Genomic DNA, 72,089 nt, shown 5'->3' with positions numbered 1-72,089 from the left:
TACAGCATAGCACACCCGCCTCATTTCTCCGACGAGGATTTCGGCTATTAGAAGGGTCGAATGGAGTACCACCTCAAGATGCAAGTCGAGATGTGGATGATCATTCAAACCGGCCTTACGCTTCCACTCGACAATACTAGAAAACCAGTATCATGCGAGAACTGGGACACAAGTCTGATGAAGAAGATTGAGGCCAACGCTAAAGCAACATGCACTCTCCAATGTGGCTTAACAAAAGAGGAGTTAAACAGAGTAGACCCTTTTTCAAGCGCCAAAGACTTGTTGGAGAAGCTAATAAAGTTGCACGAAGGGACCTCTGATACTAAGGTTAGTAAAAGAGATCTAATTTTAAATAAATTATATAACATAAAAATGTAGGATGGTGAATCAGCAAGTCAACTACACGCATGCATCCAAGACCTTCTCAACGTCTCCATGCAATTGATCAGAAGGTGGAGAATCGCGACGTTATTAGGTATGCACTAAATGCATTCCCTAGGAACACCTTGTGGACATCAATGGTAGATGCTTACAAGGTATCTAAGGACCTTTTCTCAATTAGATTAGATGAATTATTCTCAGAATTTGAATTACATAAGCAGACTAATACACCTTTGGTCGAGAAAAGTATTGCTCTTGTTGCAAGTACAAACAAAACAAAGGAACCAAAATTCAAGCGCCGAACCGAACTCAAGCCTGGAGACAAGTCAGACTCAGAGGACGATGATGAGATCACCACCGAACTCATCAACCATGTTCGACAATTGTACAAGAAGAAGAAGGGCTTCACAAAATGGGAAATCAAAAAGGTAATCCAGTAAAAAACGATGCAACCAAGCCCAAGCTCCAAAATGAAGGTTGAAGTCACCTACTATAGCTGTAACAAGAAGGGCCATATCAAAGCCAACTGTCTAAATCAAAAGGAAGCAAAGAAGCAATGAAGAAAAAAGGCACTACAAGCAACGTGGGATGAATCTTCATTAGAAGACTCTGATGAAGACCTCTAACAAACAAGTTTTCTCACACTTTCGGCCCGAGAGTAAGTCATTTCCGAGACAGAGTCAGAAGCTGAGTTTGAGTGAAGCCACGGATCTGTATCCGGTTCAGAAGATTCCCAAACCAATGTAAGTATCTCTTTAATTAGATTGCATAACTCAATCTCTTACATATCGAGAAAGTTAGCGAAGTCCAACCTCCGGATCAAGTCACTCCAAGAGGAGGTCAAAGCCCTCAAGGGAGTGACTGCCCCAAGTTCCTTGATAGGATCAGTTCAGAATGGAACTTTAACTCAAGTCCAAAAACTTGAGGAAGAAAATTTTAGTTTGAAAAATCAAGTCAAGGAACTGAAAGATACATTGGAACGATTCACCGTGAGTTCCAAGAATCTTGATTCAATTCTTGGAAAATAAAGAGTCATATACAATTGATCTAGACTTGGATATAAGTCTAACTATAAATTTAGATCTTATTTAGCATTGGTGAATCAAACAAGTAGAAAAATAGTCCAAGCATGAGCCCCCAAGTCTAACTTGGTTAATCAAGTTGAACTTGGTCAATATTAGATCCCTAAGGATCAAATTCATTACCTTGATAGGGGGAGATAATAGAAAGACCATATTCATCAGATAAATTTATTTGATGTTTGTTTTACTGCATTCTATTATTCATGCTTAGATTAGGATAGATAAGGACTTGGGTTTGATTCACACTTGACTAGTTAGACCTAAGATTTTTAGAAAGAAAATAAAATATTCAATTTCTTTAAAAGGCTTTGTCTAGAAGTGGTTGATGATTCAATACCCAAGAAGGCCTAGTGTCTTGCCACAACCTGGAAGCCAATTATTGAAATGAATATTTAATTAACTAACTGCTAAACCTTGGTCTAAATCAAATGTGAAACAATCCCTAGATTTTTACTTAAAGTAAAGATAAAATTAACCATCTCATAAAAACCTATAAGGTTCCTGATTGAAAATCTAAAAAAGGGTGAGATGGATCTAGATTTAAATTAGTTGACAAATTTATTTAAATTAAGCTTCTAGTCCTATAAGCTTCTAGTCCTACTACATCAGAAGGCCCTCTGACAACCTACTCTAAAGCTTCAATTCTTTGTTGGTTGTATATTCTTTTGTTGTACTTGCTACTATCCTTCTTTCATACCTGTACGAATTTTTCTTTTTTTGGAAGAACTATATTAGATTTCCATCGAAAGTGATCAAGGATCATGAGTCTTGGAGTAGTAGTCGGTAGAGTCTTTTGCTTTTACTTGGTTCTGCCTAAATTCGATTTTACGAAGATGACAAAGAAAAAGTTTTTAAATGATCGAGATTCACCCCCCCCTCTCCTTGACTCCTACGATCCTATAGTTCCCCTAAGTTTGAACTTCCACTTTTGTTCTTAGTCGGGTTCCTCTCCATTAGACATTTGGTTTGGTAATGTCCTCATTGTTTGCATGAAACATACACTATGTGCTCCTTGCCCTTTTGTACCGAGGATCTGGTTTCCTTTGGCTTCTCCTTTCCTTGGGTGACACTAGATCCTTTTTTTTCGTTAATTTTAGAGACTTACTCTTATATTGTCCCTTCTCCCTACACTCATATATGATGTGATCTTTATACTTATAGTATGAAATTGATATACCTTCCATGCTAGTAGGGGTGACATGAGCTTCCTCCACATAGGCTCTAACGTCGAGGGTTCCACTCATTCATTTTGGTGTCAATGATCTATCCTTCCCCTCAATCCTTGAGGTAAAGGCTTCTTCATCTGTCATCTCGAATGTTGAGCACCTCCCAACCTCTGTGTCCTCTTGCTCTTGAATCAATAAGCCTCCCTCCTCAGGCTCATCTTCATTTTATGCCGAGGATGGATCTTCATCGAGCTTGACCAATTTGCTCCATAGTTTACTTAAATCTTGTATTTACCTAATTTTCATAAAATGTCATTAGGTACTTACTAAAATAATCAAAATTTTAGGGTGCGTTTGGCACGCGCGTTTTTCATTTTCATTTTTTGAAAAACGTGGGTTTTCTAGAAAACAGAAAATGACTTTTTGTCATTCTCTGTTTTTCTAGAAAACGTTGTCTATTTTTTTAGAAAACAGGTACGAAAAACGTAAACCAAACACCATTTTTCAGAAAACGTGCGTTTTTAAAAAATAAAAATGAAAAACGCGCGTACCAAGCACACCCTTAGTTATCTTATCATGTGTCTCAAATCTTATGACTTGCTCTTTAATCCATTTGCTCTTTCGATGTGGTTTTTGCTTTTTATCTTTCAAAACTCATCATTAGAGCAAATCATTCCTCTATATATTTATTTGAAAGAACAATTCCATCATTGCCTTTCATTGAGCAAACTCTCCTAATAAGAAAAGTAGTGGAACTTGAGTGTTATATCCAAAACTGTCTTGGGGTTCCATTCTGAAATCGCAACTTCCTCTAAAGTTGTGCTCTAATGGAGATCAATCCGATAAAGAACCATCAAAATGTTATAGTCTCTTCTTCCTATAGTGTGGGCTCCTCCAACGGTCAATTCGATGATGAGCAACTTATTTTGATACCACTTGTTGGTATTGTAGGACTCAAATTCAGAGCTCTTTGGCAATCAATCCAATCACAAACTAACTATGCTCTAATAGTACTTGTTGGGACGGGTGACATCGCTATAGGGGGTGACTAGTGATTCGCTTTTATTATTCAATTTTATGTGCTCGTCTACAATGGCTTAGTATGCAGCAGAAAAAATAAAAATAAAAAACAAACTATAAGCACCCAACAAACCATTTTTATGTGCTTTGAAAACCTCGATTCCTACTCCATGGCCTAGCATTCTAACGATATCACCACCATATTTCTCTTTCTTGGACACCTTTAAGAGACAGAGAAATCTTTTACAAACTGATGTTCTTACAAGTACATACAAAGATAAAGATGAAAAATAAACACAATGTAAATAAATAATCTAACACACAAAATCTTTGCTTTTCTTTGTTGATTGCTTTTAATTGGCTCTTGAAGGTGAAAATACAATAACATTTTGCTCTAAAACCCCTAAGAACTAGCATATCAAATCGTCCATAAAACCCTTCTTTAATTGAAACCACCCAATAGTCAACTGCTAGCATCATCAATTGATTGTTTTACCTAAATTCAAATGTTGCACCTATGAAACGACTCTTTTCAAATCAGCATTAACCATAATATTTGACTGATATTCACCATCAATCAACTGTTAGTTAATAGGCGAGTGCAACAACTGAGTTTAAAATATTCTGTTCACTGCAACTATGCTATCATTTTAGTGCTCATACCCAGCAGTTGATTGAGTAGATTTCTCATATATTCTCTACAACGGTGTCATTAGTCAATTTCTCATACCCAACAGTCGACTCATATACATCAAACCCCAAACTCAGGGTTTAGGGTGATTAGTCATTTGCAACTCGCATCAAGCATATCCAACATTCGCTTGATAATGCAACAACCAAGTTTCTAAACCAACTTAAAAAATGTTTATTAGCTGCAATAGTATTATCAGTTGATTTCTCATACCCATCAATTGATTAATATACATCAAACCCTCTCAAGCTTTGAACTCAAGGTTTAGGATCATCATTCATTTGCTACTTCCTAGCAATCAATTGATACCTCTGTTTTAGCCTTACCAAGGTTGAATTCTTGCATTACCTAGTATCTGATCGATCTCAATCTATTAGAACTTCTTTTATCTATTAGCTGGTCAACTTGACTAGTTGAAACTTCATTGTTTCCTATTATCCTATTAATTATGACTTGCTGAGACTTCATTACTGCTTAGCATCCTGCCAATCTTGTCCTGTAGAGACTTTACCTTTGTCTAACATCCAATCAATCTTGACTTGTCAGGATTTCATCATTACTTAGTATCCCATCAACCTTGACATGTCAGGACTTCACCATTACCTTACTTAGCATCTCGTCAACCTTAACCTGTAAGGACTTCTTGTCATATGTCCAACATCGGATCAACCTTAACCTATTATGACTTCTCCATTGCCAAATATCTAATCTATTTAACCTATTTGGAATTTTCTCATTGTCAATTGTTCGATCAACTTTAACCCGCTTGGATTTCATATCATGTTAATGTTAGGACCGAAAGTAGCTAGAGGGGGGGAGGGGGGTGAATAGCTCGTCGCGTGCTCGTTGTTCGGCGTTGCTTGTTTCTTCAAAGATATGCAGTGGAAATACAAAGAAACAATCACACAACGCTAACACGGTTGGTTTACTTGGTATCCACCTCACAAGAGGTGACTAATCCAAGGATCCACACCAACACACACACCCTCCACTAATAGAACTCTCCTTTATGGTAACTACCAAGGGCGGAGAAGCCCTACAAGACTCAATACAAGAAGAGAGGGAAAGGATACAAGAAATACAAGCTTACAAGCTTACAATGAGTACAAAACCCTAACCCTAGCTTCTCTTCTTGGCTTTGATCCGCCTCTTGACTTGGAGAACTTCCAAGATCCTTCAAGAACTGACGATCTGAGCTTTGTGAGTGCTGTGGAGGAGCTGGCAAAAGATCTGAGATGAATCTGTGAAGATCTACCGAAGGAATCGTGCGCCTGCGGCCTTTATCGACGCCAACGGTCGGATCCCGATCGATTGGATTGCTCCCAATCGATCGGGGAGGCTTTGGATCGATCCACGGATCGATCCAGAGCGCCTCTGTGCTCTGGGAAAAATGCCTGGATCGATCCACGGATCGATCCAGCGCTTATCGCGCGAAGCAGCAGCGTCCCAATCGATCCACTGATCGATTGGGACCCCTGGATCGATCCACTGATCGATCCAGAGGCTATCTGTTCGCTGGGAGAGGTCCGGATCGATCCACTGATCGATCCAGCTCTTGGTTTTTGCCCAAAACCAAGTCCCAAGCCTCTCAAACCAACATCTGGTCAACCTTGACCTGTTGGTACATCATGCCTAGCATCTGGTCACTCCTTTGACCTGCTGGGACTTCCCACACCAAGTGTCCGGTCAATCCCTTTGACCCACTTGGACTTTTCTCTTCGTGCCAAGTATCCGGTCAAACCTTTGACCTACTTGGACTTCCCCAACACCAGATGTCCGATCATCCTTGATCCATCTGGATTTGCCCTTGCCTGGCTTCACTCACCAGGGCTTTCACCTAGCTTCACTCACTAGGGTTTTCCATCTGCCTAGCTTCACTCACTAGGACTTTCACCTGGCTTCACTCACCAGGATTTTCCTTTGCCTGGCTTCACTCACCAGGACTTTCATACTGCTTAGCTTCACTCACTAGGTCTTTCACCTGGCTTCACTCACCAGGATTTTCCTTCTGCCTGGCTTCACTCACTAGGACTTCCATTTTGCCTAGCTTCACTCACTAGGACTTTCCTTCTAGTCAGGTATACCTACTTGACTCTTCTTCATTCACACTGATCAGTCCCTGATCAGAATCTCCCCACATGAACAACTGCACCTGCATTGTCCATGTGTCTACATGTATTGTCAAACATCGAAACTATGACCAAGACTCAAGCTTGGTCAAACCAGTCAACCTTGACCTAAGGGATATTGCACCAACAGTTAAGTGTTTGGTCCTCTATAACCCACTTAGATTTTAAACCGTCAAGTATCTAGTAAATCGTGACCCATCCACTTAAACTTGCATTTGTCAAGTATCTATCCTCCATGACCCACTTAAATTTCACCTCTTATGACAACTCCATATTGGACTTCCAACCACTCATGTTTTTGGTTAATCATGATCCACTTGTAATTCATCCTTAACGACTCTCTATTAGACTTCCAACTGTCAAGTGTTCAACCAACTTAATTCATTTGGACTCCTCCACTATCAAGTATCCTATCAATATTTTTGCTTTTCACTCTCACATCAAATAGATTGATCAAACATTAAAATTCATACTCAGCTAATTAGAATTTGGTCAACTTTGATAAGACGTCAATTGCACCAATAGAAACTAATATAGTTGTTACCCTTCGAGACTGGTGGATTAATATAGGAGGAACATGACGCATATGTGCTAATAAGATGTTTTCTTCATCTCTCGACAAGAGATTTGCATTGGCAACACGTATAAATCCAAGATTGTATGACTAAGAAAGATCATATTTTAGATGCCCTTCAGAATAGAACTAATACTCATTGATGTCTTGCACGTTCTCAATATTTGAAAAGTCATTTAATATCAGGATCGTTGCTAGTCTAGAGAGGCCTCACACTAGTATTTGAGGTAAGAAGGTTATCGTTACGAAGAATAAAGAATTCGCAGAGTGTTATCAAATTTAATACAATTCATGTAAAAGATAACTTGAGCAATATAACTCCTTCAATCACTAATTTAATAGTCATCTGATAGCTACAAAACAATAGGTAATAGGGATGGATTTTGGGATGGATTTTAAAAATATTCTCATTGTAAAAAATTTTGGGATGAATTACGTGAAAAAAAAAATTTGTATCCTAAATTTCCATCGCCAAGTTCTATGACAAAATTTTTTAAATTTGATGCCAAATTTGATGATGAATTTGATTTTTGTCACCAAGTTCGTTGTAATTTTGTAACAAAAATAAAATTTGTCAGTAATATTCTCAAACGCTAATCTGCGATGAAATTATGATTTCATCCTAATTTTAGCGACGAAACCAATTTTCGTCATAGATTTGGCAACGAAAATGGATTTATCGTCAAATGTGGGATGCCAAAATTTGGCAATGAATAATAATTTTGATGGCAAATCCGCAGCAAATATAGATTCATCACACAATCTGCTAATTCGATCATTCTGCGATGAATCTTCTTTCGTTACAGATTTTGAGATGAATATCTTTTCGTCGCAGATTCTGGGACAAATCTGTGGATTAGTCCAAGATTTTGGGATGAATCTGTAAATTCATCGAATCCATAGATTCGTCACAAAATCTAGGACGAAAGAAGATTCATCGCATAATCATCGATATGACAATCATTTACAATAATTTGGCGACGAATTATTTTCGTCACCATATTTGTCCCAAAATAAAAAAAATGAATAGACCAATTCAATTCTACATTTTATCATGTTCTAATCCAATATAATACAATACAATACAATTCATTTACAAACCTATTTATAACACATCCTATTTAACATTATCACATCTTATTCACAAGATACACATCCTATTAATATTCTAAACCAAATCTACAATAATACAAGTCGAAAGTTTCAAAATAAAACCATACAAATAAGTCAAAAGAAACATATCAAATTCATACAAGTTATCATATACAAAAATATCTAAAATTCTCCAAGAAGTTAAACAAGTTAATTAAAATGAAAATACACAAACATCACCAACTCATCTTCTTTTTCTACAAAATCTTTCTTCTCCATCCATTATTCTTTTCCTACATCTAAACAAACAAACAAACAAAAAAGATCATTTATAACAAGAAAGAAAATCCCTTAAACTAACACAAGACTTAATACTTGCTTTTTTCCTCCTCCATGGATTCTCAATTTGTACCAATTTACTTGGCCTTACCAACCCTGTTAAAAATAAATTAACAATATTAATAAAAAATATAAAATTGAAGGTTCACAATTAAATAATTAATGTTCAAAAACATTGCTTATGAAACAAATAACCTTCATATATAATTAAAGTCATGAAAAACCATCACACCCATCATCATTGTCGTCGTCACCACCATCATCATCGGGATGGAAAGGAATCTGGCTTAGAGTGGAGCTCAACTGAAGATGTCGCATTATAAAGTCTTGTTGTTGGCACAAATCGCTAATTTTTTTTTATCCCTTTACAACATTTGTTGATCCCTTTGTAATATTTATTGATCCCTTTGCAATATTTGTTGATCCCTTTGTGTCATTTCTTGATCTCTTTGCAATATTATCCTTTCAAATAGCTAACCTCTTTAATCAAACTATTTATTTAGGCTCATACTGTTGATGGGGTGGAAGAAGATGTATCAGCAACTCTTTGGGTTCAGGGAACTCATTCCCAATATCCTTCCCCCATTCGGTCCTCCACTAGCATCTAACCATAAACTCGTATTATTGCCAACAAAGGGCTCAAATCCGCTAGAGTCTTCACTAGCTTGGGAATTTCTTAATGCTAGCTCTAATTCATCATATTTATCATATATTTTCATAAGAAAAATTAGAATAAAATTTTAATAACAATATTTTAAAATCAAATAAAGATTAATTACAACCTTTATTGCTTTACCTCTATCCCTACTCCAAGTTGTCATTTTTTGTAAATATACGAGTGAAAGTATCTATAAATGTAGGCTCCTTCTCCATATCCATAGTCTAAAAAAATACTATTAGAAATAATGAAATAATTTGATATAGATTACAAATTAGTGAGAGTTAAAAAATTATCAATGTATGTCTATGTTCATCTATTTTATTGGAGGCACCCTTATATATCGCAGAGGAGTCTCTAGAATTATAAGCATGATTCATTCTATTCTGGTGACTCTTTTGTTTGTTCTCCTCTGTTGCCCAAACATTGGTGATGTTGGCGCAATGTTTATCATGATGCAGGTGACTTTTTCTCCCGAGTCTTGACATGATTCAGTACATGCCTGATGTGATCACCATATTTTTTCTTAAATATTTTTTTATCTCAATCTCCCCATTCAGGTCCCAATTAAAAACTCATTGAAATGGGAAAAAATAATTGATTATATATTTAATTTAATTTTATATATAAATTGAAAGGGATATACCTTAAATTCGTTCCACCATAGCTCCTTTCTAGCCACTGGAGTGCTTTAATATGTCATTGAAGTACCTACCAAATAATTTTTCATGATTCTATTAATATCATGAACAACTAGTAGAGAATTTTGAAATATATCATAAAAGTACAAACAAACAATGTTAAATAATTATGATAGTTCAAAAAATAAAATATTTATAGTACTTATGAATCTCCGAAGGGAACTATAAACTCCCGTGCGTCTATAAACTCAGCAACTGAGTTTCTAGCCAAATCAGGAGCATGGGTACAGGGGAATGTATTGGTGAAGGTACTGGTGAAGGAGAATAAGAAGGTGTTGGCGAAGGTGCATGTCACGCCCCAGGTAGTCCCTGTCAGAAGAAATTTCGACAGCATCTCCCCTGTACTGGTGACAATATAAAATTTTACTACATCAATCCAGATACCTCGGCCAACACGGCCAGAACATACATATAACATAAAAGTACAATAAATAAGCATCCACACAGTTTAATAGTAACAACTAAACTAAAACAAAGATAAGGAAATCATCGCAAAAATCCTACTCAACTACACCCATAAAACACAAATATAATATCCTACTCAACTACACCCATAAAACACAAATCCGATATCCTACTCAACTACACCCATAAAACACAAATCACCAGCATACATTCAAATGAAAACCCATCGGTAATAAGAGATCGTACAAGATCCAAGTGCCAAAAGACACAAGTCTAAATAACATAGACAATAACATAAACCAAAATGTGCGAACTCGTCGCAACGCGAAGTGGTGGGGGACTAGCGACTGGAGATATCCGGACAGCCTCAACCTGAAATAGTAATAACGAGGGTGAGTCCAACACTTAGCGGATACCTAGTTGACATGGATAGTAAATAATAACCAGCAGTAATAAATATGTGTACAGTCTCCTGAATATATATAAAGGAACAATGCAAAACTGAAATAAAGGGGAGAGACTGTACTAACCAGGACCTGGGTATAAGGAAAAGCAAGGTCGTCAGACCGAGGAGTATCATAATCTTGTATGCATGTCAATCAAATGCATCCATCCAATATGCTGCAAACAAAGTGCAGCAAACATAAGCAATAAATGCATCATTCATATGATGCTAATGACATGTCCTGGTCACCCCTGACGCCAGTCAGCCATCTCACACATAATGGTGAGACCGAGTGGGTTGTAAAATACTGAAAAAATGGTGAATAATGATAAGATTTTTTTTTAAAATTTTTGGGAATTTTTCGGAAATTTTTCGGAGACCGTATGAACGAGTTTACGGGGATAAAACTAGGCCCCGGGAAATCCTGTTTTAGCTACCCCTTTAAGGGAGGAAATATTTATTTTCTTAATTCCTTTTCTTTTTCTTTATTTTCTTTTTATTCCCTTCGTTTCCTCCTCGCATGCCTGCCACCTTGCTCGCGCCATCTCCTCCCGTGCCCTAACCGGCGACGGTTTCTTTCCTTGCCTCACGATTAAAGCCTCACCGATCTCTTCTTCTTCTCGTCTTCTCCCTCGACGAACCTGATTCCCCTTCGCCTCTTCCTCTTAGCCTCTGCCCGTCGCCCCTCGCCGTGGAGATTCCATAGCCGACGCCGTTTCTCCTCAGCCCTAGCGTCGACCTCTCCTTCTCCTCCTTCCCGAGCCACACTAGGCGCAACCACCACCTGAGGTCGAACGGAGCAGTGCCGACCACTATCTCTTCAGTTTTCCCTGGATTTGGTCCACGACACCTCTGCTCTAGCGCCGCCACCGCCGCTTCTTCCTCTTATTCTCTGATCAGCAGTGTCGCCGACCCTCCCCTGTGCCCTAACGCCGCTGTCGTGCCACTGCCGATCCACCGCCGACACCCGTGCACTAGCACTGTCACCAGATCCTTGATCACCTCCGACTAGTAGAGGGGAAGAGGTAAGATGAATTAGGTTGTTATTGGAATGATTGGTTGAATTAGTGATCTCCTCTTTTTGATTCGTTCAGTTAATTGGTCCAACATGTGTAGGGTTCGATGGATCTAGGTTGTGAAGTGAGATCCGAGTAGTAATTAAGGTGGATTTCAGAAGGTGAGGTACTGTTATGTGAAGTTGGAATCGTCAATAGAGTTAACAAGAACGGTTAATTTAGGTACATATATTGATTTATGTGTGAATTAGGGTTCCTGTTAGATAAGTAGTTGATTTAGCTATTTGATTTTGTTAGAATAGCTAAATAAAAATATATATACATTGGTGACATAGGACTTTGATGCGAGACGAGTATCTCGACGTCGAATTTGGACCAGTTTGGACTTTTCGATTGGAGGCGGGTACTTTGACTTTATGTCATTTGATATGCATAGTAGTGTTTTTTAACAAATAGCAATGATTATGCTCTTATTTTCTTCGATTGGTCACTACCCGAGCTGTTACATGCTTATTTTGTTTATTTGTTATGCACTTCATGTTAGTACTTACCTGATTATACATGCTTATAGGGGTAGTGACACAACCATGTTTTTATTATGTTCAGGACCTAGGTTTTGATACCTTATCTGGCCTGTGTACTTAGAACATTGATTAGGTCAATTTGTTCTAGGGTACACATTATATATATGGATAGGTTCAGGATATTTTCTATGCTTAGCGTTATGCACTATCTCGTATGATTGCATGCTGTGCGATAGTCGGCTCCATTATTGTTGAGCACATCGCCTGTTACATGGATCTGCACACACAACCACTCATGGGTTAGTGGTTTTTATTCAGGCAGGGTGTGTTGCAGCAGGTGCTCTGTCAGTTCTCCGCTGGTCCACTCATTGGTAGCGTGACGCAGCGTGGTAGCACGTCAGGGATCCCTCCTCTGGACTGGCTTAGGGAGATGAGAGCATTGAGCTCCCTCCACTTATGATTTGGGGTAGGAGGATAGGTGTACTCCGACAGCATCCCGTCCACTCGGTCACTCATCAGGAGTAGTGATGGCAGAGTGCATGGTTGTCACAACCCTACCCACTCGGTCTCACCATCGTGTGTGAGATGGCTGACTGGCAGTAGAGGTGACTAGGACATGTCATTGGCATCATACGCATTGATGCATTTATTGCTTGTGTTTGCTGCATTTATTAGCTGCATATTGGCTGGATGCATATGTTTGACATGCATACAGGATTTTGATACCTCTCGGTCTGACGACCTTGATATACTTATACCCAGGTCCTGGTTAGTATAATTTTTTCCTATTTGTTTCAGTTTGCAGTTTCTTTCTTATATCAGGAGACTGTACGCATGATTAGTGCTAGTTGTTATTTTCTTACTATGTATGTCAATATTACCCGCTGAGGAGTTGACTCACCCCATGGTTATTATTACATTTCAGGTTGAGGCTGTCCAGAGATTTCCAGTCGCTAGTCCCCCGCAGGTCGCGAGGATGTGTTGTTTTGGACTTTTAGTTCTTATTTTCTTATCGCACTATCTAGACTTGTATTAGTTTACTTTATGGATGTTGTCAATGAGTTTTATTTGGATTTGTTTTACTACATGCTTGCCTAGACGGCAGAAGAGGTGAGTGGATTTTGTTTCGTTGTGTTTTGAGCTTTATGGGTGTAGTTGAGTAGGGTTGTTTTTGAGTTTTCTTATCATTGCTTTAGTTTGTTTACTATTAAACAACATGGATGCTTGGTTGTTGCATTTTTATTACTGTTATTGTTCTCGTCGTGTTGGCTGAGATATATGTGGCCCTGAGGGCAATGTATAAAGTTTCATATTGTCACCCGTACAGGGGAGATGCTGTCGAAATTTCTTCTAACAGGGATTCTCCTGGGGCGTGACATGGGTAGGGCTGTGAGAACCGTGCACTCTATCGTCACTGCTCCTGATGAGTAACCGAGTGGACGGGATGCTGTCGGAGTACACCTATCCTCCTACCCCAGATCATAAGTGGGGGATCGCAATGCTCTCATCTCCCTGAGACAATCCAGAGGAGGGATCCCTGCCGGTTACCACGTTGCATCACACTATCCATGAGCGGACCAACGGAGCCAAACAGAGCAACCTGCTGCACACACCCTGCATGAATAAAAACCACTAACCCATAAGTGGTTGTGTGTGCAGACCCATGTAATTGGGGATGCGCTCAACAATAATGGAGCCAACTATCGCACAGCATGCAATCATGCGAGATGGTGCATGACACTAAGCATAGAAATATCCTAATCCTATCTACCTCCATAAAACATGTACCATATACGTGGATCAAATAATATGATCTAGGTACACATGTCAGGTATGGTATCTAACTAGTCCGGTATATCATAAAGCATGACATGTCACTACCTCCATAATATAAATAATAAACAGGGCATGCACGCTAAACAAGTAACAAATAAATCATGCTCGGAAACAAATAGTGACATGCTGATGCAGATATAAACATAATTATTGCTACTTGCTAAAATCTACTAAACATATCAACAAGACATATCAAAATAGATAGGTCAAGGTACTCGCCTCCAATAGAAAGATCCAATCCGATCCAAATTCGACGTCGAGATGCTCGTCTCGCATCAAAGTCCTGTGTCACCAATATATATACATTTTTATTTAGCTACAACTCAAATGATTAGCTAAATAAAAATCCTTAAGATTAAATTAGGGCAAAACCCTAATCACATCACCATTATCCTACCTTATCTAGATCTAATGGTTAATTAGGGTTAGTTACCTAATCCCTAATCATCCATTAGACTTGAAATCTAAACCTAAATCAATCTACACACAGTTAATATTCAATTCAAACATAATTCAATACATGTACCTAGATCAACAAATCTTACTAACACATCTAACAATCATCTACAACAAGGATCCATTACCCTACATCTTACCTAAATTCACAGTCGCTGCAGGAATAAGGTGCTGCTGGATGGAATTACTACCAGAACCAAGAACACCACAGCAAGTCCTCCATATTCCCCTTACCTTCTCTTCTTCAGCAACTAACAGTGACCCAAATCAGATGGAGCTAGCAACTAGCTAGCAGTGTAACCTTTCTGTTGGAAATCCTTCACCAAACGACACCAAATGAGGGCAAGCAAGAGGATCACTGATCAAATCAAAAATAGAGACCAAGAACTCAAATCCACAGCTCGATAAATCACCTACCTTAAGGATCGCTGCTAGGGCACGGCTTTGTCGTCGCAACGACTGATTGGAGCTGTCGGAAAAGAGAGCTAGGGCACGGTTGCGCAAGGGAAGGGCTTGAGAATCGGTCACTTACCCTCGAAGCCCTAAAAGCCTCTTCATGCCGGTGATCGATGCTCAGTGTCCACTAATCGGAGTGATGGGAGGGGTTGAGAGCAGAGGTGGCTAGCACTAGGGCAGAGGGTGCGGCGGAGATCAAGAAGAAGAAGCGGCTGAAGGCGATCGAGAGAAAAGTGGTTCGGTTTGGGGCTTCCCCTTGGCCGAGGTCTTTTGTACCGGAGGGAGGAGAAGCGGCGGGGAAGGGTGGTGGCGACGCGCCCGTTTGTGAAGGGAAGAAGAAACAGACGGCGTCGGGTGTGGGGCGCGGGTCGGGGAAAAGAAACGGGGAGAGAAAAGAAGAAAAAAAGAAAAAGAATGTAAAAATTCAACTTTTCCTCACTAAATTGGGGTAGCCTAAACAGGCTTTCCAGGGGCCCAATATTTATCCCCGTAAACTCGTCATACGAACTCCGAAAAATTCTCGAAAAATTGCTAAAAATCTAGAAAATTCTCTTATGGTTATTCGCCCTTTTTCGGTATTTTACAGTGCATGTGAAGGTCTTGAACCTGAAGAGGGGGTTGTAGGTACAATGTCGGGTGATGAAGCAAACTAGCCAAGAAAATATTGGTGCGGGAAGCATTCGACGATCAAACCTGGATTTTGATAATAGCAAAGGGTTCAAAGTTAAGATTATTGGTGATCTAATGTGTTGAATGAGCTTGCAGGAAAAGTCCTAAGGTATCTTAGACAAAAGTCCTAGCTGCGGTTAGACATGCAGGAAAACCCTAGGGGGTGGTAAGCGTAGGTCCTAGGGGGTGGAAACCATAGGTGGAAAGTCTTGGCCGGTCGAAGATTCGGGCAAAAATCCTAGGGGGCAATAACCCTAGGTGGAAAGTTCTGGTGTCGCGAACTAGGTGGAAGTCTGGACGGGTCGTGGAGCGGACGTCTTGCATGAAGACCGGAAGACTCGAGCACTGAGCAAAAGTCCAGTTGGTCTGGAGGATCAACTAGCAACAGGTATACTCTCCTGAGTGGAGTAGGTGAGGACGCGTTCTCTTGTGAGGGAACATTAAGCATCAATTTGACCTAGAGTTTTTACAAAACTCAAAGTTAGAATTGGATAGTCAGAGGATATCGCATTTCTTATATTCTATATTATTTTATGCCTGGACTAACTTTATTTTACAGAAAATAAAGTTGCTGGAGAAAGCAGGTCCGGGCACTTGGAAGGGATCCGGGCCCCCCAGCTGGTCCGGGTGCACCCAGCTGTTCCAAGCGCCCCAGCTGGTCTGGGTGCCCCTAGCTGGGCCGGGCGCTTGGAGTTGGTTCGGGTGCCCCGAACCCAAATTTTATCAAGAAGATGACGTGGCACACGTGGAGTGGTCGAGCCATGTGGTCTAGGCGCTTGGAGGGGTTCCGGGTGCCTCGAACCCTTCCGGGTGCCCGGAAGGGCCTATTTAAGGAGTCTCCACCAGAAGCTGCAGAACAACTCAACAAACAACTTCAGCTTCTTCGAGCTGCTCAGAAAACGCCTCCAAGACACCCGAAAGATCCGAAAACGATCCTTTGAGAGGAATTTCTCACAAGAGCTGTCGGTATTATGTTTATTTTGAAAGTTATTGTACTATAATTATAATTCTTTGTACTATTCCGAATTGTTTAGTATTTGCTCATCGAAAGCACTCTTATGTGCGAGCCTTGGAGTAGGAGTCATTGCAGACTCCGAACCAAGTAAAAAATCTTGGTGCCTTTGTTCTTTGCGTTTGTCTTTATTTTCATTATGCTGTGTATTTACTTTAAGATTTCTGAAACGAACGAAAAGTGAAAGCCATGAGCGTTATTCACCCTCCCCCCCTCTAGCACATCTCGATCCAACAATTGGTATCAGAGCGGGGACGCTTCGATTTGGTGAAACCACAAGTCAAACATATTTTCGTGGTGATTTTTAGTTTTTCATAGTCAATCAGAATCAGTATTATTGTCGCCTTCCGATTCTATTTTTCGTAATTGAAGTTTTTCTCGAAGTTGGTGCAACACCACTCGAGATTGTAGTTTATTTTTCTTTTAAACCGCACTACTAATCCAGAATCAAGTCTTGGGACAAGTTTCTCTAGTTTTTATTTATGCGCAAGATTTTATGGCTCTCCAAGAAGGCTACAGTACATCACGACCTCCCCTCTTCACCGGAGAAGACTTCGGCTATTGGAAGGGCCGAATGGAGGCGTACCTTCAAACACATTTTGAGGTATGGATGATCGTGAAAACCAGCCTAGAACTCCCAACTAACGGTGTCGACAAGACAATATCATACGAGAACTAGGACGCAACTCTGATAAAGAAAGTAAAAGCCAACGCAAAGGTGACCTACACCCTACAATGTGGACTGATGAAAGAGGAGTTGAACCACGTCGGCCCGTTCTCGAGCGCCAAAGAACTATGGGAGAAGCTGATTGAATTACATAAAGGAACATCCGACACCAAGGTAAGTAAGAGGGATATCATTCTTAATAAATTATATAATATAAAATTACAGGAAGGTGAAACAGCGAGCCAGTTGCATGCACGCATTCAATACCTCCTCAACGGTCTTTATGCAATAGGACAAAAGGTGGAAAATAGAGACATAATTAGGTATTCACTTAATGCTTTTCCAAGGACTACTTTTTAGGCATCCATGGTAGATGCTTACGAAATATCCAAGGATCTCTCTTCAATTAAACTAGATGAGTTGTTTACTGAATTTGAATTACATGAACAAGTTAACGCTCGATCGACCGAGAAGGGTATAGTCTTGATTGCAGGTACAAGCAAACCAAAAGCAAGATGCAAAATCGAACCAGAGTCAGAAGAAGAACCGGATTCAGAAGATGACGATGATGAACTCACGGCTGAACTCGTCAACTTGGTGAGAAAACTCTACAAAAAGAAGAAGGTGATGTGCGTAGATTATATGCACTTTTATGCATGCTTTGATGCACATCTACTTGTATTTAATTAGCATAATCTATATTTATTGCACCCTATTTCATTATAATGTCATAGTTCCATTATATTTTGTTCAGAGATCTACTCTTTGCTTGTTTTGATTGATAGGATGCTATTTGGAGTGAAAATGGAGCAAAAACGCACACAGGAGCTTGGGTCGTGTAGGCCACACGATCGTGTGGCCATTATCATGCCTTGGCCATGCCGAATGGCACGACCATACCTGGAATACAGATTTGAAGAGGGCCATGGCCGTGTACCCCCACATGGTCGTGCCATTATCCCCGTGGCCAAGCAACACACGGCCATGCCAAATGGCACGGTCGTGCCAATGATCCAGAGGAGAGAAAGGTTACGACCGTGTGAATCCACACGGCCGTGTGACCTCGGCAGAGAAGAAAAAGACCATGGACGTGTGAGCCACACGGCAGTGTGACTCAACCCTAGAAGAAGCTGTGTGAGGCCGTGTGGATTCCAAACGGCCGTGTGACGAAGAACACGGGTCGTGCCACGCTAAAACAGGGCTATGCTGAATTCTGGGTAGACTGCAGACTGTTCATAATTTGGCCATAGCTTTGCGCTCCATTGGAGTTTCGAGATTTTTTTTTATACCAAAACGTAGCTGACATCAAGATCTACAACTTTGCTTCAGATCCAATAGAGAGAAAGCATTGTCTTCCCATGCTAAATGGCATGGCCGTGCCTCCCAACTGCGGGTTCAACTGGACCTCCGCCCAGACCGCAGACCAAACTTTAAACCACCATAACTTTTGGCTCAGTTGGAGCCAGGGCTCGATCCAAGCATCATATTGAAGATAATTTCAAGAGATACAACTTTGGTTCAGGGTAAATCATGAGAAAACCTGGTTTAATGGGTGAAAACTCAATTTACTGGACCCCCGTAATCCTGATTTTCCTGGGTAGCTTGGAGGAGGTATAAAAGGGTCAAGAACCCTATTCTTGGCATCTTTGGTTTGGGATTTCGCCCCCTCTCCTTGGGAAAGGGTTCTCCCCTTCGGGGGAAACCCTAGAGCTTCATCTGCCTCCATCTGTTGACGTTCCGTCCATCTCCAGAGCAAGGAGGCACCACCAAGACATCGAAAACCTCGGCAAGCATCTCTTCTTCCCCTTCTTCTCACATCAAGGGTTGTAAGTGTGCTTTACTTTATATTTTGGGATTGTTCCTCTCTCTCAATGGAGTAGATCTCCTTTTCTATGGATGTAGGGAGCAGTTTTGGATAGGGTTTGATGTAAGACTCATGTTTGTAGCTTTACTCGTTGGATGATTTCTCTTGCTTCGTTTCTATTTGATATGCAAGAGACTTGTTGCCTTGTCATGTTAATTGATTGTGTATTGTTGGTAGCATCATGTGTTGGATTTTTTGGGCCGTGAAAACCGCTTTTCGTGTCGCGAAAACCCCGAATCACCCATGCCACTGGATCTCGTGCGAAGGATAGATTTCAAAAATATGAGTACGAGATTCAAACTATGATCTACAGTAGATCTACAAAGGGAAAAATATTTTATACCTTCGATGCGTGCCCTCGCAAATCCCGCAAGTCCAATGTACGTCGGATCTCGAAGTTGTCAACGTAGACAACTCTCTAGTGATATCCACACGAACAAGAAGTGTTCTCTAACACTCAAGGATGGAGAAGAGAGCACCACAAGTGTGATAGCACTTCTTGGGCTCTCGGGTAGGATTTAAAAGAGAGAAAAGAGAGAAAGCAAAAAGGAATCTTATACACTCACTAGTAGTATCCTCCTTTGTTACCTTCACTTTCCCTTATTCTCTTGGAACACAACTCACACACCTTCTCCCTTTCTTGAAACCCACGGCAACAACAAGAGAAGAGGAGGAAGAAGCTAAGGAGGAAGAAGCAATCAACACACATCAATGCCATAAAAAAAATGAAACCCTTTTTCATTATGTGGCCGACCACACATGGGTAACTCCCCATTTAATGTGGCCGGCCACATTAAATGGAGAATTGTAACCTCTTGATCTCCCTTGATGATGTGGAGATGATGTGGCAAGGTTAGTCATGCCATGTAGGTTGAGTCAACCTTCATGATGTGGCAATGCATCAAGTCAAACTTGATGTTTCAACTTCCATTTGGTCAAGTCAAAATTGACCAATTCTCTTCCTTGTTGAGTCAAATCCAACCTTTGATTCAAGTCAATTTTAATTTAATGAATCTCAATTCATTAATATAAATTGACTAAATGAATCAAATTTAAATTAGACTCATTCAACAATTGAATCTAATTGAGTCTAACTCAATAAGTCTAATTTGAATCCAATCTTTGGTGCATCATATGAACCTAATCCAATTGGTTCATCATATGAACCTAATCTCCATCCACTTGTTCTTTGTGTGTGACCCAATAGGTTCTTGTAACGTTGGCAATGTTTCTAAACTCCTTTAGAAACATAAGCAATGAGCGGCATCTAGCAATACATCATTGCTACCCAAGTTACAAGAATGTTGAGATCCAACATCACCTTGTGACTACTAATTGTGACTCCTCACAATATGTGACATTGTCCTTCTATCCTAGACATCTAGATTGATCAATGTGAGGCATAGACTGTGTCATCCTCTAATCAATCTAAATCTTGAACTCCAAGTAGACTCACTCGATCAAATGAGCTCAACATCTCATGTTGACTCATTTGGGCATGACCATGCACTTCGTGGTCTAACTCTATCAAGAATACCGATGTCGCTCCCGTCATATGGGAGGGATAGATCCCATCTACATCACTCACATCCCTCTGCATAATTCATTATATACCCAGTAATCGCCTTTATAGTCCACCCAGTTACGGGTGACGTTTGACGAAACCAAAGTACATAACTCCTTATGTAGGGAACCATGGTGACTTTAGGTCTAAGAACCAATAGTCATATTAATAGTCACATGAGAAAGTATATGACACTCATATAACGATCCATGATACTTTCTCATGGCGGGTCATTCAGTATACATTCTCTAATGCATACCCATGTGTCAACTTGATATCTCTATATCCATGACTTGTGAGATCAAGTCATCGAGTTGACCTACATGCTAGTCTTATTACATTAACATTGTCCCTGAATGTTAATACTCGACTAGGAATGATTAAGAGTAGTGTTCCCTATATCATCTCACTATCGATTCAACCAATCGATTGATATAAGTAAGAACCTTCTACTCAAGGACGTTATTATACTTAGTTTATTTGGCACCAATACAAGTAAAAACCAAATGCCTTTATTTATATAGAATATGATACAACAAGTCCAAAATACAATCATCAAATGATTGGATCTAGGGCTCTAGCTAATATCATGATGAATGTAGAATGTATTGTTGATAGCATCATGATGATTCTACCTATGATGAATGTAGAATGTTGAGTGTCTACATTATGTCATTTGTTGCATTACCCTGTCAACTAATTCTCCTATTGGTGGGTGATCTACTAGGATGTTGAGTGAATTGACAAATGGTTTGATATATGTACTGTTGGTTGCTACTCGGAAAACCTAATGGTTCCACTGTACAAAAATTTTGTACAAAGGTCTGAACCTTTTCCTAGCTACCATGTGTTCTTTTAAATTAAACTCGGATCGCCTGCGGAACTTAACACGTTTGATCCAAAGTTTAATCTATTTGTTCTTTTAGGTTTTGACTTGGATCTCCTGCGGAACTTAACACGTTTGATCCAAATCACCTAGGTTATTAATTTCATTAAATATTAGTTTCCAAAATTGGCTCCCAGTACTGACGTGGCGAGGCACATGGCCTTCTTGGATATGGGAACAACCACCACCGACTAGACAAAGCCTTTTAAGGAAAGTTAATATTTAATTTCCTTAAATAACTTTAGGTCAACCGAAAAGAATAATCAAATCACAAGGAAAAGAAAAAAAAAACAAAAAGAACACAACATCGAAAACAAATTCGAAATACTAGAATCGTATGCCTCTTGTATTTAGTATTATTTCCTAAAATAACTAGTATGATGCGGAAAGGAAAAATACTAGTTATACCTTTTAGAAAGACCTCTTGATCTATTACCGTATTCCTCTTCTAACCTCGGACGTTGTGTGGGCAACGATCTTCCCAGATGAGAAACCACCAAATCACCTTCTTCTCCTTTCTTCAAGTTTTGGCCAAGTACAATGCTTCCAAAAGATGAAGATCTTTTTCCACCAACCAAGCTCCAAGGGATGTAAGCTTTCTCTCCTTCTTCTCCAAGCTAAAATCCGGCCACCACTTGATCTCCAAGGAGGAAGAGAGGTTCGGCCACAAGGATGGAGAGAAGAGAAGGGGAAGGGTCGGCCACACCAAGGAAGAAAAGAGGGAGAAAAATAATAGAGTCGTTCACCATGAAACCTCCTCTACCCCCTCTTTTATAATCCTTGGTCTTGGCAAATAAGGAAATTTAAATAAAAACTTCCTTAATTCTTTTTTCATGAAAAGGAAAATTTATTTAATTAAAAATATTTTCTCTTCTCCAATTTATTTGGCCGGCCACCTCTTTTCCCAAAACAAGGAGAGTTTTAATTAAAACAAAAATTAAAACTTCCTAATTTGTTTCTAGAAATTTATAAAAATTTCTCCAATAATTTTAATCCCTTCATGATTGGTTAATAAAAAGAAATTTTATAAATTAAAATCTTCCTTTTAAACATGTGGATAATTTCCAAAAAGGAAAGTTATCTCTAAAAATTAAAATCTCCTTTCAATCTACAAATAAGGAAAGATATTAAATCTTTTCTTAATCTTTTGTAGATACTAATAAAAGAGAATTTTTAATTTTTAAACTTTCTTTTAAATCATGAACATAATTAAAAGGAAAGTTTTTACCAAAATTAAAATCAACCTTTTAATCTACAAATAAGGAAAGAGATTTAGCTCTTCTCTTAATCTTTTGTAGAATCTTATAAAAGGAAAGATTTAAATTTTTAAACTCTCTTTTAAATCATGTTATCCACATAAGAAAAATTTTAAAAAATAAAAATCCTTTTATTTTAATTTGGGCCGGCCACACCAAGCTTGAAACCAAGCTAGGGCCGGCCACCTTGAAGCACCCATGAACCAAACTTTGGCCGGCCCTAGCTTGGTCTCCAAGCTAGCTTGGCCGGCCCCTATGAGATGGGTAAGAAGGTGGGTATAGGAGGGTATAGTACTCTATAATTAAGAGGCTATGATAGGGACCGAGAGGAGGAATTGGTTTTGGTCTCCTGATAAAATTAAGCATCCCGTGTTCGCCCCGAACACACAACTTAATTTTATCAATAATAATTCATTCCACTAGAGAACTATTATTGAACTACCGCACCAATCCCAAATTACATTTTGGGCTCCTTCTTATTATGAGTGTGTTAGTCTCCCTGAGTTTAAGATAACAAATGTCCACTAATTAAGTAAGTTACTGACAACTCACTTAATTAATATCTAGCTCCAAGAGTAGTACCACTCAACTTCATCGTCATGTCGGACTAAGTCCACCTGCAGGGTTTAACATGACAATCCTTATGAGCTCCTCTTGGGGACATTCTCAACCTAGATCACTAGGACACAGTTTCTTTCTATAATCAACAACACACACTATAAGTGACATCATTTCCCAACTTATCGGGCTTCTTGATTTATCGAACTAAATCTCACCCATTGATAAATTAAAGAAATAAATATCATATATATGTGCTTGTTATTATATTAGGATTAAGAGCACACACTTCCATAATAACTGAGGTCTTTGTTCCTTTATAAAGTCAGTATAAAAGAAACGACCTCAAATGGTCCTACTCAATACACTCTAAGTGTACTAGTGTAATTATATAGTTAAGATAAACTAATACCTAATTACACTACGACCTTCCAATGGTTTGTTCCTTTCCATCTTGGTCATGAGCTACTGTTTATAATTTATAAGGAACCGATAACATGATCTTCTGTGTGTGACACCACACACCATGTTATCTAATATAAATTAATTGAACAATTACATTTATCATAAATGTAGACATTTGACCAATGTGATTCTTATTTCTAGATAAATGTTTATACCAAAAGCTAGGCTTTTAATATACATCCTAACATGTACTGGGTGGTTATACCTTTGACTACCCAAAGTGACCTGTGGTAGAGTGACCTCGTGCAGTCTCTAGCTAGATAGTTAGGTGCCTTGGGCACTTATGGATCGTTTGTGGTGGAGCGTAGCTCCCACATATTATTGTTGGTTTATGGTAGAGCGTTGCTCTTACATATTTTGGATTAATGTGGTGGAGCGTTGCTCCCACATATTACAAATTGTTTGTGGTGGAGCGTTGCTCCCACATATTATGGATTGTTTGTGGTAGAGCGTTGCTCCCACATATGTGGTATTTCTTGTGATGGAGCGTTGCTCTCACACTGGAGGATTTATTCTTTGGTGATTTATGTTGTTGGTGATCAGATTTCTGAATTATTATCAGAGGATCTTATGGTTAAAAATGTCTTTGGTATGGACATTATGAGTTCTTGATTCTACCATTAGAGCTTGCGGAGCCTTAGATGTTTTTTTTTTCATGGACTCGATGATTTGGGTATCCCTAGGATATTGGATAAGAATTTGTTATCGTTATTGACGACGTGGTGTTTATTCCTGATCTGAGGTGTATCACGTACACCATCTTCGCATAGTTCTAAGGATGTTTCGACGGAAACATTATATGTGAATTCAGTGGTGCACATTTTGATTGTCTTCTGTGAGATGATTGAGACACATGGTCACCAGTAGGAGTATACCGTGGTTCCACAGGAGATAGAGGTTGTTACCGTTGGGAGTAGACGGAGTCTATAGAGGAGGCTCGCAACTTTCTTTGTTTGGCTCGATATTTCCAGAGATACGTTGAGGGTTTCTCTCGGATTACTATGCCACTGACACGCCTGACTAGGAAAGGCGTGAAGTTCATGTGTTCGAGGACTGCGAGTCCAGCTTCTAGGAGCTGAAGCGAAGACTAGTGTCGGTTCCGATTTTGGTTTTACCATCAGAAGAGGACGGATTCGTGCTCTATACCAATGCATCTCTACAGGGTTTGGGCATTGTTTTGATGCAGCATGATAGAGTAGTCTACTATGCTTCTCGACAGTTGAAGGAGCATGAGAAGAACTGCCCAGTTCATGATCTGGAGTTGGCCACTATTATATTTGCTCTGAAGATTTGGCGGCATTATCTGTACGGTATTACATTTGAGATTCTCACTAACCATAAGAGTCTCAAATGTTTGTTCACTCAGAAGGAGCTTAATCTCCGACAGAGAAGATGGATGGAGTTCCTAAAGGATTTTGATTCTACCATTAGCTACCACTCAGGGAAAGCTAATGTGGTTGCCGATGCACTCAGCAGGAAGTCCAGAGGGACTTTGGCTTGCCACCGAGTTTCAGTTACAGACTTAGTTCAGGGTTTCTCCGAGTTAGACCTTGAGGAGCAAGGACAGACAGAGCAGGGTATTCTTGTTACCATGGTTGCTTAGTCGTCGATCAGGACGAGGATCCGAGAGGCCCAGGCCAGTGATCAGCATTTGCAGTTTATTGGCAGCCAGATAACTTCAAGGCAGCAGACCGAGTTTACACGAGACGAGGAGGGTGTTATATACTTCTGAGGCAGATTATGCGTACCTCAGTCTCACCCGGTTTTGTAGGAGTTACTTCAGAAGGCTCATCACTCTCGATTTATGAGCCATCCAGGCGGGACCCACATGTATCGAGATTTGCGGCATTCCTATTGGTGGAACGGTATGAATAAAGACATCGCAGAAATTTGTAGCTAGATGTCTTGTCTGTCAGCAGGTGAAGGCAAAGCACCAGATACCTGCCGAATTATTTTAGCGGATCCCTATTCCTGAGTGGAAATGGGAACATATTACCATGGACTTTGTAGTGGGTTTACCTTGGATACGACTAGACCATGACGTGATTTGGGTAATCGTTGAACGATTAACCAAATCCGCGCACTTCTTAGCGATCCGAAAGACTGATTCCCTGGATCGATTGACAGATATGTATTGCCGGGAGATCATCAGAATACATGGTGTCCCTTTGACTATTATTTTGGATAGAGACCCTCGTTTCACGTCTCGATTCTGACAGAGTTTGCAGCAGACCTTGTGCTCTCAGCTCCGATTTAGTACAACTTTCCATCCGCAGACAGATGGACAGTCGGAGCGGACCATTCAGACTCTAGTGGACTTGCTGAGGTCTTGTGTATTGGATTTTGGAGGTAGTTGGGAGGACCACTCGCCATTGGTAGAGTTCGCCTACAACAACGGTTTGCATTCGGCTATCCAGATGGCACCGTTTGAAGCGTTGTAAGGTAGACCCTGTTGGACACCCACCTCTGGGATGAGGTTGGGGAGGCCCAGCTGTTGGGACCTCATAGAGCTCAGCATGAGGCAGAGTTTTTCCATACTATCAGACGGAGGATGTCAGAGGCGCAGGACCGCCAGTAGAGTTATGCTGATCGGAGACGCAGACTCCTGGAGTTTTCTACAGGAGACCATGTATGTCTGCGAGCTTCACCCACGAAAGGGGTGAAGAGATTTGACCTCAGAGGTAAGTTAGCTCCGCGATACATTGGACCTTTCCAGATCCTGAAGAGGATTGGAGTAGTAGCTTACCAGTTGGCACTACCACCATCCTTGACTGGCGTGCGCGATGTATTCCACGTATCTATGCTGAGGAGATACGTACCCGACCCAACGCATGTGCTGACAGATATCTCAGTTCCTATTCAGCCTGACGTCACTTATAAGGAGGTTCCGGTACGGATTCTGGACCGGAAAGAGCGTCAGTTGCGAAACAAGACTATCCGGCTGGTTAAAGTCGGATGACAGTATCTTACGAACGAGGAGGGTACTTGGGAGCTCGAGGATATGATTCGAGCTCGATATTTCCATCTTTTCATTTGAGGTATTTGGGTTATTTTTCATTTCAGCATTTATACTTTCTATCTGTTGTTAGTACTTGCTGATGGTAGATAATGAAATTTGGGGACCAAATTTTTATTAGTGGGGGAGAATATAAAATACCGAAAAATGGCGAATAATGATAAGAGAATTTTCTGAAATTTTTAAAAAAATTTCTGGAATTTTTCGGAGCTCGTATGACTCAGGTTACGGGGATAAAAATGGGGCCCGGGAAAAGCCTATTTAGACTACCCATTTAAGTGAGGAAATGTTTTATTTTTATTTTTAATTTCTTTTCTTTTTCTTTTATTTCTTTTCCCCGTTTCCTTTCCCGATCCTCGCCGAACCTGCGCCGCACCCTTGCAGTTATCTTCTCCCAGCCAACCCGATCACCCCTTCTTCATCTACTCCTTCTCTTTGCCTACCCCACCCGACGGTGCCGCTGTCCCTCACCGATTCTTCTCCTCTTCATCTCTTTACCGATCGTCGATTGCTCTTCCCCTTCTCTCCTCTGCGTCGTCGTCGACCACCACGGCCCAACATCGGCTGCTGGACGTTCGAGCGCCATCAATCTCCCTTCTTTTTCCGACGACACCACACGAGCGCCGGCCACCTTGCTCCTCATGCGCGCCACCACCGTCCCGGCGCCACTTCCTCTTCCTCTGCCTAGCCCTAGTTTCCACTGCCGCCAGTTGCCGGCCGAAGTCCATCTCCTCCTCTCCACTTTGTCCAGCGGCATGCCCTAGTTTTGCTGGGTTGGCTGTGGTCGGCCTACCAAACGGTGGCTTGCGTTATTTTGGATCAGAGAGGAAAATCTATTGGGAGACAAAGATTTAGCTTCCTTGATCCATCGGCAACAAGTCTGTGGCAGCAGTGGCTTCATCGTTGCTCCAACAACAACTTCCAGCGGCTGCATTTCCTGGCCGTGTGTCAACAGGGAGCAACCATAATAAGGTAAGCTAGAGATCAGTTGCAGTTTATTGGTGGTTTTGAATTGTATCATTAACTGGTTATGATTATCATGAGGAAATTGGAATTTAAATATAATGTGTTGAGTTAGGGAACATTTGATGTGGAGGACAACAACATTAGTTTGCTCCGGCTATTGGTTTCCGACAGCAGGCACATCCGGCAGTGACTCAACAGCTCGGGCATTTAGATTTGGACTTTTCGATTGGAGGCGGGTACCTCTTGACTTATCTATTATGATATTGTCAATTGGATATGCATAGTATTTTATAGCTACAAGCAATGATCATGTTTGCCTTTGGTATGTCACGGTTTGATACCCATAGCATGTTCTATTTTGTCGCTTGTTATGTATCCAGGTTTATACCTCGTGATTATTGCCATGAGTACCTTAATTCCTAGAGTAAGTGACATATCATGCTTTACTGAGTTTAGGACTAGATTCTGGATTTTTATTATCTGGCATGTGTATCTATATTTTTATATCATATCTGATCTGTGTACCTAGACCCTTTTGCTTTGATCCATGTATATTGTTGGTACATATTTTATGGAGGTAGATATGTTTAGGACCTAGGTTATTATACCATAGAGGATCTGTATACCCTAGATTTGTGGATTTGACTTATAGGTGCTAGGGTACATATTTTATATATATATATGGATTTGGTTCAGGATATTGTCATGCTTAGTGTCATGCACCATACGCATGATTGTATGCTGTGTAATAGACTGCTTCATTTTTGTAGAGCATATCGCCAGTTTCATCACTGTTCGGTGCTCCGTTGGTCCGCTCATGGGTAGCATGACGCAGCGTGGTAGCACGTCAGTTTTCCTCTGTTCGGTGCTCCGTTGGTCCGCTCATGGGTAGTGTGACGCAGTGTGGTAGCACGTCAGGGATTCCTCCCCGTCATGGTGTACCGGAAGATGAGAGCATTGCGCTCCCCCATTTATGATTTGGGGTAGGAGTATGTGTGTACTCCGACAGCATCCCGTCCACTCGGTCACTCATCAGGAGTATTGACATCAGAGTGCACGGTTGTCACAGCCCTACCCACTCGGTCTCACCATTGTGAGTGAGATGGCTGACTCGCGTTAGGGGTGACCATGGCATTGTCATCATACGCATTGATGCATTTATTGCTTGTGCTTGCTGCATTTATTTGCTGCATTTGGTTGGATGCATATGTTTGACATGCATACAGGATTTATGACACTCTCGGTTTGACGACCCTTTTGTTCTGGATAGGAGTTCCTGGTGAGTACAGCTTCCTCAGTTACCTTTCAGTTTTATATTTTTCCTATATATGATTAAGAAGCTGTATTCCATGTTTATTGCTGTTAGATATATCTTACTAGACATGTCTATTGGTATTCGCTGAGTTGTTGAACTCACCCCCGTGGACACTATCTTTTCCAGGTACCAGGTTGTTTATGGAGTCGCTTGGAGTATCCTGTCTGTTGGTCCCCACGTCACATCCGAAGACCTGTCTCCGCTTGTGTTTATTTTGTTTTGCTATACGAATTTGTGTATTTGGATTTGTGTTGCCGGGTTTATTTCCGGAGTGTTATGTTGTTGTGTGGTGTAAGCCTAGCCGGCTAGCAGTGTTTTGTTTTGTTTTGTATGAGCTTGTATTTATGTTTTTCTGCTGTGTTGGTTTTGATTTCAGCCGAGTGGGCTGATAAAAATATATATAACTGTGTGGTTGTTGTTATATTTGTCCAGCCGTGTAGGCTGAGATTATTAACTGTGTGGTTGTGTATATATTCCAGCCGCATGTGGCTGATGTATATTCTGTCTGTAGAAATGCTTCAGATTGTCACCCGTACAGGGGAGGTCCTGCCGAAATTTCTTCGGACAGGGACTTTCCCGGGGCGTGACATCTAGAATATTCCCTTGAAAGGAGAGGCAACTTCTCCACAAGGAAGTAAGAGACCAAACCAAACCCCTATCTCTATCCCTAATGTAACCGATTAGATTTATATTCTTGTGATCTACCGAGGTGCCCTAGTGACAGGGGTTAACCGTAACAAGATTTCACAGGGATCTTCTCTGATTAGTACTTAAGGATAGTAGCTTTAACTTCCGGCGAAGGTATATTGATTGACGATGAGTAAAAGATAGAACATGATGCATCAGGTTCCACCACAACGAAACTGAAATCCTAGAATCCATTTCCCAAAGCTCAATTCCCTCCAAGATCGATTCTCTCATCTTTCTCTTCCTCTTTTCAATCACTCTCATTAGTTTGCAAGCGCCAAAGCCAACTTTCGACCGTCTAGACAACTTACTTTGCGACATCTCTAGTGCTTAATCAACAATCCCTATGGTTCAAGAATCTTATATATTACTGACGACGAATCCGTGCACTTGCAGAATCATAACAGAAGGGCTTCAACAAGAAGGACATCAAGAAGGTGATCCAACCCAAAGAGGCCCAACCAAGCTCAAACATGAAGTTCGAAGTAATATGCTACTGTTGCAATCAAAAGGGACATATCAAAGCAAATTTTCCGAATCAGAAGGATGCGAAGAAGCAGAAAATGAAGAAAGCTCTGAAGGCGACTTGGGACGAGTCTTCTTCAGAAGAATCTGATGATGAAGAGCTCAAACAGACGAGCTACCTTGCACTGATGGCCCAGGACCAAATCAACGAATCCGGAAGCGAGGATGAATCAGAAGCTGAGTCTGAGAGAAGCCACGGATCCATATCCATTTCCGAAGGACCTAACCTCTCTGTAAATACTTCTCGGTTATATAACTTAGTTAATTATCTGATGCATAGATCACTTCTAAAGGAGGTAACAACTCTTAAAGAAGTGACTATCTCCGAATCCTTGACTGACTCAATTCAGACTAGAACCTCAACTCAAGTCCAAAAGCTTAAGGAAGAGAATTCTAGCCTGAAAACTCAAGTCAAGGATTTGAATATTACATTGGAACGGTTTACACTGGGCTCCAAGAATCTTGACTTGATTCTTGGAAAACAGAAGATCGTATACAATCGATCTGAACTAGGATTTAGAATAAAAAAGAAAATACCGTTCATATTTGTTACTTGTTAACAGACCAAATAGAAAGGTAGTCCAAGCATGGGTACCTAAGTCCAACTTGGTCAATCAAGCTGGACTTGGTCAGTATTGGGTCCCCAAGGATCAAGTACATTACCTTGATAAACCATATTGAGGCTATAATCCAGGGGGATCCAATAGAAAACCTGTCTTAATAAATAAATAAAATTGTTTGATGATTTTTATTTTCTGCTTTATTTTTATGCATGCTTAGATTAGGCTAGATTAAGGACCTAAGCGTAATTTACACTTTAATAGTTAAACCTAGGGATTTCAAAAAGAAAATTAAATATATAATTTCTTTGAAAGGCTCTGTCTAGAAGTGGTGGATGATCCCATACCCAAGAAGACCTAGTGCCTCGCCACAGCCTGGGAGCCGATCCTTGAAATGTGTATTTAGTTGACTAATTAGAAAACCTAAGTCTAACTCAAATGTAAATTAATCCTTAGACATAATCTAAATTAAAGATAACTATCTCACAAAAATACATAAGATTCCCTGATTGATAACTCAGAATCAGGTGAGATGGATCTAGATTGAGCTTAGTTAAATTTAATTAAACCTAATTTAAATCTATTTTAATTTAATCAATTTAATTCACTTAATGTAATTAATTAACTTAACTATTTAATTAACTTATCAAATAAATTAAACTTAACTTAATTTTCAACTTAATTAAACTTATCTAATAGATTAAATTAACTTAATTAACTAACTCAATCAAATTAACTTAATTAACTAACCTGATCAAATTAACTTAATCTATTTAATTAACTTAAATATTTAATTAACTTAAATATTTAATTAACTTAATTTAATTAATTGACGTAACTATTTAACTCAATCAATCTAACCAATTAATTAATCAACTTAATTAAATTAAACATAACTTAATAAACCACAATCACCCATAGGAATACTGTGTTTGATCATCTAGACTGGATGAGATGGAACATTAAGGAGTTAATTTCAATCAAGCTATCTTCTGAATCCATTAAATTGACCCAAATCAAATACTTTATGTAGGAACATAAAGATTTGGATTAATGGATGCTAGATAGTGAATGCTCCAGACACATGACTGGAGATAGATTGAAATTCACTAAGCTAAAACTCAAGAACCTAGGGTTTGTTGCATTCGACAATGATGGAACCCTTAAGGTTATCGAAATAGGTAATATACAATTAAATTCCGATTTTTACATTCGAAAGTCTTATTGGTTGAACAATTCAGTTTTAATTTACTTAGTATCAGCCAGTTATGTGGCTCAAGATATTTAGTCACATTTTCAAAAACTGAGTACATAATTAAGAATATTAAAAATCCTGAAACCACACTTAGGGGAATTAGGAAAAAGAACATCTATACAATAGACCTACCAACCTCCTCACTAGAGTGTCTATTGACACACTAAGAGGAAATTGAGTTATGGCACAGAAGATTGGGTCACACTCACAATAGACTCATTTCAAAAATGAGTCAAAATGGGTTAGTTAGAGGTTTGCCCAAATTAAAATTTACTGAAAATTAAATTTGCAATGCTTGTCAACAGGGTAAACAAACCAAGTCAAACCATAAGCTAACCAACCTGAATAGAATAACTTTGATACTTGAGCTCCTTCACCTAGACTTGTTTGATTCACATGGGGCCAAGCCACTAAGCAAAAACCAATATTGTTTAGTAATAATTGATGACTACTCAAGATTTACTTGGGTAAAATTCCTAAAAACTAAAGATGAAACCTTCGAAGTCTTTAAAATATTTTATAAATTAATAGAAAATGAAAAAGACACCCAGATAAAAAGAATTAGAAGTGACCATGGGGGAGAATTTGAAAACGACAAATTTATTAAATTTTATGAAATTAATGGGTATAAACATGAATATTCATGCCCTAGAACCCCCCAACAAAATGATCTAGTAGAACATAAAAACAGAACCCTACAAGAAGCTGCTAGGACCATGTTGAATGAATATAATCTATCTAATCAATTCTGGGCTGAAGCAATTAATACCGCCTGTTATATACAAAATAGAATTTTAATTAATAAATTTCAAAATAAAACACCCTATGAAATATACTATAATAAAATACCCAACTTAAACTATTTAAAGGTATTTGGATGTAAAGTATTCATTCTAAACACCAAAGACTACTTAGGAAAATTTACATCAAAAACAACCCCAAGAATATTTTTAGGATACTCAACAACCAGTAGGGCATATATAGTTTATAACAAAAACACTCTAAAGGTTGAATCAACCAATGTAATTTTTGATGAAGAAAATAACTTACCTAGTGTAATAAATGAAAACGTTAATACAGAAAATATTAACTCAAGAAATATAGAAGATGATCAAGAAATTCAACTTAAACCTTGTGAATCACAAGAACCAGTTATTGACCCAAATATAAGACCAACAAGAGCAAGTACCTATCACCCATCTGACCAAATTTTGGGTGACCCAACTCTAGGAGTCAAAACTAGGTCATCTTATAGGAACCTAAGTCAAATAGCCCTAATTTCCAAAATTGAACCCAAAACTATAGACAAAACCCTACCAGGCCCAGACTGGACATTAGTAATGCAAGAGGAGTTAGCTCAATTTGAAAGAAACCCGGTCTAGAAATTAGTACCTAAACCCATTAACAAAACCATAATTGACACTAAGTGAGTTTTTAGAAACATATTAGATGTTCAGGGAAAAATAATTAGAAAAAAAGTAAGATTAGTAGCTAAAGGGTTCAACCAAGTAGAAGAGTTAGACTATGATGAGACCTATGCCCCTGTAGCCAGACTTGAATCTATTAGAATGCTGCTGACCTATGCAGCATATAAAGGATTCAAGCTATATCAAATGGATGTAAAATCCGCCTTCCTAAATAGATTTATCAAAGAAGAGGTATATGTAAGTCAACCTCCAGGATTTGAGGACTTAGAACATTCAAACCATGTTTTTAGGTTAAAGAAAGCCCTATATGGACTAAAACAAGCACCTAGGGCTTGGTTTGAACGTTTATCGAATCATCTGATATCTAAAGGGTTTAATCAAGGTCAAATAGATCCAACACTATTGGTAAAAACCCTAGAAAAAGACATATTTATAGCCTAAATTTACGTAGATGACATAATTTTTTGTTCCACCAACTCTAAATTTTTAAAAGAATTTACCAAGTTAATGAAAAATGAGTTTGAAATGAGCCTAGTAGGAGAACTCATTATTTTCTTAGGCATACAAATTAAACAAACGAAAAATGGTATTTACATTTTTCAAACAAAATATACTAAAGAATTAATTAGGAAATTTGGAATGGAAAATTCAAAAAATATTAATACACCAATGGCTACTAACATTAAAATTAACTTAGACTTAGAAGGAAAATCGGTAGACTTGAAATACTATCGAAGTGTGATAGGGAGTCTACTATACCTAATTGCAAGTTGACCGAACATTCTTTTTGCAGTAGGTATATGTGCAAGATACCAATCTTGTGCAAAAGTCACACCTAACATATGTCAAAAGAATATTTAGGTATAATAAGGGAACCCTAAAAGTAGGACTCTGGTACCCTAGGTCTTGCACCTTTGATCTAACTGGCTATTCTGACTCAGATTATGCCTGGTGCAAACTAGATAGAAAGAGCACAAGTGGTAGCTGTCAATTTCTAGGTCAGTGCCTAGTAAGTTGGTCAAGCAGAAAGCAATATGTGTTGCTTTATCCACTACTGAAGCTGAGTACATAGCCCTAGGTGAATGTGCATCTCAATTATTATAGATGATGTATACCCTAAAAGACTATCAACTAGAATATCAAAATACAAAAATTTCAATTGATAACATAAGTTTAATTAATCTAACCAAGAACTCAATTCACCACTCAAGAACTAAATATATAGAAGTAAAATATAATTTTGTAAGGGATCACGTAGCTAAGGGTGATGTTGTGTTTAACTATGTTGAGTCTAAATCAAACCTGACTGACATGTTCACAAAGCCCTTACCTGAACTTGAGTTCAGTGCACTTAGAAGACAAATAGGGATGTGCTCAGTAGAATAGAACTTATTTTTGCTTACTATGTTTTTAAATCCGTTTGCTTTTAAAATTGTCCTTAAAAATCCTATGAAAAATAGTTTTCAAAATCCCAATTTTGTTAGTTTTCAAAAATTTGGACTTAGCCTAGGAATTTACCCCCTTGAAATCATGTACCCATAGATTTCAGCTAGAGCATCTCATAAGCACACTAGGTTTAACTTGCTTGTGTATGAAAATACTTAGAATGATATGAGATGCATAGGGTACTGTCTGGACTTAAGAATGCTTATGTTTGTGCATCGACATAAGTCTGGGCAATAAATACCATATTTACATTAATCAAGTTAAGTTATCCTGTCTTAGTCAAATCTAACTGGATCACTGACTTAACTTGACTAACCAAGTGAAAGCTATTACCTTTTAGGTAAGCAACAAGTAGCTAACGGTTAGATATTTGGCTAAGAAAATTAAAGCATTCAGTTTTAACTTTTAATTACTCATGCTTGGACTTTAGGATTTTTTGGAAAAGAGAGTTAACGTTTCTTTAAAATTGACTCACTCTTCTAAGTGAAAGTGGACTTAGCTAAAGTTTTACAAGTTGATACTATTTAAGCTAAGTATTTTTCAAATTTAACTAAGTAAAATTAATTTTTGAATCTCTAAATTTTTTTAAGTTTTATCAAATATTTTTTCGCTCTTTTTACACTAATTTTTTCTAAGTTACTTTTAAAAGCCAACAAACTTAGATAAAAACTTCTTTCCAAACTTAGTTTCTTTAAGGAAAAAGATTATTTTTAAACTAAGCTCCTGAGAATTCATTCACTTAGCTAAAAAGTCTACAAGAAAATTTATTCTAAAAAGCTAAGTGTTTAACAAAATGTTATCAACCTCCTATTTAAGCTAAGTTTTAGCTAAAATATTTACTCTTTAAGGTTTTAAAAATCTTTTTAAAGCTAAATTTTTTATAATTCATCTATATTTCTAAAGCTAAGCTTTTTGATAGATAAGTTTTGATTCTTCAAAACCTACTGAAAAGCTAAGAAAATTCTCCACTTCTCTATTTTTTTACATTCTTTTTGTTGTTTCTTTTGATATATGGTAAAGGGGGAGAGTATAAGAAAATTCAAATCTAAAAATCCATATAAAGAAAATTTAGGGGAGCTTTTATTAAGGGGGAGCTTTGTGCTTAAATCTATTTATGCTTGTACTGTTCAGTTATGCTTGCATTGTCATTGAAATTCTTTATAGAATTATTTCTTTATGTCTTTATGTCTTTTTTACTTAACTTTAAATTTCTATTGCCATAATAAAAAAGGGGGAGATTGTTGGTGCGGGAAGCATCCGACGATCGAACCTAGATCTTGATAATGGCAAAGGGTTCAAAGTTAAGATTATTGGTGATCTAATGTGTTGAATGAGCTTGTAGGAAAAGTCCTAAGGTATCTAAGGCAAAAGTCCAAGCTGTAGTTAGGAAGGCAGGAAAACCCTAGGAGTGGTAAGCCTAGGTCCTAGGGGGTGGTAACCGTAGGTAGAAAGTCTTGGCGGGTTGAAGCTTCGGGCAAAAATCCTAGGGGGTGGTAACCCTAGGTGGAAAGTCCTGGTGTCACAAACTAGGTGGAAGTCTGGACGAGTCGTGGAGTGGACGTCTAGCATGAAGACCGGAAGACTCGAGTGCAGAGCAAAAGTCCAGTTGATCTGGAGGATCAACTGGCAACAGGTATACTCTCCTGAGTGGAGTAGGTGAGGATGCGTTTCCGGTGAGGGAATATTAAGCGTCAGTCCGACCTAGAGTTTCTACGAAACTCAAAGTCAGAATCAGACAGTCGGAGGCTGTCGGATTTCTTATATTCTATATTATTTTATGCCTGGACTAACTTTGTTTTGCAGAAAATAAAATTGTTGGAGAAAGCAGGTCCGGACACCTGGAAGGGATCCGGGCGCCCCCAGCTGGTCCGGGAGCCCCCAGCTATTCCGAGCGCCCCTAGCTGGTCTGGGCACCCCAAGCTGGCCCGGGTGCTCAGAGTTGGTCCAGGCACCCTGAACCCAAATTTTATCAGGAAGATGACGTGGCGCACGCGGAGTGGCCGAGCCACATGGTCTAGGCACCCGGAGGGGTTCAGAGCGCACGGAAGGGCCTATTTAAGGACCCTCAACCAGAAGCTGCAGAACAACTCAATGAACAACTTTCGCTTCTTCGAGCTACTCAGAAAATGCCTCCACGACTCCCGAAAGCTCCGAAAACAATCCTTCAAGAGGAATTTCTCACAAAAGTTGTCAGTATTCTGTTTATTTCGAAAGTTATTGTACTATAATTGTAATTCTTTGTATTATTCCAAATTGATTAGTATTTTCCCATCGAAAGAACTCTTACATGCGAGACTTGAAGTAGGAGTCGCCACAGGATCCGAACCAAGTAAAAAATCTTGGTGCCTTTGTTCTTTACGTTTGTCTTTATTTTCATTCCGCTGTGTATTTACTTTAAGATATCTAAAACGAATGAAAAGTGAAAGGCACGAGCGTTATTCACCCCCCTCTAGCGCATCTCGATCCAACAGAAAATACATCTATGGCCACCAGATTGAGACTGTCAAAAAAAAGTGTTAGAATAAAGTAAATAAAAATTTAATGCATAATGAAGAACATGAAAAAACTTACTATATCTCCGAACATATGAAAGAGTAGGCAACAAAATATCAAGATGTCACATGTAATGACCTATAGGAAAAAAATACAATGTATTAACAAATAAATATATAATTTAAAAATGAGATAGTATATAAACAACTAATTGAACTAAGAGTTTTGTAAATTTACAAATTAAAATAAATTAACTCATAAATAAAAATATTATTGTATAGGATAACCATTATCATATTAAGATTACAAAACTTATCCATTATCAAACATTAAAGTCCTCATAGTCATTGTCATTCTCATCCTCCTCCTCCTCATCATCTAATCCATCATCATCATCATTTTCATTAATTTCACTTGCATCCATGTTTATCACTATTCCGCTAGGATAAAATTGGAATAATATATTCCTTGGTCTAAAATGTGTTCCCAATTTCCTCTTGTTGATATGTAATATTTTTCCAATATTCCTCTTTTTTTTTTGTGTGTTTTGGTTTTACAAATAGCCCACTAATCAATCTTATCACATTTCAAACTAGGATATTGATGCAGTGATAAGGGGAGGCCCCTGAAGGCACTGGAATTCCGTTCTGTTTAAAATTCCTTGTACAAAAATTGTACAAGTACAAAACTTTTCCTAGCAGCCCGCATGTTCGATCAGACATGTGTTTGATCAATCAAGCAAGTTCTCAACAAATCAAAGCACACCTTTATAGAAGTACAAAATCGCTGGCCTCTTGTGTTAGTATTCAAAATCGATACAAAGAAAACAAAACTAATTACACAGCGGAATTAAAGAACTAGTTGTAGCTTTTCTTTGTAGCTAAAGACCTCTTGATCTTCTGCCGTATTCCTCTCCTCTTCTTGGACGTCGTGTGGGTGACGATCTACCAAGACAATACCACCCTCCTTCTCTTCTCGGTTTCTAAACCGCTGGCTACAAAAGGAGGCTCTAGGATGGGGCACCTTCTAATCTTCTTCCTCTTCTTCAAGTTCTTCCTCTTCTTCCTCTTCTTCAAGCCACCACCCACAAGGAGGAAAGGGGCGCCGACCACAAGTAATGAGCAGGGGGGTCGCCGGCCCTAAGCAAGGAGGAGGAGGAGAAGGAGGAGGGTGCCGACCCTAGGTGGAAGAGATGTGGCGCCGACCCTAGGTGGAAGAGATGTGGCCGACCCTAGCAAGGAAGAGGGGCGCCAACCACAAGGAGAGAAGAGAATTGTGGAATTAGAAAATTAGGTTTTAGGGGGTACAACCTACTCCTTTTATAACCTTTGTCGTCAGTTACAAAGAAAGAAAAATAACAGAACTCTGTTAAGAAAAAATCTCTCTTTCTATAATGGAGAAAACCAAACCAAAACATAGTTAAACCAAACCAAGTTAAGTTAAATCAAATCAAGTTAAGTTAAACCAAACCAAGTTATGTTAAACCAAATCAAGTTAAGTTAAACCAAACCAAGTTATGGATAGGTAGATGCGAGGCTTTATATAGAGGCTATAACAGGGACCTAGTGGAGCAATTGGTTTATGTTGGTTGTGTTGGAACCCCAAGGTGTTTTGATGTGATCAAACAAGCTAAGTTAGGTCCTACATTTGTTTAACCCTTGTGTCTAAGTGTGTAGGAGCTTAGGAACACAGGAAGTCGAGCGGAAGACGCGGCTAGCGAGAAGGATGGCACGGGGAGAGAGCCGACGGGCTCGGTGCGTCCGAGGGACGAGGTGACCGCGGAAGAGTACACCGGTGGACGAGAAGAACGTGCTCGGCGTTCGAGGGACGAGAAACCGGGAAGGAAGGCTGCTCGAGGAGAAGGCTGAAACTTGGGTTCGGGTGAGCCCTATTCCGGATGGCCGAGATCACCCAAGCTAGCGGAGCCGGAGCGAACAAGACCCGGACCGAGACGAGTTGAACCGGAGGCGAAAAAGTCAACGTTGTTGACTTTGGGCTTCGGGGTGCCCGGACCTGGATTTTGACCAGGATCGCGTCAAACGCGATCTGATCGTTGGGGGATAAAATTTTATCCCCCCTGGGTGCCCGGAACCCATTCGGGGCGCCCCGACCAGTGCTATAAATATAGCACTGATCTGCACAGTCAGAACAACTCACTTGTTATCAGTTTTCTCTGTGCTTTCAATTCTGTTTCTTTTATTTGTGTTGTCAACGCTGTAAAGAGGCTACTCCGCTCGAAGGAGATAAACAGATAGTGCGCTTATTTTCCTTGGATTAGCAATCCCCTGATTGCAAACCAAGTAAATCTCTTGTGTCTACTCTTTTCTTTTAGTCTCTTAGTTTTATTATTACAAGTGTCTTTTAAATTAGTTGAATATTCGAGAAGGGTTTTTGGTTTAATTCTTGTAGGGAAATTCACCCCTCCCCTCTTGTCGGCCTCTAAAGGGACCCACAAGTGGTATCAGAGCAAGGCGCTTCAGGAGTACTAACCGCTAATTGAAGCAACGAGATGGTCGGACCAAGCATCGTTCCACCAAAATTCGAGGGGGACTTCGCAGACTGGAAGCGACGTATGGAGGTATTCCTAAGAACTGATTTTGAAATTCGGTTTATTATGAAATATGGTTTTGTAGCTCCAATGAATCAAGATGGAGAAGAAAAAGAAGAGAGCCACTGGACAAAGAAGGAGCAGAATGAGTCTGTAGCAAACAGCTGTGCGGAATATCACCTGCTGAGCGTGTTGCCGCCTCAAGAGGTCAACCGCATTGGAAGCTATTCATCTGCCAAAGAACTCTGGGAGAAGTTCCTGGAACTCCACGAAGGCACGTCCGAAGCGAAGCTCGCTAAAAGAGACATCCTTCGGAACAAGCTAATGAACATCCGACTGGAGAAAGGTGAGAAGGTAGCCAGTCTACACGCAAAGGTAGAAGAATTGATTACTGGTCTCGAGAACCTCGGAGAAATGGTAACAAATCGGGAAACAATACGCTACGCACTCAACGCGTTTCTCAGAACATCAGATTGGACATCAATCGTCGACGCCTACTACATTTCGAAAGACCTAGAGGTAAGTACTTTAGAAGAACTGTTCTCCACTCTTGAATTGCATGAAACCAGGTGTGCAGGAACAAAGGAATCAAGCCAGATGATTGCGCTAAACGCAACCAAAAGGGATGAATCCGAGTCAGACTCAGAGAATGATCAGGAAGCGTACATGGTAAGAAACTTTAAAAAGTTTTTTAGAGCTAATAAATTTAAAGAAATGAAGAATAAAAAGAATCCAAGAAATAGAAGAAAAGTGCGCTGCTACCAGTGTCAAAAGGAAGGACACTTAAGAGAGGATTGCCCAGAACTAAAGAAGGACAAAATGAAGACACCCAAGAAACACAAGAACCTAAAAGCCACTTGGGACGACACTTCCTTATCTGAGTCCGAGATTCAAGAATATGCGGGGATTGCACTGATGGCAAGCTATGAAGGACAAAGTACATCAGAACCCAGCATCGATGAAGGGGGAGCGACCCCAGATGGAAGTAGCGAAGCAGGGGGAGATTCAAGCTTTAAGTCTGATATGGTAAGTGAGGTATGCCTCTTACCCCCTGATGAACTTTACTTTGGTATTAAGGCAATGGCTAAATCCATGTATAAATTAGAAAATAAAAATACCAAATTAGAAAATAAAATTCTAGAAACAAAAAGAATTTTGGCAAGATCATGTCTTATAGAAGATTTTGAAAAATTGAAAATTGAAAATGAAAAACTAAAAGAAGAAATAAAAATATTGAAAAAATCTAATGGTTCAAATATTTCTACTTTTAGAAATTATAGAGGTTTAAATTGGTATTATAGATTTCATCAAAGTCAAATTAGAAATATATCAAAAATCTATGTACCTAAGAAATACTTGGTTAATCCTGTAGGTAGGAACATCTACTGGGTTCCAAAAACCTGTTTAATTTAAAATTAAAATCAGACTTAGCATTTTCAGCAAGGAAATTAAACAACTAATTTCATTATGAGGCTTTGTCTAAGGAAGTGGTTGTTGCTCCAATAACCAAGAAGGCCTAGTGCCTCGCCACGACCTGGAAGCCAAGTATCGAAATGAAAAGTTTAATTGACTAACTGAAAAAGCATTAATTTAAATTACTTAATGCTTTAAAAGAGTTATTCAATTTGTGTTAGAAAATATTTAATTTTTTTAACTTCACTTAGAAATTTTTTTTAATTGTTTATGAAAGTTAACTTGGAATATTTTTTTTCCTTAAGATTTTTTTTTTAAAAAATATATATATTTTGACTAAGAATTTTTTTATGATAATATTGCCTTATAATTTTTCTTAAAATTAACTTAGGATTGTTTCTTATGAATATTAACTTAGAATTTTTTAATTAGAATTTTTTTTTTGGGAATGCTGAAATAAGTTTCAAACTTAAATTTTTTTTTGTGAACACTTATGACTGTTTTTATCTGAAAACTGTTTTACTTAAATTTTTCTCGAAAGAAAATTTCTGAAGAGTGCCTTCACTTAGACATTTTTAATATTTTACACTTAAAGTTTTTTTAATTTACCTTAGACTTGTTTATAACCCCAATTTTTATGTGATCAAAGGGGGAGAAGTATGTTAAGTCTAGGGGGAGGTAATATAATTTTTCAATTGAAAAATATTTGGACTTATTTGAATATAAATTATTTTTATTGCATATGGTTACCCTAACTTAACTTGGGTTGCTCATATCAAAAAAGGGGAGATTGTTGGAACCCCAAGGTGTTTTGATGTGATCAAACAAGCTAAGTTAGGTCCTGCGTTTGTTTAACCCTTGTGTCTAAGTGTGCAGGAGCTTAGGAACACAGGAAGTCGAGCGGAAGACGCGGCTAGCGAGAAGGACGACACGGGGAGAGAGCCGACGGGCTTGGTGCGTCCGAGGGACGAGGTGACCGCGGAAGAGTACACCGGTGGACGAGAAGAACGTGCGCGGCGTTCGAGGGATGAGAAACCGGGAAGGAAGGCTGCTCGAGGAGATGGCCGGGCCTTGGGTTCGGGTGAGCCCTATTCCGGATGGCCGAGATCACCCAAGCTAGCGGAGTCGGAGCGAACAAGACCCGGATTGAGACGAGCTGAACCGGAGGCAAAAAAGTCAACGTTGTTGACTTTGGGCTCCGGGACGCCCGGAGCAGTCCGGGGCGCTCGGAGCCCTCCAGGGCGCCCGAAACCCTTCCGGGCGCCCGGACCTGGATTTTGACCAGGATCGCGTCAAACGCGTTCTGATCGTTGGGGGATAAAATTTTATCCCCCCTGGGCGCTCGGAACCCATTCGGGGCGCCCCGACCAGTGCTATAAATATAGCACTGATCTGCACAGTCAGAACAACTCACTTGTAATCAGTTTTCTCTGTGCTTTCAATTCTGTTTCTTTTATTTGTGCTGTCAACGCTGTAAAGAGGCTACTCCGCCCGAAGGAGATAAACAGATAGTGCGCTTACTTTCCTTGGATTAGCAATCCCCTGATTGCAAACCAAGTAAATCTCTTGTGTCTACTCTTTTCTTTTAGTCTCTTAGTTTTATTATTACAAGTGTCTTTTAAATTAGTTGAATATCCGAGAAGGGTTTTTGGTTTAATTCTTGTAGGGAAATTCACCCCTCCCCTCTTGCCAGCCTCTAAAGGGACCCACAGGTTGGTCCTAGGAAGATCGTACCAGTTCCACTATACAAAAATTTTGTACAAGTGTTGAACCTTTCCTAAATAACCTATTGTGTTCTTTAGAAATTAAATTAGGAATCACAAATGGAACTTAACATTATTGATTCCAAATTTAATTTATCTGTTCTTAATGGTTTAATTTCCTAAAATAACATTAGGTTTAACCGAAAAGAACAATCGAATCACAAATCCAAAAAATAAAACAAAAGAAACACAACTTCAAAACAAATCCGAAACTCTAGAATCATATGCCTCTTGTGTTTGAAATTCATACAAAGAAAAACTAGCATGATGTATGCGGAAAATAATTACTAGTTATACCTTTCTTTGTATGCAACGACCTCTTGATCTTCTACCGTATTCCTCTTCTTATCTCAGACGTCGTGTGGGCGACGATCTATCGAGACGAGAACCACCCTAGCTCCTTTTTCTCCAAGCTAGTTTCGGCCACCACAAAAACTCCAAGAGATGTGGGGTTCGGCAATCACCGCCAAGCTCCAAGGGATACTAGAAACAAATTAAAGCCTCCTATCTCTCCTTCTTCTCCAAGTAAAATCCGGCCACCAAGCTTTCTTCAAGAGGATGATGCCACCGGCCACTTGAGAGGAAGAATAGGGGAAGAGGAGAAAAGAAATCCGGCCACACCAAGGAAGAGAAGAGAAGAGAAGAATAGAATAGAGTTATTATCCATGAAGGCACCTCTACCCCCTCTTTTATAATCCTTGGTCTTGGAAAATAAGGAAATTTAAATAAAAACTTCCTTAATTCCTTTGCCACGAAAAGGAAAATTTAATTAATTAAAACCAAATTCCTTTTCTTGAATCATATGGACAGCCACCTCAAGAGCTTCAAAAATAGGCAAGTTTTAAACAAAATTAAAACTTTTTTATTTGTTTCCGGAAATTTTAAAAATAGAATTTCTCTAATAATTTATCCCTTCATGGTTGGTTATAAAAGAAAATTTCTTTAAATTAAAATCTCTCTTTTAAAATATGTGGATGATTTCCAAAAAGAAAAGTTATCAACAAAATTAAAGTCACCTTTCAATCTACAAATAAGGAAAGATATCAAATCTTTTCTTAATCTTTTGTAGAAACTTATAAAAGGAAATATTTAATTTTAAAACTCTCTTTTTAAATCATGAACATGGTTACAAAAAAGGAAAGTTTTATCAAAATTAAAATCTTCCTATCAATCTACAAATAAGGAAAGATATCAAATCTTTTCTTAATCTTTTGTAGAAAGCTATAAAAGGAAAGATTTAAATTTTAAACTTTCTTTTAAAACCATGAAATCCACATAAGAAAATTTTTAAAATAAAAATCCTTTTATTTTGCTTAGGGTCGGCCACACCATGCTTGGGCTCCATGCATTGGCCGACCCCTACTTGGCTCAATCTTTGGGTCTTGGCCGGCCCTAGCTTGGGCACCAAGCTAGCTTGGCTTGCCACCAAAGAGTGGGTAGAAAGGTGGGTATAATTCTCTATAAATAAGAGGCTATGATAGGGACCGAGAGGAGGAATTGGTTTTGGTCTCCCGATGAAATTAATCTTCCCGTGTTCGCCCCGAACACTCAACTTAATTTCATCAATAATAATTCATACCACTAAAGAATTATTATTGAACTACCACACCAATCTCAAATTATATTTTGGGCTCCTTCTTATTATGAGTGTGTTAGTCTCCTTGTGTTTAAGATGTCGGATGTCCACTAATTAATTGAGTTACTGACAACTCATTTTAATTAATATCTCAGTCCAAGAGTAGTACCACTCAACCTTATTGTCATGTCGGACTAAGTCCACCTGCAGGGTTTAACATGGCAATCCTTATGAGCTCCTCTTGGGGACATTATCAACCTAGATTACTAGGACACAGTTTCCTTCTATAATCAACAACACACACTATAAGTAATATCATTTCCCAACTTATTGGGTCTATTGATTTATCGAACTAAATCTCACCCATTGATAAATTAAAGAAATAAATATTAAATATATGTGTTTATCATTATATTAGGATTAAGAGCACATACTTCCAGAATAACCGAGATCTTGTTCTTTTATTTAGTCAGTATAAAAAGAAACTGCCTCAATGGTCCTACTCAATACACTCTAAGTGTATTAGTGTAATTATATAGTCAAGATAAACTAATACCTAATTACACTACGACTGTTCTGATGGTTTGTTCCTTTCCATCTCGGTCGTGAGCTACTATTTATAATTTATAAGGAACTAATAACATGATCTTCTATATGTGACACCACACACCATATTATCTATAATATAAATTAATTGAACAACTACACTTAGCATATAAATGTAGACATTTGACTAATGTGATTCTTTATTTCTAAATAAATATTTATACAAAAAGCTAGGCTTTTAGTATATATTCCAATAATTTAGGCCTCCTGATGGGCTTGGGCTTCTTGTATTTGGCCCGAACACCCAACCTAAGTCCATCAATAATAACCCATATCACTAAAGGGTTATTATTGAACTACCGCACCAATCCCATATTACAATATAGGCTCCTTCTTATCATGAGTGCGTTAATCTCCTCGTGTTTAAGATATCGTATGTCCGTTAATTAAATGAGTTACTGACAACTCAATTAATTAACATCTGATTTCAAGAGTAGTACCACTCAACTTTATTATCATGCCGGACTAAGTCCACCTGTAGGGTTTACATGATAATCCTTATGAGCTCCTCAAGGGGGCATCATCAGGATAAATAATTAGGACACAGATTCCTTCTATAATCAACAACACACCATATAACCAGTACTATTCCCAACTCATCGGGCCTATTGATTTAATGAATAAATCTCACCCATTGATAAGTTAAATAAATAAATACTAAGTATACGTGCTTGTTATTATATAGAGATTAAGAGGATGCAAATCCATAATAACAAAGGTTCTGTTCTTTTATATAGTCAGTATAAATCGAACAACATCAAATGGTCCTGCTCAATACACACATAATGTACTAGTGTAATTTTATAGTCAAGACAGACTAATACCAAATTACACTACAACTATTCCAATGGTTTGTCCCAATCCATCTTGGTTGTGAGCTACTATTTATAATTTATAAGGAACCATAACATGATCTTCTGTGTGCCACCACACACCATGTTATCTACAATATAAATTAAATGGACAACTGCATGGACATATATATAAATATAAAATGCAAATATTTGACCAAAGTGATTCTCATTACAAAATATTTCAAAATAGATTTCATACAAAAGCTAGGCTTATAGTATACAGCCCAACAACCCCACTCCGACGCCATGGTGGAGGTCAGTGCCATGTTGGAGGTCAGAGTCAAGGTGGTCAAACACAGCCGAGCGGGGAGCACGCTTGCCCGATCGGGATAATGAAGACCCGATCCGACGTCATAACAGTTCGGCAGGGTTCCATGCTTTCGACGCTCAGAAAAACTGCCAAGGTATTTGCAAGGGCACGTCGAGCGGCTTTCTCGTTCATCCAGACATTAGCTTAGGGATCAGGATAGCGAGAGTGTCGGTCGAACGACCTTCCCGCTCGGCCAGATAGTACCCTCATCCGACCAAAAAGTAAGAACCCGAGCCTAGCGGTTATCCTTCGAGCGGCTATCCCGCTCGGCCCAGTAAAAGACACAGCTAGCTGGATATTATCTTTTTGAGCATGCACCGCTGACAGACGGCATAGTCAGCGGTTGGTTCAGATAGAAGATCGTACGACAGAAGCTTCCACTGCCACTTCAGAGATATACTCGGCTCGTTAAGGTATTATGTCAGGGACACTTTATAGATACATCTTTTCAGCGCAAGCTTTGAGAACTGTGCATGCCTTGGGAAGCATGCACGTGCGCTACAGGAGTCCTATATAAAAGGGGGTCTAAGTTTCAATGGAGGTATGCGATAATCTACTGTTGCTGCTACGGTGCGCTACTTTATTTTGCTTCCACACATCGCCGATGGCTGACTTGAGCATCGAAGGGACATCGCTGAGAACCCCTTCCCTGGCTTGGAACTAACATAGTTGTGGTTGTAGGGTCGTGAGGAGTCAACACACGGCCCACCAGAGTGCCACATCCCTAGCTTCCGTCGCCTCGACTATTGAACAGGATCAAATTTGGCGTCGTCTATGGGAACACAACCTGTATCAGACCCGAGAGGATGGAAGACGTTGGATGACTTCACACAGTGATGCTCACCCAAGAATAACTCTACCTACTCGTGCAAGACCGAGCGCAGAAAATAGTCGAGCAACAACAACTAAAGGCGCTCGCCGATTGGCAAGTGCAGCAAGCAACGTCCGCAGGAGGCCAAACAACTTAGGAGGACCGCCTGGAGCAACTTTCTATCTGGGGGCAGAACTAAGTGCCAACCAGCACGCATGGAGAGGAGCCACCCACGCCCATACCTTTTTATCTGGCACTGTTCCAAACACCCTTGGAAATATCCAAAGCCAACCAAGAGCAGGGGTCTTCTTCGGACGAAGCTCTTGTTCGGGACGCAAGAAAGGGCAAGGCACCCCGGGGAAACACATCTCTCAAGCGGATCAACCGTCAGTTCTCCGAAGACATATTGTGAGATCCTCTCCCTAAGCACTACACCCCGTTGGCCATCGAATCCTATAACGGGTCGACCGATCTGTTGGGTTTTTTGGGCCGCGAAAACCATTTTTTCGCGTCGCGAAAACACCGAATCACCCTAGCCAACGGATCCGTGCGAAGAGTATAGAACGAAACTTTACGAGTACGAGTTTACAACTTAGATCTACTCCTAGACCTACATGAAGAAAGATTTATACCTTCGATGCGAAGCCCTTTGCAATCCCGCTTGTCCTCGGTTCGCCGGATCTCGAAAGTGTCAAAGTAGACACTTCTCCATGTGTATCCACACAAGCAAGAGATGGAGAAAAATCTCTAAGGATGTGCTAGCAACCTTAGAGATCAGTAGGGAGGAGAGGGAGAGAAAGAAGAAAACTCAAGAGGAAGAAGAAGATGGAGTTACAAGCACTTGAATGAAAAAATCAATTTTCATTCCACCTAAAAGTGGCCGGCCACTTCAAGGCTTGTAACCCCCATGGAATATCAAGAGTCAAGTCTCTTGATCTCCTCCATGAGGTGGCATTTGGTCAAGTCAAACTTGACCAAATGAAGAAGCCTTGATGATGTGGCATTGGTCAAGTCAAAGTCAAGTCAAAACTTGACTATTCATCTTCCTACTTAAGTCAAGTCAAACTTGACCACTTCTCTCCCTTGGTTGATCTAATCTAACCATTGGTTCAAGTCAATTTTAATTTAATGAATCTCTATTCATTGAATTAAATTAATTAAATGAGTCTAAGTCCAAATTAGACTCACTTAACACATGAACCAAATTGAGTCCAACTCAATTAGCCTACTTTAGATTACTCTTAATCCAATTCGGTTCATCATATGAACGTAATCATTTAGGTTCATCTAATGAACCTAATCTCCATCTAATTGGCCTTTGTGTGTGACCCTATAGGTTCTTGTAACGTTGGCAATGCCCCTAAACCCATTTAGGAGCATAAGTAATGAGCGGTATCTAGCAACACATCATTACTACCCAAGTTACAAGAATGTTGAGATCCAACATCACCTTGTGACTACTAATTGTGACTCCTCACAAAATATGACAAGTGTCCTTTTATCCTAGACATCTAGATTGATCAATGTGAGGTATAGACCGTGTCATCCTCTAATCAATCTAAATCTTGAACTCCAAGTAGACTCACTCAATCAAATGAGCTCAATATCCTATATTGACTCATTTGGGCATGGTCATGCACTTCGTGGTCTAAATCTATCAAGAATATCGATGTCGCTCCCGTCATATAGGAGGGATAGATCCCATCTACATCATTCACATCCCTCTGTATAATTCGTTACATACCTAGTAATCGCCTTTATAGTCCACCCAGTTACGGGTGACGTTTGACGAAACCAAAGTACATAACTCTTTATGTAGGGATCCATGGTGACTTCAGGTCTAAGGACTAGTAGTCATACTAATAGCCACATGAGAAAGTATATGACACTCATATAACGATCCATGATACTTTCTCATGACGGGTCATTCAGTATACATTCTCCAATGCATACCCATGTGTCAACTTGATATCTCTATATCCATGACTTGTGAGATCAAGTCATCGAGTTGACCTACATGCTAGTCTTATTGCATTAACATTGTCCCTGAATGTTAATACTCGACTAGTAATGATTAAGAGTAGTGTTCCCTATATCATCTCACTATCGGTTCAACTAACCGATTGATATAAGTGAGAACCGTCTACTCAAGGACGTTATTATACTTAGTTTATTTGGCACCAATACAAGTAAGTATAATAACCAAAAACCAAATGCCTTTATTTATATAGAATATGATACAACAAGTCCAAAATACAATCATCAAATGATTGGCTCTAGGGCTCTAGCTAACAATCTCCCACTAGCACTAGTGCCAATTAGTGTAGGCTCTAAGCCCCAATGACCTAGTGTGACCATCATTCTTCCTCTGTGCCAAAGCCTTGGTCAAGGGATCTGCGATGTTAGCCTCTGTAGGTACTCTGCAAATCTTCACATCTCCTCTCTCGATGATCTCTCGAATGAGATGGAAGCACCGTAGTATGTGTTTTGTCCGCTGGTGTGAGCGAGGTTCCTTCGCCTGTGCTATAGCTCCATTGTTGTCACAATAGAGCTCAATGGGGTCAGCAATGCTAGGAACCACCCCATGTTCAGTGATAAACTTGTGGATCCAAACTGCCTCCTTTGCTGCCTCTGATGCAGCAATGTACTCGGCTTCTGTTGTAGAATCAGCTACTGTATCCTTGCTTCGAACTCTTCCAGCTGACAGCACCACCATTAATGTAAAATACGAACCCCGACTGCGATCTATAGTCATCCTGGTCGGTCTGGAAGCTAGCATCACTGTAACCCTTTACAGCTAGCTCATCATCGCCTCCATATATCAAGAAATATTCTTTAGTCCTTCTTAAGTACTTAAGAATATTCTTGACCGCTATCCAGTGACTTTCACCTGGATCTGACTGGTATCTGCTCGTCATGCTCAAAGCATACGAGACATCAGGTCGAGTACATAGCATGACGTATATGATCGATCCTATGGCTAAGGCATATGGGATCTGATCCATGCGGTCTCTCTCCTCTCTAGAAGAGAGACCTTGAGTCTTCGAAATACTCATGCCATGTGACATCGGCAGAAATCCCTTTTTGGATTTCTGCATGGCAAATCGTAGGAGTACCTTGTCAATGTATGTACTATGACTTAGGCCAAGCAATCTCTTAGATCTATCTCTATAGATCTGTATCCCTAGAATGCGGGATGCCTCACCTAAGTCCTTCATTGAGAAGCAACTCCCTAGCCATGTCTTGACAGACTGAAGCATAGGGATGTCCTTCCCAATGAGTAGTATGTCATCCACATATAATATGAGGAAGACAACTATGCCCCCTACAACCTTCTTGTAGACACAAGGTTCAACTTCGTTCTTGATGAAACCAAACTGTTTGATTGCATCATCGAATCGAAGATTCCAGCTCCGAGAAGCTTGCTTTAGTCCATAAATGGACCTATGCAGCTTGCATACTCTGCTAGAATGCTGTGGATCTACAAAACCCTCAGGTTGTGTCATGTACACATCCTCGAGTAGGTTTCCATTCAGAAATACGGTTTTGACATCCATCTGCCATATCTGATAGTCATGGTAGGCTGCAATAGCAAGCATGATCTGAATGGACTTAAACATCGCTACTGGAGAAAAGGTTTCATCATAGTCAATACCATGAATCTGCTTGAAACCTTTAGCTACCAAGCGACCTTTATATATAAGTCCATGCATGTCAGTCTTTCTCTTAAAGACCCACTTACACCCTATGGGTTTTACCCCTTCAGGTGGATCAACCAAAGTCCATACTTGGTTGGTGTACATGGATTCCATTTCGGATCTCATGGCCTCTAACCATTTCTCGGAATCTGGTCTCATCACAGCTTACTGATAGGTGGTAGGCTCATCCTCTATGAGCACAATGTCATCATGGTCAGACAAGAGAAATGAGTATCTCTCAGGCTGACGACGTACCCTATCAGACCTGCGAAGAGGTATGTCTACTTGAACTGGTTGTTGTTCCTCAACTCCTTGTGGAACAACATCATCCACAACACTTTATGGTTCCAGTTCAATTTCCATCGAGGCATCAGTGCTATTGTTCGCATCTTGAACTTCTTCAAGATCGAGCATCCTACTAGTCTTTCTAGAAACAAAGTCCCTTTCTAGAAAGACCCCAGTCTTTGCCACAACTACCTTGTGCTGACTGAGAATGTAGAAGTAATATCCCTTAGTTTCCTTGGGATATCCAATGAAAAATCACTTGTCAGATTTGGGTCCTAATTTGTCCGAGACTTGGCGTCGAACGTAAGCCTCACAACCCCAAATCCTCATGAAAGACACCTGGGCATCTCTCCCAGTCCATATCCTATATGGTGTCTTTATCACGGCCTTGGATGGAACTCGGTTGAGTATAAAAGCTGTCGTGTCTAAAGCATAGCCCCAAAGGTATGTCGGAAGATCTGTGTGACTCATCATAGATCGTACCATATCTAATAAGGTACGATTCCTCCTTTCGGATACACCATTCCACTGTGGTGTTCCAAGAGGGGTGAGTTGGGATAGAATCCCACACTTAGCTAGATAGTCACGGAACTCATGACTAAGGTATTCTCCACCTCGATCGGATCGAAGTATCTTAATACTCTTGCCAAGCTGGTTCTGTACTTCATTCTTGAATTCTTTGAACTTTTCAAAGGATTCAGACTTATGTGTCATCAAGTACACATAACCATATCTACTGAAGTCATCAATAAATGTGATGAAGTACCTATAACCACCTCTAGCAGCGACATTGAAAGGGCCACATACATCACTATGTATAAGTCCTAACAAATCAATCGCTCTCTCGCTATGCCCACTAAAGGGAGTCTTGGTCATCTTGCCTCGTAGGCATGACTCGCATATCTCATATGATTCAAAATCAAATGAGTCCTGCAAACCATCCTTATGGAGCTGGGATAAGCGCTTGTCATTTATATGACCTAAGCGACAGTGCCAGAGGTAGGTTTGGTTCATGTCATTTGACTTGAACCTCTTGGTATTTATGTTATAGATAGGGCTCTCAAGGTCTAGAATATAGAGTCCGTTTATTAGAGGTGCACTACAATAGAACATATCGTTTAAATAGACGGAACAACATTTGTTCTTTATAGTAAACGAGAAACCTTTCTTGTCCAAACAAGAAACTGATATAATGTTCTTAGTTAATGCAGGCACATAACAACAATTGACTAACTCTAGTACAAGCCCAGAGGGCAAAGATAGAAAGTAAGTCCCTACGTGCTCCATTGCCTTCTCGTAGGTCCACCTCGCCCTTTGTCAATGCCCTGCTATTTCTCAGCGCCTGCACATCAGTACAAATGTGAGAAGCACATCCAGTATCTAATACCCATGATGTAGAAATAGATAGATTGACTTCTATAACATATATACCTGAAGTGGAAGTCTCACTTCGCTTCTTCTTAAGATCCTCCAAGTATACCTTGCAGTTCCTCTTCCAGTGCTCGGTCTGACCGCAGTGGAAGCAGGTAGCATCCTTGGTGACCCCTCCTTTAGGCTTCAGTGCCTTGCCTTTGCCCTTGGCTTGGGACTTTCCCTTGCCTTTGGGCTTGCCCTTGCCCTTATGTTTCTGAACCATCAGAACAGTGTTGGGCTTAGCCTTATTAAGGTTTAGCTCAGAAGTTCTTAACATGCTAAGCAGCTCGGGCTGTGGCTTGTCAATCTCGTTCATATTGTAGTTTAGAACGAATTGACTGTAGCTATCCGGCAAGGATTGCAAGATTAGGTCAGTAGCTAGCTCTTGGCCAAGAGGGAACCCCAACCTTTGTAGGTTCTCTATGTACCCAATCATTTTGAGTACATATGGGCCTACTGGAGCCCCGTCTAACATCTTGCACTGAAATAGTGCCCTTGAGATCTCAAATCTCTCATGCCTCGCTTGACCTTGATACAGTTGACGAAGATGTTCAACCATATCGTAAGCGCCCATTAACTCGTGTTGCTTCTGAAGCTCAGAGTTCATGGTCACGAGCATTAGACAAGACACATCTAATGCATCATCTTGATGCTTCTTGAAAGCATCTCGGTCAGCTCGCGAGGCAGTGGCAGGTGGAGCCTCCAGAATGGGCTGCTCCAGAACGTACAGTTTACGTTCTTGGGTGAGAACTATTCTAAGGTTCCTATACCAGTCCAGGAAGTTTGCTCCGTTGAGCTTGTCCTTCTCGAGGACAGATCGCAGGGAGAAGGTGTTCGTATTCGACTTCATGATAATCTACAACAGAAATAAAAACGGAAATAAATATCATATTCTTAATCATTTAATTAGGCCTTTAACTAAATGATGCTCCCATTGAATTCTATAATTCATGTGGGACAAGATCCACATCATACTAACCCTTGAGTTAGCTTTGGCTAATACGCCGAAGACTTAGTATGATCGGTAGGTAACGATTACCAATTACATCTCTATGCAACTCTTGTTTATAGAATCAAAATCTGCATTTATATTAAAACTCGAGTTAGCTTTGGCTAATACGCCCAAGAATTAATATATATGTGATTTTGACCTAACTTTCCAACCGTTGGAAGAATGCCTATAGTTATACTCGATTCAACCGAGTTAACTAGGAATACTCAATCTAATTGAGTTGTACTCACCCATGCGTTGATAGGTGGGACCAAGATTGCCCCTCCGTATCCTACCAAGATAGTATGTGTTGCTCTGCTTTGGCAGATTCAACAACTACATGCGATCGAGGTAGTGGTAGGTATCACGGCATGGTAGGCATTACGAGTTGACGTGATTTAGATCTAATCTAAACGATGATGCGTATCATATACTCGATAGATCTAATCTAATCAAAGGGTGCATCATGTGCACGACTTAGATCTAATCTAATCGTTAGACACTAATTAATTACTTAATTAACTAGCATGCATCACATACACACAAAAGCAATTAATTAAATTAATTTGTGATTTAGTCATGGCTCTACTACGATCTTCTCAAGCCAATGAGAAGATCGGATGATCAACCTAAGGTCAACAGCTTCTCAAGCTCCTTCCGTTGACCACCTCGTGTTGCTCGTGCCCTCCTCGTAACTCCGTCTCGTGTGGACCTTCCACCGCTTCAAAATTTACATTACAATTTTGAAACTCAAGTTACATTCGAGTCTAAATCTAATTTACAACCAGAATATAAGAGAAAGGCACAACGCGCAGGTCGTGAAAATAAAAAAAAAAAAATACAGCACACACATCACAAATAACGGCGCGCAGGCCGTAATATGAATTACAACACAATTCCAATATTATTGGGTCTTTTTGGGCCATGACTATCACAAAATTAATATATAATTCTAAATTATATATTTTTCATAATTTTCTGTAATTTTCATAATTTTTACAATTTTATGAGTAAATTTTTCCCGGCGGTCCCGTTTAGCGTTTTCGGACGCAATCGCGGAACGAATCCCCTTGCGGGGCCAGGGGCAGCGCCCCTACCCGTGATCTAACCATCGCGAGGGTTCCTTTTCAATCTAATAGCGCCTAAGCCCGCCGTCCCAAAAAATTTTGGGGCGAAACATTGCCGTTTCAGAAAATTCTTCTCGGTAGTCGAAGCCTACAAGTGTCTAAACACTTGTGCTTCGCTTCTACGAGAAAAATACCCATTAAAACTATAAAAACATGAATTTATAGAAAGTTTACAGATCTATATTTTTCATAAAAATATGAATCTAAACTCGTACTCGCTTCGCACGTGGCTCTGATACCACTGTTGGGTTTTTCGGGCATCGAAAACCGCTTTTTCGCGTCGCGGAAACCCCGAATCACCCTAGCCAACGGATCCGTGCGAAGAGTATAGAATGAAAATTTATGAGTACGAGTTTACAACTTAGATCTACTACTAGACCTACATGAAGAAAGATTTATACCTTTGATGCGAAGCCCTTCGCAATCCCGCTTGTCCTCGGTTCGCCGAATCTCGAAAGTGTCAAAGTAGACACTTCTCTATGTGTATCCACACAAGCAAGAGATGGAGAAAAATCTCTAAGGATGTGCTAGCAACCTTAGAGATCAGTAGGGAGGAGAGGGAGAGCAAGAAGAAAACTCAAGAGGAAGAAGAAGATGGAGTTACAACCACTTGAATGAAAAAATCAATTTTCATTCCACCTAAAAGTGGCCGGCCACTTCAAGGCATGTAACTCCCATGGAATATCAAGAGTCAAGTCTCTTGATCTCCTCCATGAGGTGGAATTTGGTCAAGTCAAACTTGACCAAATGAAGAAGCCTTGATGATGTGGCATTGGTCAAGTCAAAGTCAAGTCAAAACTTGACTATTCATCTTCCTACTTAAGTCAAATCAAACTTGACCACTTCTCTCCCTTGGTTGATCTAATCTAACCATTGGTTCAAGTTAATTTTAATTTTATGAATCTCTATTCATTGAATTAAATTAATTAAATGAGTCTAAGTCCAAATTAGACTCACTTAACACAAGAACCAAATTGAGTCCAACTCAATTAGCTTACTTTGGATTACTCTTAATCCAATTTGGTTCATCATATGAATGTAATCATTTAGGTTCATCTAATGAACCTAATCTCCATCTAATTGCCCTTAGTGTGTGACCCTATAGGTTCTTGTTGTTAGGATGTATACTAAAAGCCTAGCTTTTGGTATAAACATTTATCTAGAAATAAGAATCACATTGGTCAAATGTCTACATTTATGATAAATGTAATTGTTCAATTAATTTATATTGTAGATAACATAGTGTGCGGTGTCACACACAGAAGATCATGTTATCAGTTCCTTATAAATTATAAACAGTAGCTCACGACCAAGATGGAAAGGAACAAACCATTGGAAGGTGATAGTGTAATTAGGTATTAGTTTATCTTAACTATATAATTACACTAGTACACTTAGAGTGTATTGAGTAGGACCATTTGAGGTCGTTTCTTTTATACTAACTTTATAAAGGAACAAAGACCTCAGTTATTATGGAAGTGTGTGCTCTTAATCCTAATATAATAACAAGCACATATATTTGATATTTATTTCTTTAATTTATCAATGGGTGAGATTTAGTTCGATAAATCAATAAGCTCGATAAGTTGGGAAATGATATCACTTATAGTGTGTGTTGTTGATTATAGAAGGAAACTGTGTCCTAGTGATCTAGGTTGAGAATGTCCCCAAGAGGAGCTCATAAGGATTGTCATGTTAAACCCTGCAGGTGGACTTAGTCCGACATGACGATGAAGGTGAGTGGTACTACTCTTGGAGCTAGATATTAATTAAGTGAGTTGTCAGTAATTTACTTAATTAGTGGACATTTGTTATCTTAAACACAGGGAGACTAACACACTCATAATAAGAAGGAGCCCAAAATGTAATTTGGGATTGGTGCGGTAGATCAATAATAGTTCTCTAGTGGAATGAATTATTATTGATAAAATTAAGTTGTGTGTTCTGGGCGAACATGAGATGCTTAATTTTATCAGGAGACCAAAACCAATTCCTCCTCTCGGTCCCTATAGTAGCCTCTTAATTATAGAGTATTATACCCACCTTCTTACCCATCCCATAGGGGCCGGCCAAGCTAGCTTGGAGACCAAGCTAGGGCCGGCCAAAGTATGGTTCATGGGTGCTTCAAGGTGGCCGGCCCTAGCTTGGGTTCAAGCTTGGTGTGGCTGGCCCAAATTTAAATAAAAGGATTTTTATTTTTAAAATTTTTCTTATGTGGATAACATGATTTAAAAGAGAGTTTAAAAATTTAAATCTTTCCTTTTATAAGATTCTACAAAAGATTAAGAGAAGAGCTAAATCTCTTTCCTTATTTGTAGATTAAAAGGTTGATTTTAATTTTGGTAAAAACTTTCCTATTAATCATGTTTATTATTTAAAATAAAGTTTAAAAAAATTAAAAAAATTTCTTTTATTAGTTTCTACAAAAGATTAAGAAAAGATTTAATATCTTTCCTTATTTGTAGATTAAAAGAGATTTTAATTTTTAGAGATAACTTTCTTTTTATCCACATGTTAAAAGAAAGATTTTAATTTATAAAATTTCCTTTTTATTAACCAATCATGAAGGGAAAAATTATTGGAGAATTTTTTTATAAATTTTCGGAAGCAAATAAGGAAGTTTTAATTTGTGTTTAAAATTTTATTTGCTTGGAAATTTTATGGTGTGGTCGGCCATTGTAAATTGAAAAGAAAAATTGTTTTTAATTAAATAAATTTTCCTTTTCTATGGCAAAAGAATTAAGGAAGTTTTTATTAAATTTTCCTTATTTGCCAAGACCAAGGATTATAAAAGAGGGGGTAGAGAAGACTTCATGGTGAACAACTCTATTCTATTTTCTCCCTCTTTTTCTTCCTTGGTGTGGCCGGCCATCCTCTCCTCCTCTCTTCTCTTTGATGGCCAACCTCATCCTTCTTGTGGAGATTCATATGGTGGCCAGATCAAGTTTAGAGAAGAAGAAGAAGAAGGAGAGAAAGAAAGTTTTGTTTCTAGCATCCCTTGGAGCATGGTGGTGGTGGCCGAACCTCTTCATCCTAGGAGAAGTTTTGATGGCCGAAACTTGTAAGGAAGAAGAAAGTGCTTGGTGGTTCTCATCTTGGAAGATCGTTGCCCACACAACGTCCGAGGTTAGAAGAGGAATACGGTAGAAGATCAAGAGGTCTTTCTAAAAGGTATAACTAGTATTTTTCCTTTCCGCATCATACTAATTATTTTTGGAAATAATACCAAATACAAGAGGCATGCGTTTCTAGTATTTCGAATTTATTTTCGATGTTGTGTTCTTTTGTTTTATTTTTTTTCCCTTGTGATTTGATTGTTCTTTTCGGTTGATCTAAAGTTATTTAAGGAAATTAAATATTAGTTTTCCTTAAAAGGCTTTGTCTAGTCGGTGGTGGTTGCTCCCATATCCAAGAAGGCCATGTGCCTCGCCACGTCAGTACTGGAAGTCAATTTTGAAAATTAATATTTAATAGAATTAATAACCTAGGTGATTTGGATCGAAAGTGTTAAGTTCCACAGGAGATCCAAGTCTAAACCTAAAAGAACAAATAAATTAAACTTTGGATCAAACGTGTTAAGTTCCGCAGGCGATCCAAGTTTAATTTAAAAGAACACATGGTAGCTAGGAAAAGGTTCAGTCCTTTGTACAAAATTTTTGTACAGTGGAACCATTAGGTTTTCCAAGTAGCAACCAACACTTGTAACGTTGACAATGTCCCTAAACCCATTTAGGAGCATAAGTAATGAGCGGTATCTAGCAACACATCATTACTATCCAAGTTACAAGAATGTTGAGATCCAACAACACCTTGTGACTACTAATTGTGACTCCTTACAAAATATAACAAGTGTCCTTCTATCCTAGACATCTAGATTGATCAATTTGAGGCATAGACCGTGTCATCCTCTAATCAATCTAAATCTTGAACTCCAAGTAGACTCACTCAATCAAATGAGCTCAATATCCTATATTGACTCATTTGGGCATGGCCATGCACTTCGTGGTCTCACTCTATCAAGAATATCGATGTCGCTCCCGTCATATAGGAGGGATAGATCCCATCTACATCACTCACATCCCTCTGTATAATTCGTTACATACCTAGTAATCGCCTTTATAGTCTACCCAGTTACGGGTGACGTTTGACGAAACCAAAGTACATTACTCCTTATATAGGGATCCATGGTGACTTCAGGTCTAAGGACTAGTAGTCATACTAATAGCCACATGAGAAAGTATATGACACTCATATAACGATCCATGATACTTTCTCATGGCGGGTCATTCAGTATACATTCTCCAATGCATACCCATGTGTCAACTTGATATCTCTATATCCATGACTTGTGAGATCAAGTCATCAAGTTGACCTACATGCTAGTCTTATTACATTAACATTGTCCCTGAATGTTAATACTCAACTTGGAATGATTAAGAGTAGTGTTCCCTATATCATCTCACTATCGGTTCAACTAACCGATTGATATAAGTGAGAACTGTCTACTCAAGGACGTTATTATACTTAGTTTATTTGGCACCAATACAAGTAAGTATAATAACCAAAAACCAAATGCCTTTATTTATATAGAATATGATACAACAAGTCCAAAATACAATCATCAAATGATTGGCTCTAGGGCTCTAGCTAACACGATCCAGATGATCATCTGGATAGGTTCGATAATGAAGCCACACTCCACCAGTACAAGGATGGAGTAAAATGCTGAGTCATCCTCACCACACTTACCGGCTCGGCGCAACTGTAACGACCCGCCTTCTACTGGCTAAGCTGTAAGGCCGGACCGTCACAATATGCTATGCTAAACTATATCCATGACCATCACTAAGTCTAGGTGCGGAAAACTGTACCAAATTAAAACTTTACTAAGATAATCCAAGTTCTTGGCCCTACATGTGCTAAGGGATGCCATCTAAGGTATACATGGTATATCCTGCATCCCCTATGGTAAAGGAGCTGAACTACAAGGTCTCTTGGTCGAAACCCAGCTTCCCAATCGATCCAGCTTGAACCCAATCGATTACAAGCTGTTGAATCGATCCGTGGATCGATTCCGATGGCTACTGTGCTCGGGTTAATATTCTGGATCGATCGGCTGATTGATCCAGACTGGCCAATCGATCCATTGATTGATTCCAGAGCTCTCTGTTCGCGGGAGCGATTTCCCGATCGATCAAACGATCGATCCATTAACCTTCTGTTCGCGACAGAGCGCGACTGGATCGATCGGCTGATCAATCCAGAAGCTTACTGTTCGCGGAACCAGACTCCCAATCGATCCACTGATCGATTGAGGGCCCCCAATCGATCCACTGATCGATTGGGGTTTCTGATTTCGCAGCAAACTCTGATTTCAGCACTGTTTCGTGCCAAACTCACATACACGAGATCTAAAATAACTGGAAAACATTCTAATAGCAAACAACTAACATTCTAAACATGGTTACTAACAAGCTAAGCGGATTTTCTATAATTTCATGCATTTAGATAACTAAATAACAAAGAATAACATGATAAGAAAACTAAGTTCTTAAATGTTCTAGTTCATCCAAGGTCTTTTATTCCAGGTTCCATCCACACACATCTTCCTTGCATTGAACTCCAGCCTCCTCTAGTCCATCTTTCCTTTACCTTTATCTGCAGTATAAGGAAAAGAGTATCTGTAAGCTTTCGCTTAGTAAGAAACCATCTACCTCACAAAACATGCATACGATGCAATTTATGTTTTTAAAACATGTTATTTGAAACATATGAACATGGAACATGTAAGAGCATGGCATGACATACAAGCAAACTAGTCAAGGTAACAAGTGCTACTATAAGCTATCACATTGTATCATTAGAAGACTAAACTAACACCAACAAACTGAACTGAGCAAATTCTAACTAATGCTAGAGTTGTACTGAATTCACATTACTAATTGTGAGGTTTTGAAAACTATTTTAATAATAGATTAAAATAATAATCATGCTGTTGTTTGGGCCCGACAACTGTACTTGCTGTGCGCGCATCCCAAACCAGACCCGGGTTTGCAAGTCCCGAATTTAGTAGGGTTACTAGGTTATCTAAACCTAGGGACGACTGTGGGAGCCCAACCCAATGGACATCTAGTCCAGTACAGTGCCCCTGCTAAAATAAAATACTAGTTATAGCTAAATTTCTTATTTTGCTAATTCTAGGTTATCTGAACCTAGAGCTAGGTTATCTGAACCTAGAGGCGACTGTGGGAGCCCACCCATGGATTGTAGCCCCATATAAGCTGTACTAAAACTAAATATACTGAATAAATGCTTCTAATGCATTTAGCTAAGCCATTAAAATGCCTAAGTTGCATTTTAAATGTGTTGTACATACTATCAAGCATTTGGTGTGCGCTAATGCACATCCTATGTGCCTAAAGTCTGTATACTAACAAACGAAGCATAAAAATGGATAAAAAGCTACTTATACTGCAGGTGAGGGGTTTCTTACCTTCTGCTCTAATTTTCTTATGATTCTACTCGCTAGGTTTCCGGAGAAGACGATCCTTTCGACAATCTTCTCGTGTCTACGCGTTCCTCTCGCGGAGGGGAGCGTCCCCGTATCCAAGATGTCGCCGGGAGAAGCCCTTGGGACCCTAGGGATGGAGCCCTAGGTGTGCTTGTGGTTGGCGCCGAGAAGAGGAAGAGAAAGGAGAAGGGGCGGCGGTGAGGGTTTGAGGGAAAAGTTTTCTCGTTCAAGAAATAACAATTCCTCACTTAAATTCCCTATTTATATTAAGTGGGTAATTCGGCCCAACTCAAATATAAATATAATTGTTCCCCTTTCCTTTCAGCACGGCCCTGCTGGGTTCACTTGGTTACTAGAGTTCACCTTAAGTCATAGGACCCAATAGGTCTTGGGTTCAATTCCCGCGTAGGCTATTCTACGATTCTATTTGTTTTTGCTACTTCTGCTACTCTAAAAATTCCATAAAAATATTCTAAAATTCTAGAAAAATCATAGATTATTTCTAAAATACTTTGAGAATTTTCGGGTGCTACAATCCCCCATACCTTATAAAAAGTTCGTCCTCGAACTTAGAATAACTCTGGGTACTTCTGTCTCATACTGGTTTCTGTCTCCCAAGTTGCCTCTTCTGCTGTGTGACTTTGCCAAATGACTTTTACTAGTGGTACCTCCTTGTTCCGCAATTTCTTAACTGCTCGGTCTATTATCTGAATAGGCCGACTATCATAGCTGAGGTCTTCGCGGACTGGTACCGACTGGGGCTCAATCACCTGAGTGGCATCTGGGATATGCTTCTTCAGCATGGAGACATGAAATACATTATGGATGGCTGACATCTCCTGTGGTAGCTCTAATTCATATGCTACCTTGCCAACTCTTCTAGTGATAAGGTATGATCCCACATATCTGGGACTTAATTTGCCCTTCTTCCCAAAACACATTACTCCCTTCATGGGAGATACTCTGAGGAACACTGAATCCCCGACTGAAAATTCTAAGGGTCTACACCGTGTATCAGCATAGCTCTTCTGGCGGCTCTGAGCTGTTTCTATCCTCTGGCGGATCTGCTGTATAGCTGCTGTGGTATCTGCTACTAGATCTGTCTGAAGTTCTAGTTCTTTCTGTTCACCACTCTCATACCAGCAGATTGGAGATCTACACCTCCGCCCATAGAGAGCCTCGTAAGGTGCCATGCCGATAGTGGCCTGATAGCTATTGTTGTATGAAAATTCTGCTAAACTCAGATATTTGCACCAACTTCCCTTGAAGTCTAGGGCACATGCTCGGAGCATATCTTCGAGTACCTGATTTACTCGCTCCGTCTGACCATCTGTCTGAGGATGGAAAGCTGTGCTAAATTTTAACTTCATGCCCAATGCTGACTGTACACACTCCCAGAAGTGTGATGTGAATCTACTGTCTCTGTCTGAAATGATGGTTCATGGGACTCCATGTAATCTGACGATCTCCTTGAGATACAACTGAGCTAGTTGTTCTATGGAGTAGGATATCCTGATAGCTAAGAAGTGGGCTGATTTAGTCAATCTGTCGACTATTACCCAGATGGTATCAAAACCATTCATGGTTCTGGGTAGTCCCACTATAAAATCCATAGAAATGTCTTCCCACTTCCATTCTGGGATCTGGATAGGCTGCAGAACTCCTCCTGGTCTCTGATGTTCTGCCTTGACCCTCTGATAGGTTAGACAGGTGCTAACGTATCTAGTGATGTCTCTTTTCATCCCAGGCCACCAAAAATGTTTCTTCAAGTCCTGGTACATCTTGGTGGAACCTGGATGCATAACATAAGGAGCCCTGTGAGCCTCATCTAAAATCTTCCTCTTTAGTTCCTCCTGATCTAGAACACAGAGTCTGTCACCAAAGTACAATAACCCACTATCAGACATTCTGAACTCTCTACTTTCTGATTCTGCCAACCCTTGCTTGATTTTCTGAATTTCAGGATCCTGTTCCTGAGCTGTCTGGATGTCACCAAGCAGGGTAGATGCTAATGTCATAGTAGAGAGCTGTCCCACTATAAGTTCGAGACCAAAATCTGTGATCTCTTTCTGTAGGGGCGGTGACACGGCTGCTAGGGATAGTAAGGTAGCATCGGACTTTCTACTAAGTGCATCTGCCACCTTATTGGCTTTTCCTGGGTGGTAGAGGATGTCTATATCATAATCTTTGACCAGCTCAAGCCATCTACGCTGCCGCATATTCAGATCCTTCTGAGTGAAGAAGTACTTCAGACTCTGATGATCTGTATACACTCTGCACTGAGCTCCATACAAGTAATGTCTCCAAATTTTGAGAGCGAACACTACTGCTGCAAGCTCAAGGTCATGAGTAGGGTAATTCTTCTCATATTCCTTGAGTTGTCTGGAGGCATAGGCGATCATCTTACCTTCTTGCATCAGTACTGCTCCTAGTCCCAACTTAGAGGCGTCACTATAGATATCAAAGCTGTCGGTATTGGCTGGTAGAGTCAAAATGGGAGCACTGATCAATCTCCTCTTTAACTCGCTGAAGCTGTTCTCGCAGTCCTCTGTCCACTGAAATTTTCTGTTCTTCCTGGTAAGAGCTGTCAGTGGGGAGGCTATTCTGGAGAAGTCCTCTACAAACTTTCTGTAATAACCTGCTAGTCCCAGAAAGCTCCTGATCTCGCTGACGTTCTTGGGTCTTTTCCAATTACTCACGGCTTCTATTTTGCTGGGGTCTACCATAATACCATCCTTTGAGATGATGTGACCCAGGAAGGCTACCTGATCTAACCAAAATTCACATTTCGTGAACTTGGCGTACAGCTGGTTTCGCTGAAGGGTCTGCAATACTATTCTCAGGTGCTCTGCGTGTTCTTCCTGAGTTCCTGAATAGATGAGAATGTCATCGATAAACACAATAACAAATCTATCTAGGTAGTCCCTGAATACTCTGTTCATGAGGTCCATGAAAGTAGCTGGAGCATTGGTCACGCCAAAGGGCATGACTACGAACTCGTAGTGTCCGTATCTAGTCCTGAATGCGGTCTTGGGTATATCCCCTTCTTTAACTTTCACCTGATGATAACCTGATCTGAGGTCTATCTTAGAGAACACTGCTGCTCCCTTTAGCTGATCGAACAGGTCATCTATTCTGGGAAGATGGTGACTTGGTTCAGTGCCCGGTAGTCTATGCACAGGCGCATGCTCCTGTCCTTCTTCTTCACGAACAATACAGGCGCTCCCCATGGTGAGTGACTAGGGCGTATGAAACCTTTGTCAAGCAGCTCCTGTAATTGCTCCTGAAGTTCCTTCAGTTCTGCTGGAGCCATGCGATAAGGTGCCTTGGAGATAGGATTTGTGCTGGGAACGAGTTCTATCTCGAATTCAATCTCCCTGTCTGGTGCTAGGACTGGTAACTCTTCAGGGAAGACTGCTGGGTAGTCACATACGACTCAGACCTCTGCTAGCTGTTGGTCCTTGTCTTGACTACATGCGCTAAAAATCCCGTGCATCCCGAATCTAACAATTTCTGTGCCTTCAGAGCTGAGAGAAATTTCTTGGCCTTTCTCTTTGGTTCTCCGATGTACTCGAATTGCACTTCTGCTTCAGGTTGGAATACGACCTTCTGTTTACGGCACTCTATAGAGGCACCGTATCTGATCAGGAAGTTCATTCCAAGGATGACATCATAATCAGTCATATCTAGCACTATCATATCACAAAAGAGTTCTCTATCTGCTATAATGACTGGCACTGCCTGGAGCCAGTGCGTGGACGCCATAAATTCTCCTGAAGGTAGCGTCGTCAAAAACTGATCACTGAATACCTCTGGGGGTACTGCTAACTTTTCAGCAAATGCCCTGGATATATAAGAATGGGTTGCCCCAGTATCGAATAAGACAGTTGCACTTTGCTGTAAAATACTAATCTGACCCGTAACAACTGTCGAGGCATTCGCTACGTCTTCTCTGGTTAAGGAGTAGATCCTTGCATTCGTCATAGCTGGAGGGGCTTCTAATCTGCCCTGGCTGATGGGGGGACCATCTAGAGCGGCCTGCATCTGATGTAACTGAGCTGGCTGGCCTCCATACTGAATCGGCTGTGGTAGAGGAAGACTAGTCTTGTTCAGGCATTGTTTGGCCATATTCCCTTCCTGTCCACATTCAAAGCATCCTTGTGTGCCCTTGCGACAAACTCCTGGGTGAAATTTTCCACAAGTAGAACATTTGGGTTAACTAGGCTATTTGCTGGCTGGTCCTCCCTTTGGGTAACTCCCTGGTTTGCGGTTGTTGCTGGAGTTCCCTTTCCAGTTAGAGTTGTGGCCCTGTTGTTTCTGAGTACCTGAGCCTACTTGCCCTTTGGACTCTGAGAGGACTTGTTTCTGTTGCTTGATGTTATTCTGGTAGTGCTCGGTAGTCAGAGCACTGCTGACTAGTTCTTCGGTGGTTTGCGGCCTATGAACGTCGCCAGCCACGTTCATCGCTATTTCCGGCCTCAGCATCTTGAGCATCAACCGGACTCGTTCTTTTTCTGTGCTGACTAGTTCGGGGCATAGACGAGCCAGCCTATTGAATTTCTTCACGGCTTCCTCAACTGATAGGTTGCCCTGACGAAACTCAGTGAACTCGTCGTAGTGGCGGTTGTGACCCGCATGTGAAAGAACTCCTCGAAGAATTCTTTCTCGAAGTCTGCCCATGTCATTTGGTTCACTGGGCGCTTCGCTCTGATTCTCTCCCACCACATACGTGCATCTCCTGTCAAGCAGAAGGAGGCGCACTTCACCTTTTCATGCTCTGGCTAGTCCAGAAGCTCCATCGTACTCTCCAGTGTTTTGAACCAGGCTTGAGCATCCCATGGTTCACTGGTGCCTGAGAAGTTCTCTGGCTTGACTCTTTGCCACTGTATCAGATAGGCCTCTCTCCTTGCCTCTGCTGCTGGGGCTACTGGTGCTGTAGTCTGGACTGGTGGAACCTCTATAACTACTGGGGTTGCTATGTTTGGTTCCGGAGTAACAGTGGGAGTATTATGCTGATTAGCCTTTAAGGTGGCTATTTCCTGTTGCTGTTCAACTAGCTGCTGTTGTAACTGAGCCACTAATGCTGTAAGGTCTAGGGGAGGCACTGAACTGCCTGCCTCATGCTGGGACTCAGTAGCTAGTGTCCTCTTAGCTGGGCGTCCTCTTGCCATTTCTAAAGGAATAGAGGACATACATAACTAATACTATCACATTTAACTAATTACTGTAATCAACCATGTTAAATACTACCATACATCAACATGCTTTAGTTATCTATAAACATGACAGTAAGAAAACATATGTAAGAGAAGAGGTGTTCTTACTTGGAAGCTGCAGGTTCAATGCTGATGTGTGTGAAAAAAGTATGGAACTTGGCTCTGATACCACTCTGTAACGACCCGCCATCTACTGGCTAAGCTGTAAGGCCGGACCGTCACAATATGCTGTGCTAAACTATATCCATGGCCATCACTAAGTCTAGGTGCGGAAAACTGTACCAAATTAAAACTTTACTAAGCTAATCCAAGTTCTTGGCCCTACATGTGCTAAGGGATGCCATCTAAGTTATACATGGTATATCCTGCATCCCCTATGGTCAAGGAGATGAACTACAAGGTCTCTTGGTCGAAACCCAGCTTCCCAATCGATCCAGCTTGAACCCAATCGATTGCAAGCTGTTGAATCTATCCGTGGATCGATTCCGATGGCTACTGTGCTCGGGTTAATATTCTGGATCGATCGGCTAATCGATCCAGACTGGGCAATCGATCCATTGATCGATTCCAGAGCTCTTTGTTCGCGGGAGCGATTTCCCGATCGATCGAACGATCGATCCATTAACCTTCTGTTCGCGATAGAGCGTGACTGGATCGATCGGCTGATCGATCCAGAAGCTTACTGTTCGCGGAACCAGACTCCCAATCGATCCACTAATCGATTGAGGGCCCCCAATCAATCCACTAATCGATTGGGGTTTCTGATTTCGCAGCAAACTCTGATTTCAGCACTGTTTCGTGCCAAACTCACATACACGAGATCTAAAATAACTAGAAAATATTCTAATAGCAAACAACTAACATTCTAAACATGGTTACTAACAAGCTAAGCGGATTTTCTATAATTTCATGCATTTAGATAACTAAATAACAAAGAATAACATGATAAGAAAACTAAGTTCTTAAATGTTCTAGTTCATCCAAGGTCTTTTATTCCAGGTTCCATCCACACACATCTTCCTTGCATTGAAATCCAGCCTCCTCTTGTCCATCTTTCCTTTACCTTTATCTGTAGTATAAGGAAAAAAGTATCTGTAAGCTTTCGCTTAGTAAGAAACCATCTACCTCACAAAACATGCATACGATGCAATTTATGTTTTTAAAACATGCTATTTGAAACATATGAACATGGAACATGTAAGAGCATGGCATGACATACAAGCAAACTAGTCAAGGTAACAAGTGCTACTATAAGCTATCACATTGTATCATTAGAAGACTAAACTGACACAAACAAACTGAACTGAGCAAATTCTAACTAATGCTAGAGCTGTACTGAATTCACATTACTAATTGTGAGGTTTTGGAAATTATTTTAATAATAGATTAAAATAATAATCATGCTGCTGTTTGGGCCCGGCAACTGTACTTGCTGTCCGCGCATCCCTAACCAGACCCGGGTTTGCAAGTCCCGAATTTAGTAGGGTTTACTAGGTTATCTAAACCTAGGGGCGATTGTGGGAGCCCAACCCAATGGACATCTAGTCCAGTACAGTGCCCCTGCTAAAATAAAATACTGGTTATAGCTAAATTTCTTATTTTGCTAATTCTCGGTTATCTGAACCTAGAGCTAGGTTATTTGAACCTAGAGACGACTGTGGGAGCCCACCCATGGATTGTAGCCTCATATAAGCTGTACTAAAACTAAATATACTGAATAGGAAAGGATTGTAGCCCCACCCATGGATTGTAGCCCCACCCATGGATTGTAGCCCTTGGGACCCTAGGGATGGAACCCTAGGTGTGCTTGTGGTTGGCGCCGAGAAGAGGAAGAGAAAGGAGAAGGGGCGCGCGGTGAGGGTTTAGAGGGAAAAGTTTTCTCGTTCAAGAAATAACAATTCCTCACTTAAATTTCCTATTTATATTAAGTGGGTAATTCGGCCCAACTCAAATATAAATATAATTGTTCCCCTTTCCTTTCAGCATGGCCCTGCTGGGTTCTCTTGGTTACTAGAGTTCACCTTAAGTCTTAGGACCCAATAGGTCTCGGGTTCAATTCCAGCGTAGGCTATTCTACGATTCTATTTGTTTTTGCTACTTCTGTTACTCTAAAAATTCCATAAAAATATTCTAAAATTCCAGAAAAATCATAGAATATTTTTAAAATACTTTGAGAATTTTCGGGCGCTACAGCAACGCTGGCTCAAAAGGCTGTTGGACGGTTCAATACGAAGCTCTAAAGACTTTTTAATGGCCTTCTTACACCATTTCGTGAGCAGCAGACGCTACCAAAAGACAAGCGTAAGCTTATTCTTTTTAAAGCAGGGACCTAGAGAATCTCTACGAGCCTATATTCAGTGCTTCAATCAGGAGGTCATGGATATCCTTTCGGTCTCATCCAAGACCATGAATGCATTCACTCAAGGGCTTGTCGAGGGAGACTTCTTCCGATTGCTCATAAGGAAGCCGCCCAGGGATTATGATCACATGCTCAAAAAGGCCAATGAGTACATCACCGTGGAAGAAGCCCAAGCAGCCAGAAGGAAGGAGATGCCAGCCGAGCCCTCAGCGCAGACCGAGCACCGACCAATGAGTAACCACCATCCACCCAGGGGGCTGAGATCCGAAGGAGTACGACCACATGAAATAAGGACGCATGTCGTGCAACATGTCGTAGTCGGTCGGTCGAAAGCATCAAAGGGTAAGGTATGGACACCTATGTTTTGCTCTTTCTACCAGTCCACGTCGCACAACACATGCAACTACCAAGGATTGACGCCTATCGTCAGTCGACCGACCCAGTGAAGCTATCGCAGTCGATCCCCCTCTCCCGCCTGACGACACAGACATCAATCCATTGGGCAGCGAGATGCGGGAAGATCACCCGAGCAGCAGCACCAATGAACAGAGCACGTCAATCCCGCCCGGGGCCTGAACGACCGAAGCAGACCCTCAGCTCGAGATGAAGAGAACCGAAGTAATGCCGCTCAGGGAGTTATAAACAACACCGCCGGCGGTTCGACGAGCGGGGATTCCAATTGAGCCCGGACTTGTTAAGTATTAAGTATATGTGCTTGTTTTTATATCATGATTAAGAGTACACACTTCCATAATAACAGAGGTATTGTTCTTTTATATAGTCAGTATAAAAATTAACTACCTCAAATGGTCCTGCTCAATACACTCAGAGTGTACTAGTATAATTTTATAGTCAAGATAAACTAATACCAAATTACACTACGATTATTCCAATGGTTTGTTCCTATCCATCTTAGTCGTGAGCTACTATTTATAATTTATAAGGAACTGATAACATGATCTTCTGTGTGTGACACCACATACTATGTTATCTACAATATAAATTAATTGAACAACTACACTTAGCATATAAATGTAGACATTTGACCAATGTGATTCTTTATTTCAAAAATAAATGTTTACAAAAAACTAGGCTTTTAGTATACACTCTAACAATCTCCCACTAATACTAAAAGACTATGCTGTCCTAAATGCTTCCATACATATGATCCCCATCCCCTCAACACGCCGATCAAAAGCTTTCACCGGAAGGGCCTTCGTGAAAGGATCTGCCAGGTTATTTACTGATGTAATCTTGGCGACAACAACTTCTCCTCGCTTTACGATGTCTCGTATCAGGTGGTATTTGCTCTCTATGTGTTTACTCACCTTATGGGCTCGTGGTTCCTTCGAGTTTGCTACTGCACCGCTATTATCACAATAAATTGTGATGATTTTGGGCAAACCAGGGATCACATCTAAGTCCATTAGGAAGTTCCTAAATCATATAGCTTCTTTGGCTACCTCAGAGGCTGGAACATACTCAGCTTCCATGGTTGAGTCTGAAACACATTTATGCTTAGCACTCCTCCATGCTATGGCTCCACCTCCTAAAGTAAACACATAGCCTGATGTAGACTTACTATTGTCCCTATCTGATTGGAAGTTAGAATCCGTGTAACCCACAGGGAGTAAATCATCTACTTGGTAAACCAGCATATAATCTCTAGTCCTTCTCAGGTACTTCAATATATGCTTTACTACAGTCCAATGTCCTTGTCCAGGGCTATTTTAATATTTGCTAACCATGCCCACGGAAAAACAGATATCAAGTCTCGTGCATAACATAACATACATTAGGCTTCCTACAGCTGAAGCATAAGGAATTGCCTTCATTTTTTCTATCTCTTTTGATGTCTTTGGAGACATCTCTAAAGATACTCTATGCCTAAAAGGTAGAAAACCTTTCTTGGAGTCTTGCATGCTAAAACGAGCTAGGATTGTATCGATATATGAAGCTTGGGATAAGCACAACATTCTTTTCTTGCGATCCCTTATTACTTTGATCCCAAGAATATGTGTACATTCTCTTAAGTCCTTCATATCGAATTGCTTGGACAACCATACCCTTACTTCCGACAACACTTTGATATTGTTTCCAACTAACAAAATATCATCTACGTATAGTATAAGAAATACCACCACGTTTCCATTACACTTCTTGTATACACAAGACTCATCCGGACACTGAATAAATCCATATGACTGAATTACTTCATTAAATCGGATGTTCCAAGATCTTGAAGCTTGCTTCAGCCCATAAATCGACTGATTTAGTTTACACACTAGATGCTCTTTGCTTTTTGCAATAAATCTCTCTTGTTCCTTCATATGGATGTTTTCTTCAAGACTTCCGTTAAGGAAAGTTGTCTTGACATCCATTTGCCAAATCTCATAATTCATATGAGCGGCAATAGATAAAAGTATCTGAATAGACTTAAGCATGGCCATCGGCGAAAAAGTTTCCTCATAATCGATTCCTTCTTTCTGAGTGTACCCCTCCGCAACAAGCCTTGCTTTGAAGGTTTCCACCTTCCCATCTATCCCTCTTTTCCTTTTATAGATCCACTTACATCCAACGGCTTTTATACCATTTGGTGGTTCTACAAGCTCCCAGACCTTATTAGAATACATAGATTCTATTTCAGAATTCATCGCTTTTTACCAAGATACTGCATTTTTATCTTGGAGTGCTTCGTCATATGTCCGGGGATCAGTTTCATGTTCACTAGGGATCAAGTCTGAAGACTCTCCCAAAAACATGAATCTCTCAGGTTGCCTCACAACCCTCCCACTACGACGAGACATTGCCTGTACTTGTGCATCATTTGTGACACGTGTTGCAGTTTCTTGTGATATTTAATCTTGTACTGTTGGTACTAGACTAGACGTGTCCTCTCTAATTTAGAACAATTTCACTCATGGGCTTATGGTTTATTACATAATTTTCCTCTAAAAATCGAGCATTGGTGCTAACAATGATCTTCTGATTTTTAGGATTATAAAA

The sequence above is a fragment of the Zingiber officinale genome, chromosome 1B, assembly GCF_018446385.1.
Source record: "Zingiber officinale cultivar Zhangliang chromosome 1B, Zo_v1.1, whole genome shotgun sequence".
NCBI classification, from domain to species: domain Eukaryota; kingdom Viridiplantae; phylum Streptophyta; class Magnoliopsida; order Zingiberales; family Zingiberaceae; genus Zingiber; species Zingiber officinale.
This window is presented reverse-complemented; position numbering follows the sequence as displayed.